This window comes from Triticum urartu, chromosome 7 (genome assembly GCF_003073215.2).
Source record: "Triticum urartu cultivar G1812 chromosome 7, Tu2.1, whole genome shotgun sequence".
In the NCBI taxonomy this organism is placed as follows: Eukaryota; Viridiplantae; Streptophyta; class Magnoliopsida; order Poales; family Poaceae; genus Triticum; species Triticum urartu.
The window spans coordinates 714,775,577-714,847,665 of record NC_053028.1 but is presented as its reverse complement, the minus strand read 5'-3'; the positions used below and the strand labels follow the sequence as shown (position 1 = coordinate 714,847,665).

At 46.0% G+C, this 72,089-nt stretch overlaps 1 pseudogene; it reads left to right on the top strand.

Annotated features, from left to right (window-relative positions):
- Positions 1-34,605: 34,605 nt before the first annotated feature.
- Positions 34,606-50,792, top strand: LOC125519615 (annotated as a pseudogene).
- The last annotated feature ends 21,297 nt before the right edge of the window (positions 50,793-72,089 follow it).

Here is a 72,089-nt window from a genome sequence, read left to right as displayed (position 1 = left end):
CAATTTTTAATTTATTTCGATGGGAGAAGTACTACATTTTCTATAACACATGGCAACTTTTGTAAAATTGGTGGTCTGATCACATAGCAAATTTGAGAGGGAATTATGTTGTTTAGATTTTTCCGTGGAAAATTTTCCATTCTTTTGTAGGGAATAAACACATTTACTTTTTTTTGTTATTTGTTGTCATTTTCTCAAAAGTTGGCATGTCTCACGATTTTCCATCTCTCAAAATTTGCCATGGCAAAATTCTTTAATTAAGATGTTCAAAAACATGGTAAGCTTGCCATGGCAAGTTAAGATGTTAAAAACATGGCAAACTTGCCATGAGTAATTTCTAAAAAATTTCCATGTCTCAACATTTTTCCATCTCTCAAAAATTTCCATGGCAAGTTTCTTTAATTACGAAGTTCAGAAACATGGCAAACTTGCCATGGCAAGTTAAGATGTTAAAAACATGGCAAACTTGCCATGAAAAATTTCTCAAAACTTGCCATGTCTCAACCTTTTTCCATCTATCAAAATTTGCCATGGCAATTTTCTGTAATTAAGATGTTCAAAAAATGGCAAACTTGCCATGGCAACTTAAGATGTTAAAAAACATTTTCACCGCATTGTTGACATGATGGCAAGTTTCGTATTGTAAACTTCTTCTTTTGTTTCCCATCTTGTATCTATATGTATGTAAACTTCACGGCAACTTTTTCATAGTGTAAACTTCGTAGTGATGGCATTTTTTGTAGTATAAAGAAGCAGATTGCCATCCCCCTCCTGTTTCATATACTCATGGCATTGTACCTTTAACAGGGTTGTCAATTTTCTGAAATCCCACACAGCATCTACATCAATCCCTTTTGATACATTAGCTTCCTCTCATGAAAAGTTTCAAAAAACAGATAAGGAAGTGTCGTCAGTAGCAACAATTAGATGGTAAGAACAACATGGGAAGGCAAGAATTCACAATTCATCAAACTACCACACAAATTTTTCTTGTTCTTGCCATCCAAATAAATCTGAGCATGGCAAGATCAGCACAAATCTCATGGCAGATCTGAGGATAGCAGGATCAGCACAAAACTCATGGCAAGAGCTGAAAAAACAAAATTCATGGGAAGAACAGGTTCTTTTTTCATGCTGCTAAGTTGCCATGCGTGGTACTTTCAGTGTAGGGTTCATAGCTTCTGTAAGGTCCCTCAGATCCTGCCTTGGCAACAATGGCTAGATCAGAGAGGGGGGAAATAAGAGGAGGAGGGGGGGGGGGGGGGGGGGGGGGGTGAGGAGGTGGTGTGGGGCACACAAAAATTCACCTGATTTCACTTCAAGTAGCTCAGCTTCTGTAGGGTTCCTCCGATCTTGCCATGGCAAATTCCATGAATAAGGGTATGGAGGGGGAGGGGAACTATGGTGGGGATCGGGGGTGGAGGTGGGAGACGCAGGGTGTTTTTGGATCGGGGGTCAAGGGGAGAAGCCGTGTGGACCAAGAGGGGGGGTTTCGCCACGTGGTAGTTCGGGGGTTAAGAATCCTGTCCAAACATTTTTGTTCGGCTCGAGGGAGTCCCACTCCGAACATGGTCGTTCGGACCAGTGCCCTGTGGTACCGAACGTGCGCGCATTATCCGGGTCCTAATTTATGCCTACCTGTATGTTGATCTAATCAACTTGATTAGCTAGCTATGCATGCATGAGCCATGCATGGCTCACATGCGTTATGAAGAATGAAGAATATTATGTGTGTATCCATGTGGTACTTCCTAGTATATACGTACATAGCTAGTTAAATGGCCAAGTTGTACAGCAAGCAAATGAGCACATATTGGGCATGGCCGATCGATCAGGTCGTGGTGCACCGCATGCTTAGTCGCGTACATGCGCGGCACAACAACTCCATGACCAGCCAGATAAGTACCAAAGAACAGATAACTATGATCCTCACAAGTACTACGTACTGTCGCAAGAAAATCGGCAACAACCTGCTAGCCAGCGCTGCCCTCGGCCTATAGACTTGCAACTGACGTAATAAAAATGGTCGGACCAAAATCGAGTCCAGTTGCCAGTCCACCCTTGACTCACAACTAGGACAAAAAAAACTCCGAGCCTTGTTGCGAGTCGAGGATGGACTTGAAACCGACCGAAACAAAAATTGGGTCTACCACAGTTGCTTATGAAGGATGGACTTGCAACTAGGAATAAAGCGGACCTGGTTTTATGTTTAGGATGAAGTTGCCGTATAAAAAATATTCAAGAATTTAGAAGGTGTTCCCAAAACATTTAAAAAGTATTTTCAAATTTATAAAATATTCACAATCTTATTCATGAACTTGAAAAAGGAAAATAAAAGACAAAACGAAAAAGATATAAACAACGAAAGAAACCAAAAGAAAAATCAGAGAGAAAAATCGTGAAAAGAAAGAAAAAGAGAAATACAAAAAAATTGGTAATAGCTTTTATAAAGAAAATGCATTCAAAAAATGGATAGAAAACACAAAACGCTCAAAACAAAATGAAAAATAAATTGAGATAGCAGGGCACCAGCGGACATATATAAAGTGTTGGAAATATGAGCAATTTACCGAATGATTTTATTAACAGAAATACTAGATAAAGCATGACTAGTATACCAGTGATGAAACAAGCCATGCGATTTGACAAAGAGAAGGTAAACAACATCTTCATATATGAACCGTAACTAAACATATCTAGAGTAGACAGTATAACAAGTTGCATATATGAAATAGAGTAACATATCTAGGGCAAATACTGGAACAAGGAACTGTAGCAGGACCTCTAATAGAAAGAGGAAGAACACGTATGGGACAACAGCAGCAGAAGCGCTGGACTTGGGGTCGGTGTCCTCGCCAGCCATGTCGTTGAGGAGGTTGTGGACGTCGGGGAAGTAGTGTCGGAGTCCGGGGCATCCGTGATGAAGAAGTCAGTAGTCGCGCGAAGCGCTCCCCAAAACCTTATCACCCTTCTCACGTACATGACTCAAAAGGTGCGGTTTCGGAGGCCTACTGTCCCGACCTGCAGTGCACACTGCAAGCCGGGATGGGGAAGATCGTAGCAGTAGCTCAGTGGTCGGGAACTTTGAGGCGAGAGGGTTGTGTTGTTCTGGTGTGTCTCTCTGAGAGGAGCAACCTCCCTTTTATAGGCGCAAGAGAAGGAGGCGAGACGGTAGCGATGGGAGGCGAAATGAAGAGACGGAGATGAAGCAAATAGCCAGCAGCCGAAGAGCTGCACCGATCGCATTCGAACTCCACTTTCGCAAAAATCTTTTCAGCTTTCGTGTGACCTTTCGTATACCCGTAGTGCGTGGCAAAAATTTAGGCATCAGCTCGGCTCATTCCCGCAACCCGCAACCCGCAGCGCGTCGTGCCGAGGCGAGGCGAGGCGGGCGGCGGAGGAGGAGCGTGCGTGGATGTCCCTCTTGTTCTTATGCTCATATAAGTGGGGAAAGAACCTCCCTTATAAAGAGGTCCAACACCCTCTAAACTAGCAATGTGGGACTAAACTTTAGTTCCACCTCTTGCCTTGCACGAATGGGCTGCGTGGGCCTCTAGGATTTATTAGGAATTTCTGAAACTGCTATTGGGCTAGGCCCAAAATAGACAAAATTCCAGCAATCCCTCATCAGATCCCAGAGGCACACAAAATTTGCCTTTGGTTCCAAAACACTGTTTTATATACCGGTACTGCAGTGGAGACTGTTAAGTTGAACTTCCATCTAGAACTCTATGCTACACTAGTAAGCAACTTGAACAGTGGAGTGGGCCTTGAATTGCAAGTTTTCTGCGAATCTAGCTTCACACAAAGCCTTGACGGATACGTGTCTACCATGGGTCTTCCCCGCGGGTGGAGCTTATGCGTAATACTCCAAGACCTTTCATGACTTTACTAGAGAGAACCCTACTCTCATAGATTGCGACGTTTAACAATCAGACTCATATAGGTGCGTTCTTCAAAAGATGTTCTACAGGACAACATCTCTGCTTCAAAGAGCCACTTAGAACACATTAAGATATACATCAACCCGCCATGCAGATTAGGAGAGTATTGCATCTTCATTGAGTGGTATCGTTAATAGTAAGGATACTCTCCTCTCAGTTGATCAACAACTTGTCTTCCACATCTAATTCATGGGATCTCCGATCACAAAGAATAGGTTACCACTGCGAACAACTCATATTGTGGGTCTCATACCCATCTCCCTCGATGCATTATCTATCACATTACGTGATAGACTCTTAGTAATAGGATCTGCCAGGTTTCTGGACATTTGGATATAATCCAATGCAATAACTCCGAAGTTTCTCATTTTTCTGACAGACTTTAACCTTCTCTGAACGAGTCTTGATGACTTCATGTTATCCTTTGAGCTATTCACTTTCGTGATCACAGTTTGATTGTCGCAGTTCATAAGGATACCCAGTACATGTTTCTAAACAACCTGCAAGTCATTCAAGAGCCGATGAAGCCAATCTGCTTCGACCGTAGCTGTATCTAGTGTTGTGAGTTCTGCTTCCATTGTTGACCTTGTTAAGATGGTCTGCTTGCAAGACTTTCAAGAAACAACGTCACCTCCATGAGTGAATACATATCCGCTCATGGCCTTTATCTCATCAGCATCAGAGATCTAGTTTGAGTCACTATACCCTTCAAGCACCTTAATTTGGGTGCCCAGTGTAGTGAATTCCATAATTCGCAGTGCCTTTCAAATATCGCAAAACTCTCTCTAGAGCTTTCCAATGCACATCTCCTGGTTTGGAGACAAACCGGCTTAGTTTGCTAACAACAAAAGAAATGTCAGGTCTTGTAGCACTGGTTATATACATAAGAGAGCCAATAATCTGAGAATATTTCAATTGGTCTAGCAATTCTTTGATTCTTTCGAAGCAACACACTAGCATCATATGGTGCTGGAGAGGGTTTGCAGTCACTATAGCCAAAGTGACTCAAGATCTTTTCCACATAGTGAGATTGAAGCAATGTAATCCCACCATCATCGTCTCTCAACAACTTGATGTTCAGAATGACATCAGCCACTCCTAAATCCTTCATATCAAAGCAACGAGATAGGAAATCCTTGACCTCCATAATAACCTTCAGATTTGTTTCAAAAATCAGAATATCATCAACATACAAGCAAAGGATAACTCCCTCGCCCCCACCATGGCGATAGTACACACATTTATCAGCTTCGTTAACAACAAAGTCTGTGGCTGTTAAAGTTCTTTCAAACTTCTCATGCCACTGCTTGGGTGCTTGCTTAAGTCCATACAAAGACTTCAACAACTTGCACACTTTCCCTTCCTGACCATCTACTACAAACCCATCTGGTTCTTCCATATAAATTTCCTCTTCTAACTCTCCATTTAGGAAAGCAGTCTTAACATCCATTTAATGAATGAGAAGACCATGTGAGGCAGCAAGTGAAAGTAGTACTCGAATAGTGGTCACTCGAGCCACAGGTGAGTAAGTATCAAAGAAGTCGCCCCCTTCCTTTTCGTTATAACCCTTAGCCACGAGCCGAGCCTTGTACTTCTCAATAGTACCATTAGGCCTAAGCTTCTTCTTGAATACCCATTTGCATCCTATATGTTTACACCCATAAGGACGATCAATTATCTCCCAGGTTTCATTTGCCAAGATGGAGTCCATCTCACTACGGACCGCTTCCTTCCAGTAGTCAGCATCTTCAGATGCACAGGTCTCTGAAATAGAACTGGGAGTGTCATCTATGAGATACACAAGAAAATCATCACCAAAGGACTTTGCAGTCCTCTGTCTCTTGCTTCTAGTAGGAACTTCATTGTTCTCGCACACAAGACTTCCAAAGTGTTCCATCGAAATGGCAAGTTCAGTAATTGTAACTGGTTCCAGAATCGGTGAACTAGGCATCTCCTTCATGGGAAAGATATCTTCAAAGAAAGTTGCATAATTTGACTCCATGAACGTACCGACATGCATGTCGGGTACCTCAGATTTTACAACCAAGGATCTATAACCAATTCTATGAAAAGCATATCCCAGGAAAACACAATCCACAGCTTTTTGTCCCAGCTTCTGCTTCTTTGGAATTGGCACATTGACTTTCGCCAAACAATCCCAGGTTCGTAGATAAGAGAGCTTTAACCTTTTCTTCTCCCATTCCTCGAATGTTGTTATCTCTTTATTCTTTGTGGGAACTCGGTTTAGGACATGACATGCAGTCAACATCGCCTCCCCCCATCATGCCTTGGAGAGACCCGATGTGTCTAACATGGCATTAACCAAATCAGTTAGAGTACGGTTCTTTCTTTCGGCCACCCCATTTGACTGAGGTGAATAGGGAGGCGTCCTCTCATGGATTATACCATGTTCCGCATAAAAGGAATCAAATTCATTTGAGAAATACTCTCCACCACGATCGGACCTAAGCCTCTTGATCTCTCGATCAAGTTAATTTTCCGCCTCAGCTTTATAGATCTTGAAATAGTTCAAAGCCTCATCCTTTGATTGTAGAAGATACACATGACAATATCTAGTGGAGTCATCAATTAACGTCATAAAATACTTCTTTACACCTTTTGTCAAAATACCATTCATTTCACATAGATCTGAATGTATGAGCTCTAGTGGTGCAAGATTTCTCGTTTCCGCAGTCGTGTGAGACTTACGAGGTTGCTTAGCTTGCACACAAACTTGACACTTAGATCCCTTGACAGTGGTGAAACTAGGGATTAAGTTCAACTTCTCTAGTCGCGACATGCAACCAATGTTAACATGACAAAGACGTGAATGCCAGACATTTGATTCACTATTGTTGCAAACATGATTAATAACTTTATTGCAAACATCTGATAAGGATAAACGAAACAGGCCTCCTGACTCATAGCCCTTTACCAACAAAGGTTCCATACTTGGATATTACAAATTTATTCGACTCAAAGACAAGCTTATAGCCATCTCTACACAGAAGAGATCCGCTAACAAGATATCTTTTGTGTGCGTGCACCTCTTTTGTGCGTGTATTATACCATACGATCGTTGATGCATGTTTGTTTGTTGTTGTTTCGATTTGTGTTCATCTATGAAGCATGTCCATCGAACAGTAAGTCATGTATCGAATAGCTAAAACTCTATATGAGTTTTACCAATGTCTCATCTTTGTCTCAGTCTATTTGATCCGTCGCTATAAATTTTGTGCAATTCTTTAACCAGGGTTGTTTTGTCCAGAGCATCCGATGTCCATTTTGCGGCCAAGCTCACTGTGCGTTTTTTTGTTGGACCTTTTTTTGTGGCTTGTTTTTTTTTCCTGTGTTGTGTTTGAAGAGAGAAGTTGTTTGTATAAGTCGAAGAGACGAGCTGACCGCTTGCTCATCAGTTTTGTACTTCGCTCTCTCTTTATCCCATTCCTTTTTGTCTTTGAAGGAGAGGCGACCTGAGGATGGATTTGCTTATAAACACTACAATGACATGCAATGACCTAATTTTTGTGCTTGTTTGTAAGTATAGCCCTGATATATAAGAAGCCTGTATCTTTTTTTTTTCTTGTCCTAGGTGTATTCCCATATGCAACCGGGTCCGCCTCTTTATTTATTTGTCCTAATTGCAAGTCGACCACCGACATGCAAACTGGTGCCCATCTCTTTAATTTTCCTGTCACGGTTGCAAGTCAACCACCGGCATGCAACTACGCCTGACATGATTTTAGATTATGCTGCTAGTGCATCCTAGTCATGCAACTGGGCATGCCAGTTTTATTTTTCTAGTCCCAGTTGCAAGTCAACCACGGACATCCAACGGGCCCAACCCATTTTTGTCCTAGTTGCAAGTACTAATATTTTTTGAATAATAAGTTTGACCATAGTTTGACTATAGTTTCACCACAGTTTGACCAGATTTGACCAGATTTGACCAAAATTCAAAAAGACTGAAATAATTATTTAATAACACTAATATTCTTGAATAATTATTTAGTAACACTAATATTTTTGAATAATAAGTTTGACCATAGTTTGACTATAGTTTGAGCACAGTTTGACCACAATTTGACCAGATTTGACCAAAATTCAAAAAAACTGAAATAATTATTTAGTAGCACTAATATTCTTGAATAATTATGTAGTAACACTAATACTTCTTGAATAAGTAGTTTGACCATAGTTTGACCAGATTTAAAGAAAATAAAAAAAAAGAAAATTGAGCATACCTTTTTTTCCTTTTAGAATTTGAGGATTCTAAAAAATGGCAAACAAGCCATAGGCCGTCAAAACCGGATGCGTATTTTTGTGCTGATTTTTTTGACATATTATGCGGGTTTTTCGACATTGTATGCAAAAGATATGGCCGTTTTACATTTTCATAACACTTTTATGCAAAACATGTCCAAATTTAAGTTTTTTAATTTTCCTAACTAGTAGATGTAGTAACATAACTACATATCGAAGGATTTTAATTTTTGAAGTTTTTATCATTTTATTTTGCTTTTTACAAAACTGAAAAGGCGATCCACCAGGGGGTGTAGACTTTGAAAATGGGCCCTTTAGTCCCGGTTTGAGACACGAACCGGGACTAAAGGGCATCACACCCTTTAGTCCCGGTTTGTGTCTCAAACCGAGACTAAAGGTCTAACCTTTAATCCTGGTTTGAGACACAAACCAGGACTAAAGGGCATACCACCCCTTAGTCCCTGGTTCGTGTCTCAAACCGGGACTAAAGGGCTCATTTGAACCGGGACTAATGCCTTTAGTCCCGGTTTGAGACACGAACAGGGACTAATGCCCCCATGGGTACCGGTTCCTGACTGAACCGGGACTAATGGGCTTATCTGGCCTGAACGTATGCCCTGTTTTCTACTAGTTCGCGCGGGTGCCCGCGCTACTGCTACGATGCTACAGCTAAATATTAGCAGTAGCGCGTTTTCTACCCCATGCTGCAAATATACTAAGTACTAGTAGCGCTGCTTTCTCTACACACGCTACTACTATCGTATGTACTAGTAGCACTGCTTTCTCCACCCTACGCTACAGCTAACTAATTAGTAATTAAAAAAATAAAATTCAAATGCAGTATTCATGGATGGAAATTCAGATGCATTTGCTTCACCAACAATGAATGATTAGTAGTAGCATCAACATAGCCTCTAATTTAGCATAGGAGTTGCAAGTAAGGGAAAATTACCATCAACACTAGCTAATAATCATCATAGCTAGTCATTACCACCAACATTGTCTAATCATCATAGCTACATGGTGTAGCACATCATCATCATCTTGAAATTCATTCTAGCTAGCTAATCACTCCTACTACTCTCTCTCTCTCAGGTAAAATAGCATAGAACATGTGGAGCGCTCCTGATTCATCATATTGAAGCATGCAGATGAACATGTCTCCTAATTGTGGTTATGCTTCTGATTGCTGCCCCCTAGTACTTCTCTGCGATCCTTCACAATTTTGGTCCAGTCTTTGAATATTAAGACTTTCTCGCTTCTAGAAATCGTGCATGCACTCATGTGCAATGTAGGAAGTCTTGGCCGTATGCTAACCATGGACATGCGACCTTTAGCGTCGATCCACTGAGGCACAACTATCATCGGGAGTCCCTGTTTAAGGACATCGTAGTAACATACTTAGCAATGAAGTTTAGCTTAAAAATAATGTATGCAAAAGATGCACTGAGGACAAAAAATAAAAATCTTACCATCTTTCCTAAATAGATCTGACTGTAGTTCAGTACGAACACTATTGGTCGCACGTTTTGAGTACTAAGATTTCTAAGTCCAGGAAAATAATGTGTCTTGACAGTATGAAGATCCTCAAGCCATGAAACATAATGACTTGTCTCCTCACAGTTTAGTTCAGCCTCGAGACAGTAGTAGGTCATGTCTACCATGCGCCGAACATGTTTGCTTGAATTCAAATAAGCTGTCAATATAAATTAGTTGTCAACTATTTTTGAATAAACAATATCCAAGACATAAATATGGTTGAGAAACTTACATAATGGTAGAACTGGAGACGTCTGCACATCGACCCAGATGTCGATATTATCTTCAATATCATCTTCTGGACGAATATCAAAGGTGATAAGCATATCAGGCTCAAATGCATAAGCCTTGCATAGTGCTCTCCATTGTTTGCATTCAAAATGGGTGTAGGAGTCTGTATTGTAGGTGGGGGAGGAGGGCTGGCGCGGGGGAGGGCGGCCGTCGTGGGAGGAGGGTCGGCGCGGGGAGGCCGGCCGACGGGGGAGGAGGGCCGGCGTAGGCGGGGGCGGCGGCCGGAATGAGCGGGGATTAAGGGGGAGTGTGAGCGTGATTGTGAGTGAGTGAGAGAGAGGGGCGCGTGGGCCGGCACGGAGAGAAGCAGAGGTGGGCTTAGCAGCAGCGTGGGGGAGGGGGCCAGCACTACTGTTAAAGGGCCCGAGAGCGTGGCCCATTAGCAGCAGCGCTGGTTTTGTCCAACGCTACTGCTAAATGTCTACCTATAAGCATTTTCCTAATAGTGCATGTTGCACTTGTCAGCTTTTTTACTTTGTAGTTTTTGTAAAATGCACGTAAATTATAATGATAGTAATAATAATAATATTAAAACATACATGTGTTATTAATATTATAGATACAAAAAATAACTTATTTAGCAACAGGTTCAAGAAATTTAATAAGTTTTGGCGTCTTGTTTTTGAAATAAATCATACAAATAAAAATGTTTGCTGATTATAAATATGACTATATAATTTAGAATAGTACAAATATTTTCCAAATTACAATTAATAATTATTATCTTAAGTATACAAACATTTGAATAATTATATGCACATTTCTATATTTCACAAATTTGTCGTTTCAGAGTTTTTGTGTACTTTAAAAATATTCATTATTATTTAATAATTAATTCTTTTATAAATATATACATGTGACTATATTTAAGTTATATAGAAATTAACAATATATGCCATGGTTGAAAGTTATCAGAAGTGAATAAAAATAAAAATATTTGTATCCATAATTTTGTACAATTTAAATATAAGGCACTAGGTATATTTTTTTTGTAAATTTTCTATATTATTAACAGTTTTGTATTTAACAAATATTTTCAATATAATCTGCATGTAAATAAGTGAATATTTTTTAAAATTACATTAATATTTTAAAAATAAGTTGTTTTACTTTTATGTATAATATTTATAGCACATAAATACTCAAAATTCATTTAATGTGATATTAGTTTACCTACTTTTTATGAATTCCTAAAAATATATAATATGCGTGAAAGCCCCATTTACAAGCCACAAACGTGTTTCTATGCAGGGCATTAACCAAGTTATCGTTATTAGTCATTCAAGCCCTATCACGGTCCTTAATGTTATTTTTCGGATTCTGGCTAAAGGGTACGCCACTAGGGCGGCCCTGATCGCGCCTCGGATGCACCATCCGAACCAGTCGGCCTTTATGAAAGGCACGTTCATCCTTGATGGGATCCTTGTTCTTCACGCATTACCAAAAAAAGGCATGTTAGTGACGCACCTATTTTTGCCATTAATGGCGCACTGTAGGTACGCCACTATTACAACGCTACTAGTAACAAATACTAATGGCGCACCTATAGTGCGCCATTACTATGCCTGGAAGTGCGTCATTACTATCTGACTTAGTAATGACGCACCATATAGAAGTGCGCCATTACTAACAATTTTTTTCCAAAAAAAATTCAGAATTTTTTTGTCGTTTTTTTCTTAATCTCCAGCCCGAGCACGCTTAACTTCGCAGTTCTATACAACTCCATCACCAACTCACTTAACAGGCACTTGTTGATATATCTATCATATCAATCCTATTAAACCTTGTTAATGTTTAGGACTTTGTTCATGTTCATGAGTGTGATGAAATTTTGAGAAAATATTTCAAACTTCCCCGTCATATTACGTATCATATTTTGAACATTTTTTTCAAAAACAAAATTCAAAACCAATTTTTTTTCTGTTACTAGTGGTGCACCTAGCTAAAGGTGCGCCATTACTAACTTTGATTTTTTTCTTCTGTTTTTCACCCTCTAGATCTTAAAAGCCCCGTATCTTTTATTCTGTTAGGTTTTTGGGGATTCTAAAAATCTTCAATGGGGCTTTCCCCGTTGAATTCGGATATAACTTTTCGAGTAGATGATTTTTCATATAAAAAACGTTTTAATCCGAGTTCGTATGCAAAAGTTATGCCCGTTTTACTAAATTCTAGAGAGATTTTGTAAATAAATTCGAAATTCATTTTTGTAAATTTTCCGAACAACTAGACCACATATCACATGGGAAACTTATTTTCTTTTATTTTTTTGACATTTCCATCATTTTCTTTTATTTTTTATAAAACTGAAAATGCGGTCGAGGGGGGGGGGGGTGGGGGGTTTGTGCATTCAGTGGAATTTTTGGTCAAAGTTAGTAATGGCGCACCGTGGGTGTGGTGCGCCATTACTAGTGTTGAAAAACAATTAAAAAAAATTGTTAGTAGTGGCGCACCGAGGGTGTGGTGCGCCATTACTAGTTTTGAAAAAAATGTTAGTAGTGGTGCACCGAGGGTGTGGTGCGCCATTACTAGTTAAAACTAGTAATGGCGCACTATCCCCTGATGCGCTATTACTAGTTTTGAAAAAAAAATAAAAAAAATTTGTTAGTAGTGGCGCACCGTGGATGTGGTGCACCATTAGTATTTGGAGTTTAATGGCGTACCTATATATGGTGCGCCACTGCTATATAGCAGTGACGCACCACATACGTGGTGCGCCATTAATGTCCATATTAGCTATAGCCGTTTTTCTAGTAGTGACGAGATCGTCCATGAAGTCGGGAGCAAGCACCTCCGTGCGGTGTTCTTCAAGATCGACTTTCATAAAGCGTATGACACTGTCCACTGGTCCTTCCTTCGGGAAGTGCTGCTCAAGCGTGGGTTTGATCACCACTGGGTAGCTCGGGTGATGCAGCTGGCGACAAGTGGTCGCACGGCGGTGAATGTGAATGGGGAGATTGGACCCTACTTCGTGACTGGACATGGAGTTCGGCAAGGCGATCTGATTTCCCCATTTCTCTTCAACCTTGTGGTCGACGCCTTGGCCTCGATCCTAGATTTGGCCAAATAGGCTGGTCACATTAAGGGGATTTGCCCCCATCTTGTGGCCAATGGAGGTCTGACTCACCTCCAGTACGCCGACGACACCATTATGATGGTCGAAGGATCGGATGAGGATATTCAGAATCTCAAATTCCTCCTCTTATGCTTTCAGGAGATGTCGGGCCTCACGATTAACTTCGCCAAAAGTGAGGTAATGGTCCTGGGATATACCCAGGCCGAAGCCCAGCGAATCGCCAACCGCCTGAATTGTCGTCTGGGGTCTTTCCCGACCACTTATTTAGGCATGCCCATTAGTGACACGCGTCTCTTGGAGAAGGACTTCCGTCCAATCGTTGCCAAACTCCAGCCAAGGTAGGGGAGATGGTTGTCCAAGGCCGCGCGAGTGATTTTGATGAACTCCTCCCTCATTAGCCTCTTGATGTACCTCATGGGATTCTATAGTCTTCACGAATCCCTCCATAAGGAGGTCACCAAGCTCCTCCCCAGATTTTTTTGGGCGGGAGAGAATTAATAAACAAAAGTACCATATGGTGAAGTGGTCTGAGATCTGTAAGCCCAAGGACAAAGGGGGCCTTGGGGTTATATCGTCGAAGTGGATGAACATAGCCCTCCTCTCCAAATTGCTCTGGCATATCTAGACCGGTGAGGGAGGCTTGTGGTTGGAGATTATTCGTGCTAAATACCTGCGCGGGCAACCGTTGGCCTTCGCTTCTCATGCTGGAGGCTCCCAATTCTGGCAAACGGTGGTCCGGTTGATGCCGATCTTGCGTATTGGGACCTCCATCCAAGTGGGGTCCGGCTCTGGCACCCAGTTTTGGCTGGATAGGTGGGCTGGGAATCGGCCCTTCGCAGAGCGCTTTCACGCCTTATTCTCGATTTGTGCCCACCCGCAGTTATCCGTGGCCGCTGCTCTGACCAACTTGGGCGCCATTGCATTCTGAGGTACCTTTGGGGCGACGGAACTCGAGCAACGGGAAGAATTGCTCTCGTGCATCGCTCTGCAACCCCCTTCTCTTGAGCCTGATGTGCTCTCATGGCACCTTGAACCTAGTGGCCGGTTCTCAACTAGGTCCCTTTACCAGGCGATTGTCCCCTCGTCGGGACCAGTTGAGCCGACGGTGCTTTGGGAAATAAAACTCCCATTGAAGATCCGTATTTTTCTTTGGCAATGGGTTCGGGGTCGCTTACCTTCGGGTACGGAGATCCAGAAGCGTAACAGACCTGGGAACGGTATGTGCCCCATTTGTTTGGTCCCAGAAGACTGCAACCGCATCTTTTTTTATGTCCGGCGGCTCAATTCTTGTGGAGTTGTTTCAGGGAGGTGGTTGGTGGCAACTGGTGCCACGACAACCTCCCGGACCTCTTTGAGGAGGTCGTTAGTTTACCCGGTCCCAAGCGTCCACCAATCTGGGTGGCGCTAGGTACCCTAGCCTGGACATTATGGTGTTGCCGCAATAAACTTGTCACCGAACGTGTGATCCCATGTCGTGTGACTGATGCAATCTACAAAATGTGTGGCTTCTTACAGCTTTGGAGACCGTTTAGCAAGCAGCGGGACCGAGACGTCATCAACAACTTCATTTCCAGTCTCCGGTCCTCGGCCTCGGCTTTTGCTCCACTACCACCTCCGCCGCCTCCTCCCCCGAGCCGGATTAGCCTTTTTTTAGTTTATTTGGGGCTTGTCTCGCTGTGCCCCAGCATGACTTTATGACTTGTTGACACTATGTATTGACTTGTTGGATGCTTGGTCCGTTGCTTTATAATATAAAGCGGGGGAAACCCTTTTTCGTATTAGTCATTCAAAATTGTGCATCGTACCTTTGCTAGCACCATATCGCAAGTTCGAGTCCCAGACGAATGTATATATAGCAAGCCTCCCTTGAAAGGGAGTCTATGCCGTGTCTTCATGCAGATTGCATTAGCACCGTATTTGCACGTCTGTGCCAAGTTCTAGAACTATTTTAACGTATTTTTCAAGTTCAAGCACTAAAGTGAATATTGATGGCAAGTTTAAGCAACACTAGTGATATTACCTCGATGTGTTTCAGACAGAAACAACACATCCATCTGACCCGTCCTTGGATCCCCAAGAGCGCTCAAACCGCTGCGGGTTTTCGCATCCCGCGACAGTTCCAACTCATGATTTTCATGTCGACCAGCCAGAGAAGACAAACAACCGCCTTGACAGATCAAAAACGGCTGGTCAAAAAAACGACACCTTGAAGCAGCGCTTACGAAGGGCCGGACAATATCCAGACGACCTGGCATAGCAAGCCGGCTGGAGAAGATGACGATCAACCAGTGGCGGGGCCAGGAAAAATGTATTACTGGGGCCAAGTGCTGTCAAAACTGATTAGGAAGGGCCAAACCACTGAAAAACTGATTTTTGGCTGTAAATAATCATTATTTTTTCACTGTTTATTAGCAAACATACACTAAATCACTGATGTTGGGGGGGCCAGGGCCCCTGCTGGTCCCCCTGTCTCCGCCACTGTGATCAACCCGCCGCGGGATGGAGTGGTCATATAGAGCAGAAGCGGCGGCGCCGCCGCCAAAGTGGCGGCCGGCGGCGGGCGCTGACCTAGATCGCCTCGCTAGTCGTGAGAGCTCTTTCCTTAGAGATGCTACACCTACGTAATGTTTGTTACGCATATACTAGAACATCAAGGCGCGCGTTGCTGCGCCCGCCATCTTGACGAAGGAATATCAAGACAATATATAAGTATTGACGAAAATAAATGGAAGGTATAGTTATCATTGGGGATTTGAAACAATTATATGTGCACAAATTGTGTCAGCACAAGGATACAAATCGCACTGATGGCTGCATATTATCCTGCAAGGACTTGGTTTGTACTAAATTACGAGTGCCATGAAGCATATGTACGTCATCGCTCATCTTTCAGAATGATATTGATGCTTCTAGGATTTGAATAAACCATATCCTTTGAGTTTCTTATACACAGGATGTCATATTACTTCACATCCATCAGTTAGAGAACAACCTATTAATCAACAAAGTTCATGGATCCAACACCGACATGGTCTACACAAATAGTACCTTAGATAATATATTAACATGGTCTGAGAGAGCACTTTCATTGGTGGTGTTGTGTCACCAAAACATCTTGACTTGTTCAGTCGTGTAAAAAATTCCGAACATTAAATTTTATATAGAATTAGCCAGGTTTGTAAATTGCGATCTGAGAGGAGGCACACCATATCTCAAACCCGATAGGGCATTGGGATCTCAGCATCAAACAGAATGACCAGATGCTGAATGAAATGCACGTACAAACATAACTTCATCTAGTAAATCTTACCTCCAATGAAAAATTTGAAGCACGAGCACAAAACAGATACAGTATGAGATTTACCAGCTTCCCGATGGGAACCGTGGCACAGTGTAGCGAATTTCTTCCCCCAGTTCAGCATCACACCTATTACATGAAGATAGAAGGTCGGCAAGATGGAAACTAAGCAATGGGGATGGCAGACCTGACGTATAGGGAAGCACGCGGACATTGGCGTGGCGTTACATCGGTTAAGAGCAGGGAGGCACACGTGTAGAGTAATCTCGCCAACGTGACGCACGACGGCGGCGACGAAGCGTTGAGTAACAGGGAGCAACCCGCGATAGGGCCGGCGATTAAAATTCGAGACGGACTGCCACACGATAGCGAAGGAATCAGGCTGGAAAGATTTTGCATTTGACTGGACCTCATGGGCCTTCAATCTCCACGGCCCGATTAACCCTGTGACTGGCAGCTCGCTTGACGGAGCAGCGGCCCGTGTAACGTGTGAAGGGATTAATTAGCGTAAAGATGTTGGGGGATGACCGAGCGAAAATCCTAGACGTCTGTCAAAGTGATCTGACGGTGGAGAACTTCAAATCACCGTGGAGGCTTCTAGCTAGCTGCGTTTTACTGTTTTGTAATATCGTACCTTACGTATGGTCTGATTTGGCAGATTTTTATTGGGCTTTAGTTGAGCACACGGGCCCACCCTTGAAATCAAGGGGGCGGTTTAATTAGTGGAGAAGGAAATTAGGTAGGTTGCATAGAAGCGGTACGTAGGTGTAGCATTTTGGCTCTTTGCTTGTGGCTGGCCTTCTCTTCGAATAACTTTTTACAATGTGATAGCGAAAGGAAAAAAGAAATATAGAAACCGGACAGATCTGAGACTTTCATACCCACGGCCACGGCCGTGCAACACACGCAAAGTCTACCTCGAGGCTTCCCCGATCTCCCCAGCCACCGGAGGCAGAGACGACGGCGATGTCGCTCCCGGAGGATATGGTCCGTGAGATCCTCGTGCGTCTGAAGGACGTGGACGACCTTTTCCGTTGTGCCAAAACCTGCAGGCAGTGGAGCTGTCTCGTGGCCGACGTCCGCCGACGCCGCTGGCCGGACCGCAGGTCGTTGTTCCTCTCCGGGTTCTTCATACGGAAAAGTTCTGCGAAGTCCTTCTTCCCAACGCGGCGGTCGGTGTTCGGGCCTGATCCCTGCCGCCTTGGCTCCTTCTTTCCCGACGCCGCTACCAGAGGCCTTCTCAAACGCGCGACGCCCCTCGCCGCGCGCCACGGCCTCCTCCTCGTCCGCCTCCCCTCCTCTGGTGCCTGGCTTCACCTCGCTGTGTATAATCTGCTTGCCGGCACATGCGATGTTCTCCCCCCGCTAGTGTGCCGTTGGACGTATCGCAACAGTGGCTATGCCATCTTTACCAGCGCAGACTCCTCCTCGATCGGCGAGCAGCAAACTTCGTCGCCTGGCTACTCAGCTTTGTTCAAAGTTCTAGTCATCTGCAGCCTTAGATGTGGCCAGCCATACTACCTCCACACTTTCTCCTACCACGAGGCGAGGTGGAAGTGGAATAAGCCTACAGAAATGGTTCCGGACCCTACAAAGACTGGCTTCTGCCCGCCCCTCATGCATCCTAACGCCGTTATATGCCACGGCAACGCGCACTGGCTCGTTGGGTGGAATTTTGATCGTCCGTGGGCCTCTAGCTTGCGTACTATTGATGTGCATGTTGAGACATGTCATGTCTCTCTAACAAAGATTGTGAGTCCGGTCCAATACAGTTCTTATCAATACGACGAGCCACATCTTAGTGTTGCTGCTGATGGGGCATTATCACTGATTTTCATGGAAAGGCCAGGTAATAATTCGCAAAGATTCGAGATAGCAATATATACGCGGTAAGATGGCCCAAGGAGCGAGGATGGTGGTCCTCTAGGATGGCTCCGTAGTCGAGTCATTGAGCTAAAACCTCCAAACCAGATTCAAGCAGAAAGGATGCACTTGACCTTTTTGGGAGAAAAGGGTGGCACGTTGGTCATCAGGGACAACTACATGAACTTGTACGCCGCGGATCTTGAGTCAGGGGACATGGAGAAGCTGATGTATCGCGGCCGGGTTAGCCAACGGATGTTCATACCCTTTGACATATATTGGCCGTGAAGTTTTTATTTTTTGGGGGTATATTGGCCGTGAAGTTGACTCGCAGAAACAATCGTCTGAGGATTAAATTTCTCTTAATTCCATAGGTTGTTTGTATAAAACTTCTATGTTTGGGCGGGGTGAATCCTGACAATTGAGCTTAGTGGTTACTATGAAGTATTTTCTTGTACTGAGTGTAAATAATGTAATTTTTTAAGTGAATATATAGTACTGTAATTTCTTAGTAGTTACTGTGCCATCATGAATGTAGTACTCGGCAAAGATGATTTTCCTAAGTCAAACATTTTAGAGTTTGACCAACTCTACTGAAATATCTGGAAAGATATATGCTGTCTAATATATATATAATGAAAATTCATCCGGTAATGAATCTAATAAAGTAAACTTTGTTTCGTAGATGTTGACATATGTTTATATAGAATTGGCCAAACTTAATGAAATTTGACCTAGGATAATTCTGTAACTTCAGTTATTCTAAAGGGAAGTGATTCCTTTCGTCCGGCCGACCTCGTGGTTTTATCTGCCGCCTCCCACGAACAACACGTGGCAGTGGGCCACAGACATTGCTACTTCTTCTCGGCCTTATCTTAACAGGAGGCTTCATTCGAGCAGATCCAACACTGCCCCAACTCTCATCCTCCAACACCAATCCACCATGGCGTCTGTGACTCCTCCGGCTCCATGGCGCTGGGTGACCTTGATGCTCTGTTACAAAAATAAAATCTGCAACTTGTCGCCATCGTGGTCTGTCCTTGCAGCCGGGGTCTCGCACAGTCGTCGCCGTTATCGCCCGCCTCCACCATGACAGCTGGCCGTGCGTGGTGCACCATCTCGCCGGTGAGGCGACCTTGTAGGAGGTGCGACACTCGCCGGCGGCGGTGCCATGGAGGGAAAGGGCGGCGCTGCTCCTCCTTCACCACCGTCCAACAGGCTCGTGGCGAACGAGGTGATGTTTTGTCTTGCAACATCCAATACGTTGCAAGAAAGATTTCTGCAACAGCAGTCATGTTGCAAAACTTTCTTCCGTAACACCATATAGAGGTGAAGATAAAGATAAAAAAATTATGAAACATCACCTCATTTGCAATTTTTTTTGCAACAATGCCTCTGCTTCCAAAAGAAAATGAAGTTAGAAAAATTCTGTAACGGCCTATATATGTTGCAAAAAAAAAACTGCAACACAACTTATGTTGCAAAAATATCTCCAACACAATTTCTGTTACATATGTTTCCGCAACAAGAGCTTTGTTGCAAAGAAGAGAAACCCGTTTAGGCGCTTGATTTTCTCAGATCTGACCGCTCGCGAGGCGGCGGATCTTTTAAAAATATCTGCCGGCCGACACATAGCAGCCCCCTATTCTAAAACGGAGGAAGTACGTTCTCATGATAGGCCCACTCGGTATTCTGTTGTCTTTGTTAAGTGCCAGGACAACAGTATGCAGTAGGCAAACAGCTCGGAATTCAGTAAGAAGGCCGATTCTAATGGTGATGCTAGTTTTATTAAATTGAATTGATAATTACATCGGATGGAATTTCACCGAATAGCAATTCAGGGGTGTTCATTGAGCCAAGAACTCATCTCTATTTCGAAAATAAAAAGCTAAATAGGTCATCAGCCACATCATTATTTGTTTCAACTTTCACCAGCCAAAAGTACTGAACTTTCCCGCAAAAACAAAAACAGTATATGTAACAAAACAGTCTGCGTAGAAATTAATTAGTGACCTCCAAAGAGTTTTGGCTCCGCCTGCACCATTTGGGAACCGTAGAATCAGCTGGGTGCAACCCATTTCACATTGCCATGGCTTCCATCTGACGCGTACGTGTGGGCAAAAAGCGAAGCAAGCCGCCATCAACTGATCATGAGAATCTTGAGAGTCGGAGCCGGAGTTCCACCGAAGGAAATTGGATTGGACATAAAAGGTTAAGTGATTAATGACTGAATATTACCAAAATAAAAATTTACTGAAGAAGTGAAGATTAAGAGAAGCTACATTAATGAAATCGAGCTCGAGATATTATTTTGTAAGCAGGCTTTGCGTAGCCGCGAGCCAGTTCCAACTTGCAATAGGTTTGGACCGAGAAACCAGCCATGGGCCAGCTCGAGATATCAGTTAGTTAGTTTGATTGAGATCACATAGGTAGAACTTAGACTCATAAAACAAAAAAAACGTACATAAAATCTGGTAGAGTGGAGGCGAATCCATGGGCTCACCATTGAAGATAGGAGGGAAGAGTCTCCCTAGCCGCCTAGGGTTAGTAAAGAAAAACTATAGGAAATCAACAAAAGACTTCCTTGGTGGAAGTGATGTCACAAACCTGGGAACCAAATGCAAAAAAGGTAAAAAAAATTGGGATTTTGGGGTTTTATTTAGTCATCAGGTTCGTCTATTACAATGTCCGATAATAACTCCGGTGATACATGCAACGATGATTTCCGCAATTTATTGCTGGAACCCGGGTTATGTAAGACATGCGCCGCTTGATTCGCCGATTGTTGTGCCGACTGCACCTTGAACCTTCTCTGAATCTAGCAAATATTTGATCCCCTCAATAAGAATTATGTAGACCGACATGTTAAGCCCTTCCCCTTCAAACGCCTTGCTGCATTTTAGTTATCCATCTCAGGAACAAACATAGGTAAGACCCAAGGCCAGTTGGACGAGCTCGGGTGCAAGATGGTGGTCGAAGACCGCGTGCTGGAGCTGTTCGAACGCGACCACGCGCTGCTCGCGCGTGTGACGCGCTCCAAGACCAGGTTGTACACCATCAAGCTAAAGATGGGAGTGCCCGTGTGCCTCCTGGCCGTCATGCAGGATGAGGTCTGGCTGTGGCATGGACGCTACGGCCATCTCAACTTCCGCTTGCTGCGTGCTCTCGCAGAGAATGGCATGGCAGAAGGCGTGCTGTCGATCGAGCACGTCGAGGAGTACTGCGACGGATGCGCTCTTGGGAAGCAGCAGTGCAGCACTGCGTCCCGTTCCCGCAGGCATTCAAGTACCGTAATGAGTGCTGGCTCGAACTGGTCCATAGTGACCTGTGCAGGCCGATCAAGCCAGCCACGGCGGGCGGCAATAGGTACTTCCTGCTAATGGTTGACGATCATAGCCTTTTCATGTGGATCGAGGTGCTCAAGTCCAAGGATGAGGCGTTCAAGCGTTTCAAGCGGGTCAAGGTGCTCGCGGAGGCGACGCCGGGCAGGAAACTCCTGGCGTTCCGATCCGATCACGGTGGCGAGTTCAATTCCGCCACGTTCCAACAATACTGCGACGAGCACGGCATCAAGCACTGCACCACCGCCCCCTACACACCACAGCAAAACGGCGTCGTCGATCGCCGCAATCAGACGGTGGTGGAAATGGCGCGCTGTATCTTGAAGAAAATGGGCGTGCCGGTAATATTCTGGGGCGCACACTGCGGTCTATCTGCTGAACCGTGCACCAACACGCCGCCTGGATGGGCGAACTCCGTACGTGGCGTGGCACAACCAGAAGCCCTAGGTGCATCATCTCCGTGTGTTCAGCTGCGTGGCGCATGTGAAGGGCCTCGGCCCTGGCATCGACAAGATGGACGATCGCTCGACACCCATGGTCTTCGTCAGCTAGCAGGACGACGCCAAGGCCTACTGGGTGTACGACCCAGCGATGAAGCAGCTGTGCGTCACGCGCCACATGGTGTTTGAGGAGCACCGGAGATGGTTCTGGTGCGGCGGCGCTGACGCGACGCCCATGCCGTGCGCCATGTTTGAGGTGGTGTACTGTGAACTACGGACTTGCGGGGACCATGATTTGGCCGCGACGCAGCAGCCCGCCACGCCCGGAGGACCGGGTCAGGACAGCCCGCCGCAGACAACACCAGCCACACCAGCACCGCGTACCAACAACTGGGCGACGTCGCCGTCTCATGACATAGGACGGCATTACGTGGAGGTCGGTGCTGCATTGTGGTACAGGCGCACGGCCAGCATCGAGCAGGAGCTGGACGATGCCTGGGAGGCAGAACAGGTGGAGGTGAACCACCTCTGCTTGCTAGCCGTAGAGGAGCCAGGCGGCGTTGAGGATGCAAAAGGAGATCCCCGCTGGAGGCACGCGATGAAAGATGAATTGGACGCGATCAGGAGCAATGGCACCTGGGAGCTCGCCACGATCCTGCCTGGTCACATAACCATTGACCTAAAATGGGTGTTCAAGGTAACAAAGGATCCAACTGGTAACATTATGAAACATAAATCTAGTCTCGTCACAAAGGGCTATGTGCAACGGCAGGGGGTGGACTTTGATGAGGTCTTCGAACCGATGGCGTGCATGGAGATGGTGCACGTTCTGCTGGCGCTCGTCGCGCTCTTCTGGTGGCAAGTCCACCATATGGACGTCAAGTCCGCATTTCTAAACGACGACCTGGCCGAAGAGGTGTACGTGCACCAGCCCCCCGGCTTCGTTGACCCCGACAACAAGCACAATGTACTCAGGCTGCGCAAGGCGCTCTATGGGCTGCGCCAGGCGCCACGCGCATGGAACGCCAAGCTCGACGGCGAGCTCACCAAGCTGGGCTTCGAGCGGAGCCCCCTGGAGCACGCCGTGTACCGAAGGGCAACTGAAGCGGGTGCCCTGCTAGTCGGCGTGTACGTTGATGATCTGGTGATCACCAGCACTGATGTGAAGAAAATTGAGAGCTTCAAGGAGCAGATGCATCATCTGTTCGGCATGAGCGACCTTGGCCTCCTGAGTTATTACTTGGGGATTGAGGTTGAGCAGCGTGAGGGCGTGATCACGCTATTCAGAGCACCTATGCAGAGAAGGTACTGGAGCAGGCAGGAATGACAGACTGCAACCCGAGCAACATGCCCATGGAGCACCGGTTGCAGCTACTCAAGGGTAACACCGAAGGCGGCACCGGCTGTAACGGCCGAGCCTTGGGCATGGTCAAGGGACGTGGGACGGCACGTCCGCATAGCTTGGTCATGACGCAAGATTAGGGTCATTCTGTTAGTCAGTTTTGAGCTGTTAAATAAATGAAGAAACAGAAAAGTTGCATAAGTTGCACGCAGCGCAAAAGACCTCTCTCTCTCGTGAGAGAGAGAGAGAGAGAGAGAGAGAGAGAGAGAGAGAGAGAGAGAGAGAGAGAGAGAGAGAGAGAGAGAGAGAGAGAGTTCATCGTGCGAGTTCCTCCTTTGATAAGCTACAACACAATCTGATCAAAGATTAGACTGGTTCCATTCCAAATTCTATTAGAGGAGCATCGACAGCAAATCGATCGAACACCACGGCGCGGGACTACAACAACACATGCAGCTGCTTCGACCCGAGCGAGCAGCGCCCATGTGACGGGATGGCACGCGTTTTGAACCGTCAAGGGACGCAGTACTGCAGCCTCTACCTCAGGCGGAGACGATGACACGAGCGAGCAGCAACGAAGGACACGCATGTCCGATAATGGGTGGGCGTAGCAAACGAGTGCCCGGATCTCCCGACAGCCGACAGCAACTCCGACGTGGGCAAGCGACTTCAGTCCGCTTCCACGAGACCTTGACTACACAGTACGTACGTGGTGCTTCCGGCAGCATTGATAGGTGCATGGCATCTACGGACGGGGCGTGCCTGCTCCATGAAAATGCTCTCATCCGTGCTCTCTCGTAGGTGGCACGTGGCACGGTCTGAAGGAGGATATCAGTTGGGAGCGTCGTTGCAATATCTGGCGCTGATGCTGGCGGATGTAGTATGTTGTATGTCTCAGGCCGGCGGGGCTCGTTCCTTATTTTAGGGGAAACAGCTGCTTGTTATTACTTAGTTCATAGCAATATCCCCCAGTACAACATCTTGAATAGAGAACACTAGCACATACTCCCTCCGCCCTAAAATAAGTGTCTTAATTTGTCTCAAAATATGTGTCTTAAGTAAAATTTTGTACTAAAGTTAGTAAAAAGTTAAGATACTTATTTTGGGATGGAGGAAGTACGTTGTAAGTCCCCGGTCGGCGGGGCTCGTTCCTTCTTTTTTAGGGGAAACAGCTGCCTTGTTATTACTTGGTTCATGGCAATATTGGCTAGTACAACATCTTGAGTACAACATCTTACGAGTTCTTTTCGGGTGCCCACAAACAACACAAACCTTCCCTGTTGGTATTTCGTAATTAATCTCTACCTAATAATAATAAAGCAAATTGAGTGTCGGTGGTCCGTCATGCACTTTTGCAGAAAACCCCCTGCGGTTTCTATGAATTAACCCGCAGTACACACTTAAGTCATAACCGAACCGTTATTTTACGTTTTTATGAAAACCCCACTGACGTATTAGATAATTCACCCGCCGATCATATACAAGTCAAACACATGTTTTTTCTAAATTATCCATATCTTTTAAACCGTAACTCCGATTTTAACATGTTATATATGAAAATTGATTAGAAAAATGTGTAGAATCTGAATATGATGTTATTTTGTTTGTTAAATATTTTTTAAATATTATTTTGGAAGATATTTAAGTCAAACAAATATTTTTCTTAATTATCCATATCTATTAAACCGTAACTCTGATTTTAACATGTTATATATGAAATTTGAATAGAAAAATATGTAGAATTTGAATATGATGTTATTTTTACCTATTAAATATTTTAAAATATTATTTTAAAAGCAAACTTGTAACCTATAAGGCACGTCCGTTTTTCTTTCGTACCGCGACGATCTGGATTGCAAATAAACAACCACTAAAATCATAAAGAGACGAAAGGAAACATCGATAACCACACATGAGCACCTCTAAACAAACTGGCAGGGGAAAAACAACATTCAAACACACTTTGGTTTGTGTGAACACCAAGGCCACTGAAGATGAGAAGGAGGATAAGCGGCAACACAAAAATGATGCCTCGCTAAAATAAAGGGCATGAACATATTATGGTTATTGGGTTTAGAGTGTGTGTTATTTTTTTCTCCCGTTGCAACGCACGGGCTCTTTTGCTAGTAATAGCCAAACAGAATTGGAGTGGGATGAGAATCGTGGGCCAGATCGGACTGGATCGATCGAGACGAGAACGTACCCAGATCAGACGAGCCAGATCGAGAGCAATTCGCGAGAACGAGCCCAGCGCAGATATGTTGTTTTCTATGTGTTTGAGTTTGGAAGCCTTTTTATGCCATATATATAAGTAGCTAGCTAGCTATAAACGCTTGGACCTACGTGGATATCCGTCTGCGATTGCAGACCAAAATAGATCGACAACGGAATTTGCTACCACCTGGGCATGATAAAACCTTGGGCTTCCCTTCCTTCCTTTGGCCGGGAGAGAAAGACACGAGTTGCTGCAGACGTCAGAGGCTGCGAGGGATTGGACGTAGACTTATTTAAAGTCAGATTCCCTGGTTGCGTTTCTCGATCCACCTCGATCGCCGTAGTCCCTTACTTCCTTTAACAGGCGCATATTATACATCTATATCACAGTCGGAGCCGTCGGCACTGGCAACGTACGCAAGCGGTCAAGCCTCGTACACGACCGTGCCATGGCCTCACCAACACCGTCGACGCTACCGGCGGATCTGCTGCTCGAGATCATTGCGCGCTCCGACACCTCCACCCTCGTCCGCTGCGCTGCAACCTGCAAGCTCCTCCGCCACAACATCCTTGAACCCTCCTTCATCCATCGCGTCACCCGGCAAGGAGGCGTCGTGCCCTCCTGCCTCCTCGTTTACCTCAAAGACCATAAGTGTTATTTTCCTCTGAATGGCATTAGTGGCCGCAGATTCACCGAATTACTAGACAAGCAGAAAAACGTTTACCTGGAGACATTTTAGGCGTGGGAGGTGAGTCAGGTGTGAAATGCATCTCAGGAAGCGACTTGAGCCCTGTTTCAAATGGGGGGAAACAAATAAATGAAAACAATAAAATTGGTACATTCAAAAGAACTGCTCAACTGATCAGTAATCATGACTAACCATAGCAAAAAAGCACAGTAATAATATCCCTAAGAGTAGCATCCAGAGCTCGCTGGTAATCCGCATCTACCACCAACCATCACCAATGTAGCTTCACAAGGACTCACAAGAACAAGGATAGGAGCGCACAGGAACAACTTATTTTGTAACTTGTTCGGTGATCAAGAACACGCGCATAGGGAGTACAAGAATCAATCGAAGCATATACTCGCCATCAAGAAGGGACAAGTTCCCCCCCCCCCCCCCCCCCCCCCCCCCCCCCCCCCCCCCCCCCCCCCCCCCGGCCCTACTCCCCAACCAACCCACCGAACTAACTCCATACGTTCATCATCATACATTGCGTACCGTGCATTTTTCCTCTTCCTTCCATACTGTGCACGAGGCCTTTGGCTACTCAATTTATTTTCTTTTGCTGCTTCTCTATTCTTCATAGACCCGGCAATCTCCCTCCGACAAAAGCATACTTTTTGAGTACTCTGAAGAAATATAGCCCATTGGGCCGGCTTTAGGATTATGCTTACTCCTACTGTGGAGAAAACCAGAGGAGTCCGACTACCATTTCTTGGTATGAAGTACGTACTTGTTCTTCACCGTGCAAGCTCTACAGGTTTCGGAATCCGAGGCCTTCAAGTTCAACCGTAGATGTAGAAGCAAACCGGTACTTAAGCATCGAACAAATGAGAGACGAGTGAGACGCCTTTAGCTCCTAGAATGCCTTCTTCAACTATGCTATACGCAATTCGTCTGCCAAATAGAACTGCTAGACTACGTCGAGTTGTGACCACTCATGCCTCTAAAGAGCGAGGCAAAGGGTAACACTAGGACGGAGCTCCACCTTTTGTTCTTCCAGCTCGGACTCCTGAACTAGAAACTATATAAGAGGCACGAGATGATCAGGTGTGTGCACTAAAGCTCGACATGATGAAAGCTTATGAGAACTTCACTGCTATAGCTGATACGGGATCTAATGACTTATTTCTTAAAATAGGGTTTTGTGACTACCGAAAGTTTCTCTTTTCATGACACGGGGGGGGGGGGGGGGGGGGGGGGGGGGGGGGTCTCTGTGGCCCTAGTTTCTTTGGCCCATTTGAAATGAGCTACGAATAGGTCTTACTTCAGACAATCCTTCGTTCTCCCTTCAGAGGAGATGAGTGGGATGACGAATGAGTTCTTTAAACATCTCTATACTACTGAAGGTACTGAAAGAATGGAGGATGTTCGTTCTGTCGACAGTTCCTCGGAAAGTATCTCAGGCAATGAATGAGCAATTGACTGCGCCCTTTACTGGTTCTGAAGTGTGACCTTTTTAAGATGTACCCTGAAAGGCCCCTGGCCCGGACGGCTATCCAGCCCACTTTTTTTCAGCGAAGGTGGGATTTCTATGGTGATGAGGTTAGTGACTTCAGTTACCTTCTCGGTTCTTTTCAATGGGGAGCGTCTTGAGGAATTCAAACCTTCTCAAGGACTACGCCAGGGAGATCCAATCTCTCCGTACTTATTCTTGTAAGCAGCAGTTTAGGTATTCGAAATAGCGAAATACATAAATTATCTATCTCAAGTACGTCTCGTACTTATCTTGAGCCATCAGTCAGATTGAGTGCAGCGCCCTACCGGCAGCTCCTGACCTCTGTTCCTATGGGGGAAATAAGGTGTGGCTTTGGACCCCAAACTCTTCCATGACGCCCTTCTTCTTATAGCGTGGGTAAGTGATCAATACAGACAAAAATCACACCCATTGGATCCATCCTGATATGATTGGGTGATTTGCACGTTCCCTTAAGAACAAGCACACACACACTAAATCCTTAAAAGAAAGATAGATGCTCATCTTCACACTGATAGCAGCACGCTCACTACGTACGTTGTCCAACCCACCTCGTAAGACATCTTTCCTCGGATAGCCAAGCGAAAGAGGAGGTCTCAAGCGTGCAAAAACACATGTATGAGCAGGAAAAGTTGTGCAATCAAGCTCAGAGACTGCAGATAATGGATCTCTCAGGCACCGGTTTCCCTCAGTTCAGGAAGGGAAGCGAGCTTTCAAGGGTCCAAGGATAAAAAAGGTAATTAATATGTCTCCGACCGAAGTGATAGATAAAGGCTTTACCCATTGGCAAGGAACGCTTGGAGGAGTGAAACAACGATTCCGCCTAGCGTAGGACACATATATTTGATCCAATCTAGCAAGCGTAGCCAGCCCCACCCACGGGTGAAATTTTATAGCTCCCTATGTCGTTGAAAGCCCCTTTGCTTACGGAAGAGAAGAGTTGGATGCCGTGGTGGGAAAGCTCCCGTTTCAACTTTGCTTCTTGTAAGCTTCGGTATAAATAGCTCACTTGCGGGATCTAATCTCATTCTATGGGAACAACTTTCATTTCTATCTTTTGGCTTAAAGTGGTGAACAAATCCTTTCTCTTCACTTTTTGTGCTCCGCATGGCTCTGGTCAAGATGTGACTCATCCTGTATATACATAATTAGGAGACCTCTCACGAACTTGTTAAAGAAAGGAGTACCATTTGTGTGGACAAGCCAAAGCAATCCTTTGATGTTCTCAAGCAAGCTTTAATTGAGGCACATGTGTTGGTTCTCCCTGATTTCAGTAAAAGATTTGTGCTAGAGACAGATGCCTGTGGGCATTGGAGCTGTGATAAGGGGTAGAAGTATTCTTGTGGGGTGGGTTTCGAATGGAAGGTTGCACAATAGATCGGAGATCCTTTGAGGAAGACTTAAATGACTATAATTATAAAATGGTCCATATCAAACAGATACGATACTGGTTTACACAGAGAATATCGCCTAGCTCTAAAACGGAAGCACCTGAGTGCAACTTAGAGTAAGAAAGAACGACCTTCTGCTACCCTTTTACCGGGGCATTGTTTTAACAACTTTAGCTGATTGATCTACGAATGGAGGGATTCAAGCTTATTTTTGTTAACCGAGATGCAAACGACTAACAAACTGGATTCGAAGCCACCTGTCGTAATAGTACCTGCGGGTTCTTTCTGTGGAGCCTTCAAATGCAATAGCTAGCTGCCCAACGGCCAATGCCACAGGCAAATCTCCATTTTCCAACTTATACAACTCTTTGGGGTCCTAAGATACTCGCCATTGCAACTTAATAAATAGGACCGGTGGGATCGCCTTCAACAGATATATCGGTTTCACTGCTTTCGTACCCTTTGTTTTGGTCATGTGGATGACCCGCAGACCGTAGATAAGATGGATACCCACGTACTGCCTTCAATGAAGAGAGTTTTACCAATGACCCTTAGACAGACAAGAGGTATGCAACCTGCTGAATATTGTCACTGAATCGCTCACTGACAAATACTTGGGTCTCCCCTCCCTGGTAGGAGTGGATAGGAGCGACTGCTTCCAACACTTAATTGAGAGAGTTCGCACTCGGATTAATGGCTGCAAAGAGGAAGGGCTAATTGGCTCCGCCATGGAGACCGAAATACAAGCTTCTTTCATTACATCATTTTGCAATGGAGAAAAAAGAAGAACATAATAAAGTTTCTGAATGACTCAAACGGCAACAGGATCGAAGGTAATGACCAGTTAGCATCTTTGATACAGGGTTACTTTGAGGGACTGTTCACCTTAGAAGTCCTAGCTCCCGACCCTAGGCTACTGGGGAAAGTAAACAGGCGAGTAACTGAAGAAATGAACGCAAGCCTCTTGGCTCCGTTCACGGCAGATGAAGTAAGGCAGCACTCTGAATTCAATCGAGCGTTAGGTACTGTAATCTTCAGATATGACAATACCTCCCCCAAAGCATTGTCAAGTGTTGGAATTAGGGCACCAACCACGAATAGGAGCTGTATAGAACTCCGGAAAGAGACCTTTGATGAAGTCGGCCTCCTCCCAAGTGGCATTTGCTTGATCCAAACTAGCCCACTTCCTTGGTTGCTGAAAAACCATGCAACACAAGTAATTTTACACACACTGATTCACACGTTCTGTCTAGCCATCTGATTGTGGGCGATAGGCAGAGCTAAACCTCAATTTCACTTGCAGTCTTTGAAGAAGGCCTGCCACATGTTACTTGTGAATATCCAGTTTCTATCAGAGACTATTGACTTTGGCAATCCATTCCACTTAAAAACATTATCCATGAAAGCACGAGAGACTGATTGTACTATATAAGGGTGAGCAAGGGGAATGAAATGAGAATATTTAGTGAACCTGTCCACCACAAACAATATGACTTCTTTGCCCAATGATTTGGGAAGACCCTCAAAGAAATCCAGGGAGATGTCAGTCCAAGCAGAAGTCGGTAATGGTAGTGGATCTAGGAGACCAGGGTAGTGGCAATGCTCTCCCTTGACTCTTTGGCAAACTCCACACTCATGTAGAAAAGTTTCAATCTCCTAGCCTGGCGCCAATCAAATAGCTTTTTTACACTTTGATAAGTAGCCACAATGCCTGAATGGCCTCATATGGGAGAGTTGTGAAGTGAATCAATGATTTGGTGTTTAAGAACAGCATTTGATCCCACATATATTCTTCCTTTATATCTCAAAATGCCAGAATGAAGAGTCTAAGGGGGTGTTGCATTGGCTGATACAGTGAGCTTCTCAAGCAGAGATTTGCAGTGATCATCATTAGTGTAGCTGGTTTCTACAGGTGAAGCCCAAGCAGGAGTAACTGGAGTGACTGCCATCATAAGAGAATCTCTTCTGCTCAAAGCATCTGCAACCTTGTTTTCTTTTTTTTGTATTCAATCTTGTAATTGAATTCAAGCAATTTTCACATAAGCTTGTGCTGGATGCCCTCAGAGACTTTTTGTTCTGTGATGTATTTAAGGCTCTATTGATCAGTTTTGATCAATAAAAGAATTGGGAACCAAGAAAGTAGTGGCGCCATCTCTTCAAGGATTCACAAATAGCTAAAGCTTCTCCTTATCATAAGTTGACATAGCTGCATTTCTGGGTCCAAGGGTTTTACTGAAATAAGCAATTGGTCTGCCTTGTTGCATGAGGACAGAACCAATACCTTGACCTGATGCATCTGTTTAAAAAGTAAATGGTAGGGTCAAATCAGGCAAAGCCATAACAGTAGCAGTGACTAGACAATTCTTCAATGTTGTGAAGGCCTCAATTTGAGCATCTGGCCACTGGAATGATTCTTTTTTTAGACAGTCATGAAGTGGCCTAGAATTTATCCCATAATTCATGACAAATCTTCTTTTTCTACAGCCATACCAAGAAAAATCCTCAACTGAGTGATAGTCTTAGGTGTTGGCCATTCTTTGATGGCAACTATTTTGTGGGGGTCTGTAGATATACCCTATCCTTAGATAACATGCCCTAAATACTCCACTTGAGGGACAGGAAAACTGCATTTGCTAATCTTAGCATATAGTTTTTATTACCTTAGAATGTCCAGGACTAACTTTAGATGCTTGAGATGAGCTTGTTTGGTCTTGCTATATATCGTAATATCATCAAAGAATACCAAAAGGTATTTCCGGAGCAAAAACATGATTCATTAAAGATTGGAAGGTAGCAGGTGCATTAGTGAGTCCAAATGGCATCACTAAGTATTCATAATGACAAAAATATGTCCTAAAATTTTGGAATGTCTTCTCTTCTCATTCTTATCTGATGATAACCTGATCTCAAATCAAGTTTGGAAAATAGTTGTGCACCATGTAGCTCATCTAATAGATCCTCAATGACAGGAATATTGAATTGATTTTCTGCACTTAACCCGAAAGCAAGTTTGAAAACAAGACCTGCTCTGTGAAGTGATGGAAGTAGTGAAGGTTTAGGCTTCGGATCTATGAAGTTCAGGTTTTGAAGTAGAGGTCAGAGGCTAGTGCGGGTAGCCCTGTCGGAAAATAGAAAGAAGAGGCTGATGCACCTGCCCGGCGGTGGGTGGGTTCAGCTCGATCAAATGGGATAGGAGTTTTTTCTCTATCTTGCTCCATGGTGTTGAAGCAGTGCATCCAGAAAGCTGTGATTCATGGGAGGGAGCAACTTCAATAGCTTTGGCTGTGAAAACTCTTGGTCTTGGAGCATCAGTGTCATCAGTTCACCCAAGATCAGCAGGACAAATAACTACTAGGTTTGTGCCAAAAAAGCATCTTGCGTGACGAGGAAAGAGTGGAAAAAGAAAGAGATTCATCAGCTATGGAATCTGACAGGTATCGGTATTGAACAGAGGGGGCTGTTCACAAAACATCCGATGGATGGTAATGGTGCTTCCCCAGCTGCTGTTCCTACTCCTTTGGCTGGTGCCAAATCAGGTGACTTTGAAGTTGAAGCTTGCCTGCAGAACGATGTAACCATACTGGTAGTACTATGATTGCCTTAGAGCGCAGATGTCTCTGTCCCTAGGAACGTGATGCTTAGGTGCGAGGTGAAACACAAGTAGGAGATCGAGAAAAGAAATCATACGGATTGCAACCTACAGATGAAGAATCGGCTTCATTGTTCCCACCATCTATATCAGATGTTTAATAAGAATAGGAATCGAATAAGCTGCTGATTGACTGAGGAAGCATTTGAAAAGAAAGGAAGGGTGATGCTTGTTAAACAAAGCTACGTGTGGGGCCGCCACGTATAGCTGTAGTTTCTGCTGTAGCATCGGTTATTTTCGTTATTGCTGTAGTAGCATCGGTTATTGCTCAGGTTACGAATGACCCAATCTATCTATGGCAACCACCCCTACTTTTAGTAGAAGGAGATGCGCACCTAGAAAAGACGGATGAAAGAGAACCTGCCCTTCTGACTTCTTCTCTTGTCTGTCCTTTACGCAAAGCGATCTATGGTCTCAACAAGCCCCGATAGCGTAGGTTTTTGAAGTTCAGCACAATGATTATGTTATCCAGGCAGGGTTTGCTCGGAGTGATCATGATTCGGCCATGTTCGTATCAGTTTATCCTCGAGGACGTGCTATTCTGTTGTTGTATGTTGATGATATCAAACTGACTGCTGATTACTGTGTTACCATATCGCTGATCAAGTGTCGCCTTCATCAATTATGTGCTATGAAGGCGCTGACGCGCCCTAAGCCTTTTCTTGGCATGGAGGTCGCACATTCTCCTCTTGGATATTTGGTATCTCAGATCAAATAACGTCATGACTTGATCACTCGAGCTCAACTCAATGATGAGAAGACTGTTGACACTCCCTTGGAGCTTTTCGTTAAACTCCGTCCGACTGATGGCTCACCATTATCTGTTCCGACGCAGTACAGACAGTAGGTCGGCAGTTTGGTTTATCTGACAATCTCTTGCCCAGATGGCCTTTCCTAAGAAAGTCAGCCTTTCATGGCTGCCCCCCAGTCAGTTCACTTTGCAGCAGTTCATCAGATTCTTAGATATATTCGAGGTACCTTTTCTCGAGCCATCCTTTTTCCCATCATCGTCTTCTTTAGAGTTGTGTGCAACTACTGATGCCGATTGGGCCTTCAGATAGGTGCTCAACTACAGGCTTATCTATTTTATGGGGAGACGAGACACTATCTTGGATGAGATAAAGCAATAGACAGTTGCTCCTTCCACTGCCAAAGCGGAGTACCGTGCCATGGCACACTACTAGATAGATTGTATGGCTCCGTTGGTGACTTTCTGATCGCGGGTTTCATTTGAAAAACCCCAACACCATTCATCTTGCGTCAAATCCGGTCTTTAATGCAAGAGTTTCATTTTTGGCCGCTACTACGTTCGTCGAAAACTTCTTGATGGCACCGTCATCTCATTACCTTATTTTTTTTCCCTTCGACTTCGGCTATGACCAATGCCCCACCTAGCTGAATAGGCGTAACAAAGCTACCTGAAAAAGGCAAGGTGCACCTTAGATTGAAATCGACAAATTGCGTTTTGCCAGATGGATTCTTTAGAAAGATTCCTGGATAAAGTTCAGTAGAATATTTAGTTAGAATCTAAATAAAGGCGCATACGTGGGCGGGCAGGGGGCCCCACTACTTCTTCATTTAGGGGGGGGGGGGGGGGGCTAGCCTCATGACTTCCCACTGGGCGAGGGGTGCACCTAACCCACCTACTCACTCATCAATTACGGTGTTCAGCTGACTTGCACAGAAAGACCCCTATTGTTTATTAATTTGGCGCCCCATCTTTTGATTGACTGTTGTAAACTAATCTTTTCAATGTTCAATTCTACTCTATGTTATTTCTGTGAATGCTATTTCGATCTAAGTGGTCCTATTCTCTGTCCCGTGTTAGGAAGCATTACTCCTCTTTTCATTCCAAATTCTTCAATAAGACCGATACGATTGATTTGTCTGTGCGTTTCTCTTATTACTTTTTTGTATCCCCCTATTCCTCGGATACAATTCGATCCTTCTATGGCCAAATCTCAATTTGTGGAAAGCCTTCGATGGCTTCCTTATGAAAACATCCATTTGTATATGGGTATAGACGGTCTTTCATTATTCTTCGTGATATTGACCACATTTCTGATCCCTATTTGCATTTCAGTGGGTTGGTCTGGTATGAGAAGTTTTTGGGAAATAGTATATTACAGCATTTCTAATTCGTGAATTTCTAATGATCGCCGTGTCCTACATGCTGGATCCTCTACTATTCTATATTCTTTCCGAAAGCGTGCCAATCCCTATGTTGTGCGGAGCTAAGCATCTTCTATTCGCTGGGATCAAGCTTTTCCTCTGCAGGGGCCTTGTGCAGTAAACCCCCTACGGGCGGTCCCCCGTCGTCGTAAAGTAGTAAAGATCCCCGCGAAGCTTTCGTGAAGAGGGGTAGTCTTGTGCGTAAGCATAGCATTTCTGGTCGAACCACCGAACCACACATCATTTTTTGGTGGGAGGGTACTCCAAGTAGTGGGTACCTCGTAGGACCTCGACCCGCCTACTCAGGTCTTGTATGGATATGCAGGAAGGGGTGCTCCTAGGTGTGTGTAGGGGGTGTGTTTGTTCGCGAGAATGAATTCCTCGTCAAGTCAGGGGGGTGTGGACACACGGTAACGGCTACAAGGGATAAAAATAAAGGAAACTGTACCCGACCAGGGATGGACGTAAACTCGTAAGCTACCGAGGGTAGGGATAATCGTCCAGGTCTTATTAAAAAAAGCCGCCCCGCCACTACAGGCAGGTTAGTTCCTCTGTCGTTGCCGGAGAGTTCTTGGCGAAGAGACCTTAGGATAAGTTGCTAAAACAAACGGAGGGGAGGATCGACCCGTTCAGTAGAATTCCGAAGAAAGATTGTTGGCAGCAGGTGGAGACATTTCTTTGCCCCCTTCCAAATAAATGCGGGCAGGGTAGAGCTCGGCAGAGGGTTCGAGAATAGGGTAGGGTTTTTGACGGTCAGGTCCCCTACCACTAGTCCGGCTAGCCTTCTTTCGGGCAGGAAGCAGGCCTAAACGACGGGCGGGCATCTCCCGCTACGCAAGCAGCATTGTTCGCCACCACCCGAGAAGCAAAAGATTCGAGAGTCAAGGCGGAAAAGACAAGCATAGTGGTCTAATGACAAGGGCCGACGACGGAAGCTCGGGACGGAGCCGTATGATGCGGAAGTCTCACGTACGGTTCCCTGAGAAGGGAGTGGCTACCCACTGGAGCTTCGACCAACTACCACCGGTCAATTCCGCTTTGGGGCCACCCCTGACTCTACCATCATTATAGGGGTATGGGGTTCGAGACAAAGAAAGATCAAGGCAGCATATCAGTTTTTCCTATATAATTTACTTGGATCCATTTTTATGCTATTAGCTATTTTGTTGATTCTTCTCCAAACAGGAACCACCGATTTACAAATTTTATTAACCACTGAATTTAGTGAGCGGCGCCAAATCCTTCTATGGATTGCTTTTTTCGCCTCTTTTGCCGTCAAAGTGCCTATGGTACCAGTTCATATTTGGTTACCCGAAGCCCATGTAGAGGCACCTACGGCTGGATCCGTCATCTTGGCTGGAATTCTTTTAAAATTGGGAACCTACGGGTTTTTAAGATTTTCCATACCCATGTTTCCCGAGGCGACACTTTGTTTCACTCCTTTCATTTATACTCTAAGCGCGATTGCTATAATATATTCTTCCTTGACCACTTTAAGGCAGATCGATCTTAAGAAGATCATTGCCTACTCCTCAGTAGCACATATGAATTTGTTGACTATTGGTGTGTTTAGTCGGGCGGCGGCCATTAGGTCACCTATTTTGAGTTATGGACACACAAGTAAGGCCAAAACATGTGTGCCGGGCGTGTGACCCATCAACCTACTAGCAATAGGGGAGAAAACTTAGCATGTCGCAACAAAAGCGTCGATTCGAGGCGTCAGCAAAACACCGCCGTTTGTTCCTAAAACAAAACCCCTTAGCGCCCCGGGACGGGAGTGGGGGACAGCCCTACGCAGACAGCAGCAGCACCGGCTCTACGAAGTCCGAATCGAATCTTTCGGTTGGCTTTCCCGTGAATAAGAATTGTTGGGCGCGGCGAAGCGAGCGCTTCTAGCTGTTTTGCTTGCTTCTTTCTTATTGTGGCGGCTATTATGGCGTGGCTGAAATGAACGAAAAGCGAGATGATTCAAATTGATTGATAGATGGCCTGATCTGTTCTGATAGATCGAAAGGTTTTCTATCAATAATAAGGGTTGACCTCTTTCTATCTATTGATGATACAAGATATCTATCTATTCTGGATCCATCAGAAAGAAATCGATATGTATCTTATTTTTTCTACATCGTATGTAGAGCGCCCAAGCGTTTAGCCAGCTCAGTTCTATTATCCATCGGTCCAATGCACTGGCTCATCTCATGGAGGGAAAAAGCAAATGTAGTTAGTTGTCTTGTTGTTGTTCGCCGCCTCGACACATTCCCCGGCATCATCCCACATAGAAAGAAAGAGCGTGGAGCCCCGGCCTGACCTGTAAGTCCGCTAACGTAAAGCGAGGAGTTGAGCCTGAACTGGCGAACCGAAGTCACTTTCGTAACCATACTTCCTACAGCTAACACGTGTCTAGTCCAGCGGGAACGTGAATCCCCCGCTGGCCATCGGGGACCTAGTGGTAAGGCCATGATCCGCAGGGGAAGGGATCACTCATTCTTCTATTGGGGACAGGTGCATGAACGACAACTCCAAACGTCAGACATCCGCCGCCTATACCTACCGTTTAGGTGGCACCAGCGAGATCCAGCTAAGGTAAGGAACTTCGTGTCGCGGCTGCTCCACCCCGCTGCGGTCTTTTGAACTGAACTTCATTGCCTTCCCGCACGCGCAACGAATGGGCGCTGTGTCGTCGATAAGTTTTGGGGCGAGGGGGCAGAGAGAGACCAGAAGAATGATTCATTTGGATCGACGAGCCATTTCGCGAATCAATAGAATGTCTCTCTATCCATATCTATTCTATCTTTATATGACGGGCCATTAAAAAAGAAGTATTTTTTTATGGCATGCGGGATGATCGCGCCTAGTAGCCACAAATCAGCTGCGCTCAATATGCGGGATTTCCGTTGGATCAGATCTTTCGCTTTGACGAATTTGGACCTAGCGAAAAGGCCTCTAAGCCTTTGCGCAAACAAGCAAAGTAGAAGCAAGACAAGGAAGCGGAGCTGTCGTAGAAGCAGTAGCTTCCCCCGAGAATATACAATACAACAGTAGCGACCATGAATAAAAAAGCCCCTTGTTTAACGAGTTCGCTGCTTTTCCCAGGCCGGAGAAGGGCAACTACTTATTGATTGATCGCCTTTCTTTGATATGTGTTCAATTTAGTACAATACAAACTACAACTAGATCAAAGCGGAAGGGCCACTCACTATAGAAGCTATAACTAGAAAAGCCCTAGCCAATAGTTTAGTAGTCGGCCAAACCCCCATGCTCACGACATGTTCTTGATATTGATTGAATTGGAGGGAGTCAGAGACTACCATGGAATCCTTCCATAGTCACCCCGGTGACCTTCGTCACCAAAGCGTCACGACAGTTTCCAAGACCCCTCATATATTCTCCAGTGGGGATCAGTCGGAGCACGTAGGAATGCCGACCACTACATATGCCGCTGGCGGAGAAAGCTCGAAGAGCTTCCCTTCATTCGCTTCGCGGGAATCGCACATAGCACATAGCTGGAAGTCAGAGGGCCCGTACTACCTGCCTAACCCTTCGCCCCGAGGGACCGTAGAACAGAAAGCGCCTTCGAAACAACTCGGCAGAAGGGAAGGGGCCTATGTATTTGCATGACCCCTACGGATTTGACCCTACCTACACCCGGAGCCAATCCCCTACCGATCCTGCCACCACGCCGCAGAACAGGAGCTCGTGTGGAACCTTGGATTTCTGGCATAATAGCGGTGGAAGGTATCAAAATATTACAGCCGCATAACCATAACATAGTATATACGCTAAGGTCGGCCAAAATATGGACACCCAAGGGGCCCGACGCGCACAATCCTATCCTATCCGAGCCCGTCATTGCATGCACTTCGGACAGCCGTCCGTAGCATCATAAGGACCACCTCCCTTTCGAGGTACCCAAATGGAACGGTCTTTATTTGTGTTGTCGGTTGGTCTTTCTCAACGTGGTCTATAGCACGAAAAACCATTCTTTACAAGATAGGGCCGTTCACATGAAAGAAAATACAAAATCCATTCTTCATGGTTGGGCACATTTCTCCAAATCCTCCAGGATCACAAGTGGAACGCTAAGCAAGGGTGGGGAGGCTGCGAGCTCCGCGTCGAACGGAAAGAAGCAAGCAGGGGGTGTTGCCGTAGCGCGCGGGAGAGCAAGCATAGGCAACCAAACTAAATAAGGCTACAAAAGTAGCTAGCTAGCGTTTTTAAGCTGGCTGCCTTTTCTAGCACGTGTACTCTTCTGTGGAGTCGCACGGAACGAGCCTTGTCTTCCCTACAACGACTAGCTCCCTTTTCTTGTTCCGGTCACCCTTCTCTTGCCGTGGAAGGACTTTTGCCTGTGGTGTGGTCCAAACCGTGGGCGGAGTCGCCCTCATCCCCCCATTGCTCAGTGCTCCCTGCAGCTTCGCTGGGCTTTACCCGCTTGGGCGTGGGATTCTATAAGAGAATGAAAAGCTCTCTTTTTACAATAAAACGCGAACCGCACGGAGCCCACCCTTTTTCGTTTTCTGCCGCCACTGGGTGGCCGCAGGGGAAACACAGCCCGGCCGCCTCTCGGGAAAGGGGGTGAGGGAGTCCTGGACTAGGGGGTGTCTGGATAGCCGAACTATCATCATTTGCCGGACTCCAAGACTATGAAGATACAAGATTGAAGACTTCGTCCCATGTCCGGATGGGACTTTCCTTGGCATGGAAGGCAAGCTTGGCAATACGGATATGTAGATCTCCTACCATTTTAACCGACTCTGTGTAACCCTAGCCCTCTCCGGTGTCTATATAAACCGGAGGGTTTTAGTCCATAGGATGAACAACAATCATACCATAGGCTAGCTTCTAGGGTTTAGCCTCCTTGATCTCGTGGTAGATCCACTCTTGTACAACCCATATCATCAATATCAATCAAGCAGGAGTAGGGTTTTACCTCCATCGAGAGGGCCCGAACCTGGGTAAAAACATCGTGTCCCTTGTCTCCTATTACCATCCGCCTAGACGCACAGTTCGGGACCCCCTACCCGAGATCCGCCGGTTTTGACACCAACATTGGTGCTTTCATTGAGAGTTCCTCTGCGTCATCACCTATAGGCCCGATGGCTCCTTCAATCATCAACAACAACGCGGTCCAGGGTGAGACTTTTCTCCCCGGACAGATCTTCGTATTCGGCGGCTTTGCACTGCGGGCCAATTTGCTTGGCCATCTGGAGCAGATCGAAAGCTACGCCCCTGGCCATCAGGTCCGATTTGGAAGTTTGAACTTCACGGCCGACATCCGCGGGGACTTGATCTTCGACGGATTCGAGCCACGGCCGTGCGCGCCGCACTATCACGATGGGCATGATCTAGCTCTGCTGCCGGACAATGCCTTGGAGGCCGCACGAGAGTCCGCTCCGGCCCTTAACTCGGAGCCGACTGCGCCGATCGAGGATGGGTGGCTAGACACCACCTCGGGGGCTGCTACCTCTACGGCGATGGAGCCGAATACCGACCCTGTCCCTTGTGAAGCTCATGACTCCGAGGTGCCAGACTCCTCGCCGGACTCTGAACCTCCCGCGCCCCTACCAATCAAATCCGATCGGGTGCCGATCATGGAGTTCACCGTTGCGGACATCTTTCAGCACTCGCCTTCTGGCGACATCCTGAATTCGCTAAAGTATGTCTCGTTATCAGGAGAGCCCTGGCCAGACTACGGTCAGGACGGTTGGGATGCGGACGACGAAGAAATTCGAAGCCCACCCACCACCCACGTTGTAGCCACTGTCGACGACCTAACAGACATGCTAGACTTCGACTCCGAAGACATCGACGGTATGGACGACGATGCCGGAGACGACCAAGAACCAGCGCCCACAGAGCACTGGAAAGCCACATCAACTCACGACGTATACATGGTGGATACACAAAAAGGAAGCGATAACGAGGAACAACGGGACGCGAGGAGGATAATTCCCCTGAAAATAAGCCAAAACGGCGACGCAAGCGCCGTCCGAAGTCCCGCCTCGATAACAACAGCACCCACACAGACCCAGCCGTAGAGCAGGGCGAACCAGTGGATGACGAACATGCCACCAAGCAACCGTCCGAACAGGATGAATTGGACGAGCAACCCATCCCTGGCGAAAACAACAGTCTAGACGATCTCATGCCGGACACATCACCGGAGCATAAAAACCTCCACAAAATGCTCGTCACCACTGCAAGAAGTTTGAAGAAGCAGAAGCGGAAGCTCAAAACAGCGGAGGACATACTCAGAATGAGATGGAGCAAAGTACTCAAGACCGCAGATAAATACGGCGATAGTCACCAAGCAAAGAGCTACCCGAAGCGCAGGCTGCTTCCCGAATTTGACGAGGAGGCCGTAGAGCCCCCACAGTCAAAAAACAAAGAGGATGCCTGGTCGGATAGACGACCAAATGGCAAGCAAGGAGCGGCAAGCGGCGCCGCACACAAGCCGGTACACGATCCATATAAGGATCCTCGCAAAAAGGATGGCCCAGTCAGGTCCATCTATGGGCCAAGAAAGAAGGCTCCAGGGAGCAACACAACACGTCGAGTGTTCGAAAATAACGGTACACCTAAATACAGGGGCGCCGCACACCCCCTATGTTTCACCGATGAGGTACTGGATCATGAATTTCCAGCGGGATTCAAGCCCGTAAACATAGAGGCATACGATGGAACAACAGACCCCGGAGTCTGGATTGAGGATTACATCCTACACACACATATGGCTAGAGGAGATGATCTCCATGCCATAAAATACCTACCCCTCAAGCTCAAAGGGCCAGCCCGACATTGGCTCAAAAGCCTCCCAGAGAATACCATCGGAAGTTGGGAAGAGCTCGAGGATGCGTTCCGAGCAAATTTTCAGGGGACTTATATCCGCCCTCCGGATGCAGACGATTTAAGTCACATAACTCAACAGCCCGGAGAGTCAGCACGCAAATTCTGGAACAGGTTCCTCACCAAAAAGAACCAAATAGTCAACTGTCCGGACGCCGAAGCCTTAGCAGCTTTTAAACATAACATCTGAGACGAATGGCTCGCCAGACACCTCGGCCAGGAAAAGCCAAGGACAATGGCCGCGCTAACAAGCCTCATGACCCGCTTTTGCGCGGGAGAAGATAGCTGGCTGGCAAGATGCAGCACCAGTGACCCGAGTACATCCGAGATCAGGGATGGAAATGGGAAACCACGACGCAGAAAAGATCAGCGCCGGACTAAGGAAAATGGCCCAAAGAGCACGGCGGTCAACGCCGGGTTCAAAAGCTCTCGGCCGAACAACAAAACACTGCCTCTTAAGGACAACAGTGACGAGCTATCCAACCTAAACAAAATCTTGGACAGGATATGTCAAGTCCACAGTACCCCCAAGAAGCCTGCAAACCATACCCACAGAGATTGTTGGGTCTTCAAGCAGTCCGGCCGACTTAACGCCGAACACAAGGGGCTCGACACACCAAGCGAGGACGATGACGAACCCCACAAGCAGAGCGCCGGAAAATAGAAGACTTTCCCACAAGAATTCAAAACAGTGAACTCACTTCAAGTGATAATAAGGAAAAATAATGCGGCACTAACTAAAATACGCGCCGCACGGTCCACCCCAGCGGAGTCCCGAAATTGGATGTCAAAACCAATTACTTTCGACCATCAGGATTACTCCAGAAGTATTCAAAACGCAGGATGGACTGCTTTGATATTGGATCCTATAATCGACGAACTACAATTTACACAAGTCCTAATGGACCGCGGCAGCGATATAAACCTGCTATACCAGGACACATCCGCAGAATGGGGATAGACCCTACCAAAATTCTCCATAGCAATACTTCCTTTAAAGGAGTAACGCCAGGCCCTTATACCAATTGTACAGGCTCTTTACTACTAGAAGTAGTGTTCGGTTGATCCGACAACTTCCGTCGCGAAAAGCTAATCTTCCATATCGCCCCATTTAAAAGTAGCCATCAAGCACTATTGGGACGTGAAGCTTTCGCTCGCTTTAATGCAATACCGCATTACGCGTCTCTTACACTTAAAATGCCCGGACCACGCGGTATCATCTCATTAAAAGGTAACTTCGAGTGTTCCTCGACCGCGGAAGAACGTGAGACTGCCTTGACAGCCACATACTAATCCGGCTTTGCTGATCAAAGCTCCTAAAACAGGTCATTCACACCCCGGACACGGTTAGACGAGTCCGGTATGAATAAACAAGGGGCTTACTAGCCGCATACCCCTTCACAAGGGGCTGCACGCATGAACAATGAGAGCCAATAAAGGTCAATTTTATCTTTTAAATCATACTCTGTTTTAAATACATCTTTCGCATGATATTTTTCCAAACTAAGTTCCTCTCTTTTTACAGATGAACTACGTGCTACACCCGTCCAGGATACAGCACAACGGAGACACAGGCGCAGACGTGCAGCAGGGACCCGTTACAAGGATTCTTTTCAGATTAAGACCCTGCGTAAACCTTTTTTACTGTCTCTTGTTGATACACATCCCCCGGTTTCTTATCATAACCGAGGAGGAGGCTGGCGTTTTGGCATCGGCCGCGTCAGAAGTTTTCGCGCATACCTGGACACTAGGGGCTTAGGGCATTGTTCTGCCTGTTATCATAAAGACCGAATACCTTAGGGAGTGTTCGGCGTCTCGAGTTAGGCCTTATATGCATCAGCTCCGAATCATGTCTTTGTTCAAATGTTGGGTTTGCCCGGCTCCTGTGTTTTGCTGGCTTACGTTCCGCTCTATCGGCTAACGCGGCACCAGGAGAACTATTGCGGTTGCGCCCCGGTTCGGCTGGGCGAGCGCCTCAGTAGAGAAAGCCGAAAACTGACTATCATGATATAGCGAGAGACTGGTCAACCACTCGATCGACCACCGGAATGTTTAGAATTCCTCCGCTTTGACGAAGGACCGTTTCCCGGTTAGGCACACACGCGCCCCGAGTTCGGAGAGCGCGGTGCCCCCAGGGGCTATATAGTAGCCCCACCATCGAACTCCTATGGCTAAGTGAAAGTGATAAAGCATTATAGTCCAGTTGCCTAGTTTGATACGCTATCACCTCCTTCACAGGACCAAGACGTTGGATTAAGTGTGAAAATGCGCTTTTTTGCAAACACCCCCGCACCATGTGCGTGGGGGCTGAAGCCGAAGACTGCCATCTTTCAGGTTATATATATATATATATACATTAACGGCCGCACAAGAGATATTTCAATACTTGAACGCACAAGTATAAAAAGCCCTTATATTATAAATATGGTTTTACAAATCATACATGTCATCTGAACATAACGCTTTTTGAGCACTGCGACTCTATTAAACGAGCGCCCGGCAGGACTTCCTCAAAATAGTGCTCGGCTGGTAATCGGCTTCTGTCCGAAACTCAGGATGCAACGTTGGTGGCATCCATCTCTGCCCAGCATGTTTTGACACGGGCGAGATCCATCCGTGCACCCTCTATGCATGCCGACCGATTCATCGATTTGATATGCGGTACCGCATCAAGGAACTGCTGCACCAAGCCAAAGTAACTCTTCGGCTTGGGCCTGTCCGGCCACAGATGAGCCACGACATCCTTCATAGCAAGTCCGGACAGCCTGTTCAGCTCAGCCCACTCAGCCAACCGATCGGTTAACGGAAGTGGACGCTCTGGACTATGGAATTGAGACCAAAAAAGCTCTTCCATTTCGTGATCCTTTTGGCTTCGGAAGTGCACGACCGCTTCCGCCGCACTCGCCGCCAAATTCAGATAAGCATCCTCCGCACCCCATAACTGGCTCAACTGAGCATACTTCGGGTCCGTGAACTTCCTACGCAGCAGAAAGGGCTTTCCAGCTGCGATATCCCCGGCCTGACGCAGCTCCTCCTTTATGGCCCTCATCGCAGTTCGAGCATCTTTGGCTTTGGAAGTGGCCTTCCTCAGGTCCTCTCGCTCCGCTCGGCGTTCTCTTTCGAGAAACTCATAACGGTCGGTAGCATCCTTCAGTTTCATGGCCGTTTCGGCCATCTCCTCTCTGCTTCAGCAGTGAGCAGCCTTTTTGGCTTTTAGCTCTTCGGCCGCCCTCGACGCAGCCGCATCGCTTTTTCTGGCTTGCTCCTTGGCTCGGGCAAGCTCCGCCCGAAGCTCCTCCATAGCAGCGGTGCCATTTGCATCAAGCATACATACCGTAAGGCGTGGGCATCAGCTCCCTTACCAGGTGACTGCGGAGAAGCCACCTACCTTGTGACTCGTCAAGTCGTATATTGACCAGCGTGATGTCCGCATCCGCAACATCGAGTTGCCGCTTCAGTTCGGCAACTCTATCAGTCCGGCTGGCCACCAAACGCTCCGCCCACTAAATAGGAACGGCGACATCTTAACACTGAGATTATGATCCTCGGCATGCCGTCATTTCTAACAACGCACCGAGTCTCAGGGGCTACTATCTATATAGGGCGCACTCTATGTGCAAAACTGTCAAAAGGTATGTCATTTTTACGTACCTCAAACCCCGCCAGTGAACTTCTAACGGCTTCATGCAACCCACTCTCAGCGGATGAAATCCTTTCAATCATCGTAATCATTAATGTACGGTGATCTTCTGAGATAGACGCCCTCTCGACCAGATCCTTCAGCTCCTCCGGCCGTACACCAGTTGGTGCCGAACTCTCCGGCCCCACTGGACTCGGGGAGACCCTCCGTGACGACACCTCAGGGTCGTCCGCCCCGCCTGACGGCGCGGCAGATGGAGGCGTCTCGCTCTCCATCATCTCCGGACGAAGATCCCCCGAAGACGAGCTCTTCTGAGAAGGGCTGAGATCCGAACTACAAGGTAAGAACTTCGGTTATCCTCAGAAAGAAAAACAGGGATGTCCCTCATTATGAAACTCCCCTTTTTCTACTAACGGCTCGCTGGAGGGCTGATTCCCTAGGGGAAATAGTGCGGCCGGGGCTTCTCCTGGCGCAGGACCCTCCAGTGAAGATTTCTTCCCCCGCTTTGAGGCCTTGGCCTCCGGATCTTCGGAAGCGGTCCTCTTCTCCCCCTGGAGGGAGGGATTCTCGATCCCCCCTTTCTTGAGAGCCTCCTTAGCAGAGGCGGTAGTTTTCCTGTCTTCCCCTTCGCCCTCTTCTGAAGGCGCAACCTCCAGCATCTTGACTAACACGGGATCTGGCGTGGTCTCCGGGAGGGGGGCCGGACACCGTATCAGTTTTGCTTGCGCTATCCACTCCTGTTCAAGGGATAGCTGGTTAAAAGGCAAGTCCATGATAAATAAACGATCGGTATGTCCGGACACAGGACTACTTACTTGAGTATCCGGGCGATTGCAGCTTAGGCCGGTGTCCTCGGTCAAGACCGGACACATCTCTTATGATCCGAAGGACAGTTTATACATCTCCACAGGTGTCGTACCCATGAAGTGTTGAAGAGCTCGCGGTCCCTCCGGATTTAATTCCCACAGACGGAGGGGGCGACGTTTGCAGGGCAGAAGGCGCCGAATCAGCATAACCTTCGTCACTACGACCAGATTGATCTCCCTCTCTTGGAGGTCTCGAATCCGGCCCTGCAATATTGGTACGTCCTTGGACGGCCCCCAGTCAAGCCCTTTGTTGACCCATGACGCCAGCCATTGTGGAGGGCCCGAGCGAAAGGCGGGTGGCGGCACCTGCCTGCTGCCCCTGGGAGCGGTGATATAGAACCACTCATGTTGCCACAAGCCGAGCTCCTCTTGAAAAAAGCCCTCGGGCCATGGAGCATCGGCCCTCTTACTTATAACTGCCCCTCCGCACTCTATCTGTTGCCCCCCGATCATCTTCGGCTCCATGTTGAAATCCTTGAGCCATAAACCAAAGTGAGGGGTAGTGCGGAGGAAGGTTTCGCAGACAACAATGAACGATGAGATGTGGAGGATGGACTCCGGAGCCAAGTCATGGAATTCCAGCCCGTAATAAAACATGAGCCCCCTCACGAAGGGGTCCATCGGGAAGCCTAAGCCCCGACGGAAGTGAGACACGAACGCGACGCTCTCACCAGGCTCGGGAGTGGGAATAACTTTCCCTTGGGCGGGCAACCTATGCGAAATCTCGTAGGTTAGGTACCTGGCGTCTCTCAGCTTTAGCACGTCTTCTTCCGTGATGGAAGAAGGCATCCACCGGCCCTGTAGGTCGGAGCCGGACATTGTCGAAGGTCGAAAGCGCCCGAATCTGGAGCCTTGGGTGTTGGAACTCGGGGCAAGGGGCAGATTCGATTAAGGATCGAAGGAAAGGGACGGGCCTTGGTCTCATTATAAAGGGGGAGAATACCAAGAGCCGTCCCCGTGACTGTTTGGAACCCGCCTTCGATGGAGGGGGCGGGGCAACGGGCGCGGTTGGGTTACCCACGTCCGTATTAATGAGAATCCAGGAATAATGGGACACGATCTCTGCTTCGACAAGACGTGCCAAGGAAACCGCTTCGCTAAACACGCTGAGGTGGAATAATAAAAACGATTCGAGTAAAGGCTTGGTTGTGGTGTGACGTTACGCCATTAAATACGTCAGTAGATTGAACGTGTGTAAATATTACTCTCTCTATGGTGGTATGTGGAATTTATTTTGCAGAGCCGGACACTATCCTGGTGTTCACAATCTTCTATGAATTATTCGAAGGAGGAACCCGCCTTGATATGCCGAAGACAATATGCGCGCCGGACTCGTCGTCATTGAAGCCTGGTTCAGGGGCTACTGAGGGAGTCCTGGACTAGGGGGTGTCCGGATAGCCGAACTATCATCATTGGCCGGACTCCAAGACTATGAAGATACAAGATTGAAGACTTCGTCCCGTGTCCGGATGGGACTTTCCTTGGCGTGGAAGGCAAGCTTGGCAATACGGATATGTAGATCTCCTACCATTGTAACCGACTCTGTGTAACCCTAGCCCTCTCCGGTGTCTATATAAACCGGAGGGTTTTAGTCCATAGGACGAACAACAATCATACCATAGGCTAGCTTCTAGGGTTTAGCCTCCTTGATCTCGTGGTAGATCCACTCTTGTACTACCATATCATCAATATAAATCAAGCAGGAGTAGGGTTTTACCTCCATCGAGAGGGGCCGAACCTCGGTAAAAACATCGTGTCCCTTGTCTCCTGTTACCATCTGCCTAGACGCACAGTTCGGGACCCCCTACCCGAGATCCGCCGGTTTTGACACCGACATGGGGGGTGGGCCTACCTATCCCGACGGAGCAGCTGAGAGGTTCCATATGCCGAGCCGAAGGGCAGAACTTCAGTGCGTGATCATAGTATGTCACCTCGTCTCGTCCTCGCAGTATCGATGAGTACCTATGCACTATGGTCTGGTTCACTGATAAGGAAGATAGAGTTGGGGTGTGGGTCTATGATGTGATACTATAGTATGCGCCGGGGAGAAAGATGCGCAACTCAAAACAGAAGCAGGAAGCGTGTTGTCAAAAATGTTGGAGGTTACCAGATCTCTGAGACTACCATCGATCCGACAGAGCGGAACGACCAGAAAAAAAGTGGAGTTAGAAAGCCGTATGATAGGTGGTAACTATCCTGTACGGTTCGGGGGGTAAGCGGTGTACTCTGGGGGAATATTAGGCTCTATCGAACATACAGGGAATTGGAGGTAGCATTTTACTTATGTTAAGTCATGGACTGGTTTCTTCAGCCCTTTTTCTATGTGTTGGTGTTCTATATGAACGACATAAGACTCGACTTGTTAGATATTATGGAGGTTTAGTGAGCACCATGCCAAATTTCTCTACCATTTTCTTCTTTTTCACTTTAGCCAATATGAGTTTACCCGGCACTAGCAGCTTTATCGGGGAATTACTAATCTTAGTAGGAGCTTTCCCAAATAAATAGCTTAGTAGCCACATTAGCTGCGCTTGGGATGATTTTAGGCGCGGCGTATTCCCTTTGGCTATATAATCGTGTGGTTTCTGGAAATTTAAAACCCGATTTCCTCTATAAATCCTCTGATCTCAATGGCAGAGAAGTTTCCATATTTCTACCTTTTCTTGTTGGAGGGGCGACCGTCCGTTGAACTACCAAAAAAGGGTAAACCAATGTGATCATGACATTGTAGGTGCTTGCGATGGGACGGATGCGACTTCCCTCATAAGTAATGGGTGGCATAGCCCGTAGCAGAAGTCCCCTTTTTTTATCCATTTCTTTATTACCCCAGAGGGGCCCACCCTGGTGGGACCGAGAGAAAGAAAGGACGGGGGGGGCGACCATGCATGGCACTTCTCGACCGTGTCTCCGAGGGACAGTTGAACGAGCAACTCATGAATGCGTGGGGGTGGGGGGAGCCAATAACTCGAACGTGTTCGGTCAGTTTTTTGAGCAAGAATCACAGCGTTACCTTACCTTCACCATGATACGGACTCCAAGTTCTTATGGCAGAGCACGAGGAGTTTCCTTCAATATGATGATGAGAATGGAAACCAGAAGCACGACTGGGTCTTCGTAGTCCGAGATCATACTTATATATCAGTCACAGTAACGTAAGCATGAGACTTTTTGGTAGTACCGGTGAACCAGGTGGCCGCGACGAGGGAATCTGGGACGGAGGACTCGTAATATCTCTATAGATCTGGCAAAAGCGAAAGACCCCTAACGTTAGGGGCTGACCACTGAGCTCACTCAGGCCCCGCTGGGCGGGCCAGAGTGGGTGCGAGCTGGAATTGCCATAGCTTATGGTTAGAGCAATAGGAAAGGGCCCAGCAGAGAGAACAGTCAGGATAACGAGCGCGGAGCCCACTTGGCAGGAGGCAGGAGCAACGGGCAAGTGCTTGCTTGGTAGGCCAACAGCCCTGTGAACCGGGCGGGGCACTCGACGAAAGGGGGCACGTTGAGCAAGTACGCAAAATTGGCCCTGCGGAGCTTTCAAAAAGAAAAGCAAGGACCACTGCGGGAGGTCGCACCACGGACCGGAGGTAGTAGAATGTGATCCGCACCGGTCAATATTGGATCAAACAATAGGGGACCGTAGCACTGGCCTTTTTTTCAAGACAATAGGTACTGTTCCCTACCGAGACAAGGGACACTCTCAACGAATCCTCCACGCGCTGGGAATACCATAGTTCTTCCGTGCGTCTTTATCGTGGCGGAAACAGAACAAGAGGGAAAGACCCGTCCGACTCGCCCAGGGCTCGAGGGCGAGCCATACGAGAGTGTGAGTCGAATTCTGTTTACGTTCTCGGTTTGGGTTCGGGCTCCTCTCGATCTTTTGCGTATAAGGGAAGGGGGAAGGAGTCTAAATCTATGGACATTAATGAACCACCATTGATGGACGCTGCACATGACACGAGAAATTCGACTCGACGGTCCGGTGCTAATAGAAGTCGCTTACTCTCCGTCTAGCGAAGGTGCCAGATCCTTAAAGTAAAGTATCTATCAGCCTAGTGTACCAACCACGTGGTACGACGGGCACTCAAAGACCTGGCGAATGAGGGCCCACCCCACCCAAGAGTGCTTATGTCATATGGGAACTCTCGGCTGGAAACAATCCTTATGGTTTTTATATCCGGTTAGAATAATAAGAAAGAATCAAAGTCCAGGTTGGTTGGTTAGCCTAGTGATAGGATACTATCTAGCTTGGTTCGGAGAGCACTTGTTGGGTTTCAGATTCGTTTTTTGCTAAATGTTACGGCCTAAATGCTGAACTATTGACCCTAATTGTTCGGATGGGCGTTCACCCCAAAGTGTTCCTGGACTGCATGCATACATCCGTAAGTATCTTAGTGCAACATGGAAAATTTCATTGAGAGGAATCAGCAAAGAAAAGAAATCTTCTCCGGGTGACAGGGCCGCCCCGGCAGCGTGGCTTCTCTACCGAGCAGGAAGCCACAAAAGCATTGTGCTCTTGTGACTGATCTTTTAGTAGGCTAAGTTGCCGAATTCTAAAATCACTACAGGCACGGTGCAGGAAATTGTGGTCGTCAAAACAATGTGTCCCCATGATCATTTTACATCACGATATCTTTTTCTTCTGGTTATGCGTTTTCCTCTGCACTTTTCTTTGTATTTCATTTATGGAATCGTCCGGGCAGAAACGGGCAAGAATCTCTTCTGTCGTAGAGGCCTCGTCGAGTGCGTCCGCTACGCCAGGAGATGATGATCCAAGAAAAAACAAAGTGGGACGGAGAGACGCCGATGGAAAACAGGAGTTGAGGTCAGAGCCATCCACAAGTCACACCCCGCCGAACCCTTTTCCTGAAGCACCATCTATTGATTTCTTAAGGAAACGCATTAAAATGGTTCTTAAGACCTGTCGAAATAGGTACCCGGCGGATCACCTATTACGCTCTACTTACTCGGATCTTCACCTTGAAACAGCGAGCGCGGAGAAACGGATCAAAATCGCCTAGGTCCTCGAAGATATGTCCAATCGAAGCCAAGATTTTGGGAGTAACAAAAGGGAGCAGCCCCATACCGACTTGATTATTCAAATCTGCGATTGGGAGCAGGATCACCTACAAAAAAGAAATTCACTGGTGTAGGTTTCTCTGCAGAAACCGAGGCCCCTACTTTCCTTCTAAGGGTAAGTCGGGGGAAAGAAGAGCGGGAACGAGGGCTTCTTTCACTGTTTCCCTAAGTTCAAAAGTGAATGAGGAAACGCTGTCTATGGTCTGGTTATAGCATCCCCTTTCTCAATTCCTTTCTGGTCAATAAGGATGGTTATAGCCAGCTTAGAAGGGAATTCTAAATGTAAGAAGTTGCTGGATGGTTTGCTCCAATGAAGAGGTACACCTAGGTAGGAGGGAGGGAGCTTTCCCACTTTGCAGACGAGTAGTTCTGCCGCTCCGCGTTGGATAGGAAAGGGGTGGAGAAGGTTCATTTATCAGGAATCTACTTGTTGCATAATGCACATGCCACAAACGATAAAGTGGAAGCACACTCAGCTCAAGAGGATGGTGAATTGATCAATAATCCCATGTCTTTTTTTGCTGAGAAATCTTGGATCAAGACATACAAGGTAGCATTGGTCAAACATAGGACCACCTAGGCTAGGTCATTCATTGCTTGGTCCGCTATATTTATTTTGTCTTCTAGTTCTCCACATGGACTTCCTACTACTCCGCCGAATCTCTCATTTGAGAAAGTAGGTCACCTGGGTCGGGTAAAGCAGCGTAGATAAGGCTGGAGTTTACGAACAAGTTGATGTCTACTAGGGCATTGACCGTACAAGCAGGTAAGTATAGGGCTCGGCTAGGAATTCGTTTATGCTTATATTTATAAGCTTTCTTCTCACTAGGTAGGGCGGGCAGTTGGTCTTATTGCCCTGCATCATATAAGAAGGAGTTCTTCCACGAAATAGAGGTCGTCTATGGTCTTTGTGGCATTGATGGATAGTACTGGTCTGTTGTCAACAAATAGACTGGCTAGGTCACAGTCTGCTAAGTCTACTAGTGGGATATGAATATGCATTAGTAGTAGTTATTGCTGCCGGATTGGTATTAACAGTTGGTCAAGTCTAACGTAACATTTTTTAAGTAGAAGGATAGGGCATTAATTACCTGGGGTCGATAGGTACACCTTTATAATAAATTATTAGCACAAAGCTCTCATATCACTTTTCATAGGTAGGCGAAAACTCTATGGTGATAGTGTCGTGTATATTGGCTTGGATTCTTTCTATTGCTATGGGAAAGGCATATCCCCACCCAGTTCTTCTTCGTCTTAATTAATAACTCCTTCCTGAACATCAAAGTACGATAGAAACTTACTTATATCTCGTAGGAAAACTAGAGAATGAGCCATCTCCATCTCGTAGAGAAACTAGAGAGGTGCTGGGCGCAGCTGAAAGGAAATCCAAGAAGAGTCCATGAAAGGCTAGCACGATTAGGATCCTTTGTAGGGTTTATCTCGGAAGAGAAGGCTATTGAAGCGAACATCTCTTCTTTGGGAGAGAGGGGAAGATCTATGCAGGACACTTAACCCGTGCCGGAGGACTGCACACAGCTGGTACAACCTCGTGTGGTACATTTTACATGTTCTTACAAGTCCGATGGTACAGTTGACCTAGTATCGAATTATTATAGATTCCGTTGGCAGCCATTGCCCCCCTGCATGTCGTCTGACATGACCGAAACGAAAATTTACACCCCCTACCAGCCCCCTGTCGGCATCGAAAACGGAGGGAAGTGCGTGTGCTGATGTTTAATCATGCGATGCCAATGATGTAAGCGCGGGCCCGCAGGTGCAGACAGGTTCGTCGGGGGCAAGCTTCAGAGGTGGGGGTACGATTGTGGAAGATCGCGTGGAGGCAGGGGTTGGAGATGTGATGCAAGGGTGCGAGGAATTTGGTGGAAGGACAGTCGTTAATGTGGAGTCAGGACGGGCGTGAGGCAAGAAGTGGAGGGAAGTGGGATCTAGATTAGAAGAGATAAATACGATATTCCTGATACCCGCGGACAATCCCTAGCCTAGCTTGGCAATCCCTTGAAAATGCAATGCATTTTCCCTTGAGATGAAATTGATTTTTCGGTGGCAACTAAAAAAAACTGTCAAATCAACTCACGCATATTCCCTTGGTTCTGTTAAGTACGCATATCTCCTGTTTCTATACTTGCTAGCTAGCAACCTCTTATCACACAGAAAGCGTGACATGAATGCATAGCCCCGTGTATACAACTCCTTACTATCTCTAATATACCATGGCTTGTTCGGCGCATAGACCTATTATTATTATCGGTCAGGCTTTCCTTTTGGCAGGTGATTACTATATATATAATATAGCGGGCTTTCCCTTATCCATTTTCTTAGATATCTGACTGTGTAGCGTAGTTCGCTGATTCCCGGGGCCGGCACGGCACAACCGGATCCCCATCCTTAGCCAAAGTCCGTACTTTACCCCGTTCCTGATCCCCAATGCCAGGGTTGAATAGTAGCCATCCATGAGATCTATACTTTATCCATTGGTCAAGTAGCATAATTGTTTACCAGGTCTTTCTTCTTGGATAGATATGGCCCTACCTTCCTCTTGAGGAATCCGTTCATGATGCCCTGGCTACACTGACTGGACTATGCTGTGCGCTTTCGAGAAATTTCACACTACCGGTGAAAGGAAGCGGATGAGCTTATCACGAACGGCGCATCCTAGGACAGATAAATATGTATCATCCCTTTTGGATATAACTACACTACCGGGGAAAGAATCCATAAAATACTAGTGTGTCCAATTGAAAGATCATAAGTAGGAAGGATAATATCCAAAGACACCAGTCCATCCAATTCTCTAAACTTCAATCAAATCAAGAAGAAACTAAAGAAACCACAGAAGAAAAGCAATGGTTGTTGGGGGATAGGTCCCGCAATGAAAGTATTAATAAATCTAAAGTAGATTGGCAAGAAAGAGCAGTTGGTCATCTCGGAAAGATAGATAAAGCTAAATCTAGGAAAGCAAGCTAGGAAACCCTAGATAGGAGCAATCCGTTCCACCACTCCTGAGAATTTAGGGCATAATCACCCGCAGAGCAACTGGGGTACTCAACACTGTAGTAGTAAAATCGGTTGTCTTTCTCTAGCCAGTAACACGGCAAGAGGTGGAAGGCAATGAAGTTGAGGGTAATGACAACAAACTAAATCCCAACACATAATGCCAACGGCTCTGAATGGTCTAAAGATACGAATTATTCGACGGAGATGGGTTTACCTCACTCGTTTGTAGAAACACTTTCGAAAGAACAGACAAGATCCACCAGATAAAAAATTGGTACGTCACGCACGGCTTCTCCGGCGAGCGACGGGGGCACGGGCGCGGTGTTTCTCGCAGTTTCTCGATGGCTAGCGGAACGGATAAATCCCCTTTCGAAATGACTTGATTATCCCTTGACTAGGAAACAAGAGTACTCTTTACCATAGGAAAGAATCTAACTCTGAAAAAGAGAAATGGAATCATCGAGATAGGAGCTAGTTCCTGGATTGAGAGAGTTCTGCCTAATGCCTAAATTGGATGGTGGATCTTCAGCTTTAGCGAGTTCACTCGTAGAAATGTCCGTTTGATTGCTCCTCGGGTGCTTCCTTCTTTCAAATCTAGATTTCCTAGAATCATACCTTCGTCCATTCTTGGCAAGCCTTCTTCTCTGATGGTATAGATGAAGACACCGGATCCCCATCCTTAGCCAAACCTTCAATTCAAGCTAGGGCAACAAAGGTTTCATCAGAAAGGGATGGATGGCCTCCACTCACAGATCCACTTTCTTTCGGGGCCATCAATATAATAAAATAGTTCTGTTCTTTAGCCGACGTTTTTCCTTGCCGTCTATATCCGAGCGGTTCCCTTTGGCATATTTCACTTGCTTTGCTACTACGGTAACCGCATTCTTTAAAGAAAAAGGGATGGATAGTTGCCCTTAGAAGACAGATGGTGCCCATTTATCCATAGAATAGGTTCAAGAAGATGAGACGCATTGATGTTAATGAACGTGAGGTCGAAGTTCTAGTAAGCTTAAGCATACGTTTAGGTGCACAAGTGGTATACCAAAATACTCGTTTAACTACTCCACAATGGGACACCCTTCTCAAGGTGGGCCCCCTTTCGTACGACCTATTCTCTCTCTCTGAAAGTAGCAATAGAAGAAGGATAGCTTCATGAGTTCGTTCTGACTCCTAGTTCGAAAGCTTTTCCTTCTGCTTGGGAACGATCTTATCCCGAGTCCTCTGTGGAGTGAAGGAAGTGATGCCAATTATACCGGGTCTAGTACCCACTTAACAACGGATTCCATTTCTCTTGACCGATGGCGTTCTCCCACTTACTTGCTAAGGAAGAGGCTAGTTCGCGTGGACGCTGCCCTACATGGTGTTGCTCGTTTTTAATGACTCTTAAAAGAGTTTACTAATGAATTCCAAAGGATTTAGGTATTTGACTAGCAGTCATCTTCATCAGGTCTAGATATTGCTGTGAATAAGTGTTCTTTCGCTTGAACCTATGGATTGGCTTAAGCAAGCATGGTATCTTTGGACCAGACCTCGAACATCTGCTTCTATAGGAGTTCATGTCTGTCAACATAACTAGTTTGATCCCCCTTCCTAAAGTATACATACAACTCTTTTCTATTCTGATAATAAGTAAAGTGTCCCTCCTCCACCAGTCAATGAGCCTGCCTGAGAATCTACGCGCTAAAGCCATACTGCAGGATTGCCCCCATCATTCCAGCTTTAACTGACTATTCGGCTTCAGCAGTGGGTTTCCAAAGGCGCCCTTCCCAGATAAAAATGGTTTTTATTCTATCCACAGGGACTTTTGCTCCAACTAGATTGAGCACGAAATCCAAGGACCTTGAGTGACCACAAAGCCGAAGGGCGAGAGCAAACGGATCAATCACTAGAGACAACTTTGTTTCTTGATAACAAAGATAGCCTGCCTTGACTTGAATTGAGATAAAGGAAAGGTAGTACATTGATATCGCTCCGCATTGAATTGAGAAAAAGCATTACCGGATTGTGGAGGATCAATAGACTCTGCCCTCGATAGACAGAAAGACGCTTCAATTGCCCATTTCTCTCCGCTATTCTTCGCCTAGAAGGGCTTGACTTACTTAACTTCCCGCTTTCCCGAAACTACCTAAAAAGGGGTCAGGTATACCTGCCTGATGAGACAGGGTTTTTTCTAAGGCGGGAGCTGCTGTCGGTATGGGCAATTTCTTAAGTTCTTTGATTGATTCCGTCCCCGAGTGCTACCAAAGTTCCTATAATTCCTCAGCCAGATATTTCCCTTGCCAGACTTTCCCGATAGCGGAATCGATAGATGTTACCACGGAGCGGTACCTAGCAACCTTCATTCCTGCTTTTCCATCTTGCCTTTGCTACTTGAGAGAATGCCTTTGACCGAGCAGCTCTTCCACTCATTCTATTAGCAATCAAACCTCTTCCCTTCAACTCGTACCGAAGGCTATGTCCCAGTAAGCATTTCCTCTATTTCTTTGTTTCCCACCTCTGACCTTCCGCTATGACATGACCAGTCCACTAATAAGTCAGGTATCTCTGAAAAGTAAGACCATCCTCTTCCCTTCGTCAATAGAAGAACTCCAACCATGCTTTCTTGAAATAGCAGTTATTGTCTTCCTAGTCAGCTTTCGACGAGTGACTCTTGGTTGCGGGGCCAGGGGGACCTACTATCTACTTAACCGCTAGGCAAAGAGGGAGGAGCCATGAAGCGGCCGTTTAGTGAGGAAGAGACAAAAAAGCATTTCAAGAAAGGTACACCTCCACCCGTACACATTATTTATGTGTGCAATTCATTGAAATCATTCGGGTCACCTCTTTTTTAAGCACTTGACCGAGCCTATTTCTATAGAAAAGGGCAGGAATCTATTGACTTTGAGTCTGTCTCCTACTACGAAATTGGAACTGAACACAGGATGGCAATAGTGAGGAAAAAATCCCCTCGTACTATGTCATTATTTATTCAATTTTCCCTGGTAAGTGCTCCAGATGTAGTTGCTTTAGTTGACGTAGTGAGTGGAACCTAATTATCTGTTTCCTTGAATACCAGAGTTGCCTTTTGTAGATGAGAAAGCTAACAATTTTGCAAGGAGTGATAATTGCACTTGAAGTAGTAAGTTTAAAGACAGTTGAAACTTAATGGCACCGTTTAACCAAGCACTCTTGTAGCTTCGGAAACTCTGTGTTCAGATCGGTGAGGCAAGAGATGAATTCATCGTCAGTTACCTCCACGATATCCAAAATACCCTCAAGACCATGAAGATAGATAATGAGAGTCAGGTTCAAACAATTCAAGGATTGTAAATACCATAACAGCAAAGTAGAATGCACCAAATTTTTCCTATTACCGGTTCCAGGAAGAGCACACCAAATGAAAGAAACTATTACTCAAAAAGTGAATCACATCTCGATCCACAAACTGCCAAAAGCCTTTGTTATTCCATTCCCAGTGGAACGTCAACCTGTTTAACAACAATTTTCTAAGAAACTTGCTGAATTCTAAATGAAACAACCTTATTTTCAAGTGACAGGCAATATCCATTTCAACCAATTATTAAAGATAAAAGGGCTAACTGCACAGCTAATTGAATTCCTTTTCGAGGTTGAGTTCATCTTGAAACCGCATTTGCTTCCTAATTAAACTGAGAAAAAATAAGAATATTAAAAGAAAGACTCCACAGAACATGAATGAATTCAGGTACATCACATCAGGCTGATATGTGCCGGTATCATACCTGTTTCAAGATTCTGGCTAAGCCCTTCTTGTTGCCACATATCCAGTTTCTTCTAAGGTTTCTGGAATTGCTCAAGTTCCTGCTCAACGCTTCTTGTCTAGCTCCAGTCTAGCACTTGTACTAGTCGCCTACCAGATCACGGCTTTGCTCCAATTCTACTCTCCAATTATGCAATCCTCTCCAAAATTGGGGCTTTTCTTCACTTCAGCACTTCCCCTCGCAGTGGATTCCACTAGGTTCTTAACCTCTTCCCAATTCTTAAACTGAAACCTGCGATGTCTAATCCAACTCGGCACCTAACCAGCTTGTCAGCATCATAAGTTTGCCTCAACATTCCCCCTAGAAATACAAAAATAATGTAAATCTACTTTCATTTCTTTATTAGGGTAGGGATGAGACTTTCTTTTTCTTTTTCTATTTTCTAGAATAAGTATGCTCTGGAGTAAAAGGATTCGAACCTTTGCAACCCGGTACCAAAAACCGATGCCTTACCACTTGGCTATACTCCAAACGGGGGGAAGGCTCGATGAAAACGAGCTGGGATATAGATTTTTCAGAAGGAAGAGTTAGTTACCCTCAGTCTTCCTTCTTTCCTGGGAATCAAGGAAGTAGTAGCGGGATTGTCCTTTATTTCCCCCTTTAGACCAACTACAACAAGCTCGCTCCTTAGGTTAGCTCTCTGCTCTACCTATTTGTTTGCAATGCCTTGCTTATCAAAATAGGCCTTTCTGTAACCTGACCTTACGCTGAAAAACTGCACTTGTTGGCTCTGCGTCCACTGAAACTTATGAAAAAGAAATGTTATTCTATCGATATCTTCAAGAGTTCGCTAACCCCCTGACTGAGAGTGCTATGATGGGCTATTGAAGTTCGTCCCTGCGGCACGGTGGGGCAGTGCAAATCCTTTCATTAATGAAGTTCCGCCCTGACACTCCCATTATTGGCTTCCTTCCCTGGGGACCGCTCGGGCGAAGGCAGAGCATGGAATGATCGTAGGGGCATCCTTCCTAGGTGGAAAAGACGTGTGTGACTAAAACCAGGAGGAGAAATCCATTTTCAAATGGCGACAGAAAGAAAGGAATCACGAAATAGAAGAAAAAGTGCACTGTGCTGGCAAATGTGGAGAATAGCCATCCATCTTTCATCAATGAAATTGTTCCGTATGGGTAGCAAATACACATATCAGAAGAGCCAACCCGAAAGCACTTGCTTCAAAGAAGCAGCAGTTACCAAGAAATTCCTGTTTCAAGTCAGTATATCTCGATAGAACCAATTCCAATCCAGGTAGTGTGAACAGAGGATGTGGAAGTTCTGTTTCCTTGCCTTGTCAAGCATTTCATCTGACACTCTATCTATACTATAGCTAGATCAATTCCTATTCTTTCTTCCAGGAGACTTTACTCCAAAGAATTTTTCCTTATTATCTTGACTCGATCTCACGAAATTGGATTGATTGGCACACCGTGCATCTGGCATTCGCTTCTCCTATCTATCTCTTCCAACTAAGCTGATCACTTGAAAATATGAAATCCTGCAAGCAATCATTCCAGAGCCAACTACGAAGATACCTGGTCTTCCACTCTGTTCACTGGAGGAAAGACAAGAAAGTAAACAATTCTTCAAAGGAATTGGCTCTACCGGAACAGAGGAATTGGCTCGCTCCTTCGCTCGCTGGGTAAGCATAGAATGCACACCAGTCTGGTATCAAAGCGTATCTACTTGAAAAGGAGACTACTTGAACAGATGAAATGGAAGGAAGAAATGAAAGTTCGATCTACCAACGTAGAATCCGCCCCTCCCAGGAAGAAGAAATTTGCTACTTTGGCTCTTCAGTTGGTAAGTCTGTCTATGAAGTTCAGTGCCCAGAAAAGAGAAAAAAAGACCAAAACAAGCTTTTTCAAGCTCTACAAGTCCTATATATATAGTGTTCCACTAGATAGTCGTGTTAAACTAGTCCAGTCTTGCCGAGTGGCCTTATCTTCTGGTTACCTGGTCCGGTACTTCTACTTCGAGAGTGAGTTATAAACAGGATCAACTTTATGATCCATTTTGAGAAATTGCAATCACAGAATCAGAACGAGTGGGTCTAGAGTCCATCCTCACACAGTTGAAATGCTGCTTCTCCCTTCTCCTTTCCAAAAGAAAGTGGATCTCATAGCCTGTGACAATTCGAAAAGTAGGTCTCAGTCTCATTTTGAAATGCCATTTTCCACCGGAAAGAGAATCCCATATTCTTGAAGCCAAGCCGCCAATCCTAGGGTCAATGCGGAACAGGAAACCATTGCTGTTTGAGCAGTTAGAGAATCGAAATTCCACTCATTTAGAAATCAATCGGCGAATGCCAGAGGAAGGATAAGGGTGAAGGAAATATGCCCTAGAGGCAATAATAAAGTTATTATTTATTTCCTCATATCATGATAAATGTTTATTATTCATGCTAGAATTGTATTAACCGGAAACATGATACATGTGTGAATACATAGACAAACATATAGTCACTAGTATGCCTCTACTTGACTAGCTCATTAATCAAAGATGGTTATGTTTCCTAACCATAGACATGTGTTGTCATTTGATTAGTGGGATCACATCATTAGAAGAATGATGTGATTGACATGACCCATTCCGTTAGCCTAGCACTTGATCTTTTAGTATACTGCTATTGCTTTCTTCATGACTTATACATGTTCCTGTAACTATGAGAATTATGCAACTCCCGTTTACCGGAGGAACAATTTGGGTACTACCAAACGTCACAATGTAACTGGGTGATTATAAAGGAGTACTACAGGTGTCTCCGAAGGTACATGTTGAGTTGGCGTATTTCGAGATTAGGTTTTGTCACTCCGATTGTCGGAGAGGTATCTCTGGGCCCTCTCGGTAATGCACATCACTATGAGCCTTGCAAGCAATGTGACCAATGAGTTGGTTACGGGATGATGCATTACGTAACGAGTAAAGAGACTTGCCGGTAACAAGATTGAACTAGGTATTGGATACCGACGATCAAATCTCGGGCAAGTAACATACCGATGACAAAGGGAACAACGTATGTTGTTATGCGGTTTGACCGATAAAGATCTTCGTAGAATATGTAGGAACCAATATGGGCATCCAGGTTCCACTATTGGTTATTGACCGAGAATAGTTCTAGGTCATGTCTACATAGTTCTCGAACCCGTAGGGTCCGCACGCTTAACATTACGATGACAGTTTTATTATGAGTTTATAAGTTTTGATGTACCGAAGTTTGTTCGGAGTCCCGGATGTGATCACGGACATGACGAGGAGTCTCGAAATGGTCGAGACATAAAGATCGATATATTGGAAGCCTATATTTGGACATCAGAATCGTTCCAGGTGAAATCGGCATTTTACCGGAGTACCGGGAGGTTACCGGAACCCCCCGGGGGGTTATTGGGCCTACATGGGCCTTGAGGGAGAAGAGGGAAGGAGGCAGGAGGGGGCCGCGCGCCCCTCCCCTTCCTAGTCCGAATAGGACAAGGGAAGGGGGGCGGCACCCCCCCTTTCCTTCCCCTCTTCCTCCTCTTTCCCCCCTTATCCTACTCCTACTTGGAAAGAAGGGAGTCCTACTCCCGGTGGGAGTAGGACTCCCCCCTTGGCGCGCCCTCCTTGGCCGGCCGCCTCCTCCCCCTGGCTCCTTTATATACGGGGGCGGGGGGCACCCCATAGACACACAAGTTGACCTACGGATCGTTCCTTAGCCGTGTGCGGTGCCCCCCTCCACCATATTCCACCTCGGTCATATCGTCGCGGAGTTTAGGCGAAGCCCTGCGCCGGTAGAACATCATCACCGTCACCACGCTGTCGTGCTGACGGAACTAATCTCTGGAGCTTTGCTGGATCGGAGCCCGGAGATCGTCATCGAGCTGAACGTGTGCTGAACTCGGAGGTGCCGTACGTTCGGTGCTTGGATCGGTCGGATCGTGAAGATGTATGACTACATCAACCGCGTTGTGCTAACGCTTCCGCTTACGGTCTACGAGGGTACATGGACGAACACTCTCCCCTCTCGTTCCTATGCCATCACCATGATCTTGCGTGTGCGTAGGAATTTTTTTGAAATTACTACGTTCCCCAACAGTGGCATCCGAGCCTAGGTTTTATGCGTTGATGTTATATGCACGAGTAGAACACAAGTGAGTTGTGGGCGATACAAGTCATACTGCTTACCAGCATGTCATAGTTTGGTTCGGCGGTATTGTGAGATGAAGCGGCCCGGACCGACATTACGTGTACGCTTACGCGAGACTGGTTTCACCGTTACGAGCACTCGTGCTTAAAGGTGGCTGGCGGGTGTCTGTCTCTCTCACTTTAGCTGAATCGAGTGTGGCTACGCCAGGTCCTTGCAAAGGTTAAAACAGCACTAACTTGACGAACTATCATTGTGGTTTTTTATGCGTAGGTAACAACGGTTCTTGCTAAGCCCGTAGCAGCCACGTAATATTTGCAACAACAAAGTAGAGGACGTCTAACTTGTTTTTGCAGGGCATGTTGTGATGTGATATGGTCAAGACATGATGCTATATTTTATTGTATGAGATTATCATGTTTTGTAACCAAAGTTATCGGCAACTGGCAGGAGCCATATGGTTGTCGCTTTATTGTATGAAATGCAAACGCCCTGTATGTTGGAAATATGCCCTAGAGGCAATAATAAATTGATTATTATTATATTTCCTTGTTCATGATAATCGTTTATTATCCATGCTAGAATTGTATTGATAGGAAACTCAGATACATGTGTGGATACATAGACAACACCATGTCCCTAGTAAGCCTCTAGTTGACTAGCTCGTTGATCAATAGATGGTTACGGTTTCCTGACCATGGACATTGAATGTCCTTGATAACGGGATCACATCATTAGGAGAATGATGTGATGGACAAGACCCAATCCTAAGCCTAGCACAAGATCATGTAGTTCGTATGCAACTAGAGATTGTGCAACTCCCGGATACCGTAGGAGTGCTTTGGGTGTGCCAAACGTCACAACGTAACTGGGTGGCTATAAAGGTACACTACGGGTATCTCCGGAAAGTGTCTGTTGGGTTGGCACGAATCGAGACTGGGATTTGTCACTCCGTGTAAACGGAGAGGTATCTCTGGGCCCACTCGGTAGGACATCATCATAATGTGCACAATGTGATCAAGGAGTTTATCACGGGATGATGTGTTACGGAACGAGTAAAGAGACTTGCCGGTAACGAGATTGAACAAGGTATCGGGATACCGACGATCGAATCTCGGGCAAGTATCGTACCGCTAGACAAAGGGAATTGAATACGGGATTGATTAAGTCCTTGACATCGTGGTTCATCCGATGAGATCATCGTGGAACATGTGGGAGCCAACATGGGTATCCAGATCCCGCTGTTGGTTATTGACCGGAGAACGTCTCGGTCATGTCTGCATGTCTCCCGAACCCGTAGGGTCTACACACTTAAGGTTCGATGACGCTAGGGTTGTAAAGGAAGTTTGTATGTGGTTACCGAATGTTGTTCGGAGTCCCGGATGAGATCCCGGACGTCACGAGGAGTTCCGGAATGGTCCGGAGGTAAAGATTTATATATGGGAAGTCCTGTTTTGGTCACCGGAAGAGTTTCGGGGTTTATCGGTAACGTACCGGGACCACCGGGAGGGTCCCGGGGGTCCACCAAGTGGGGCCACCTGCCCCGGGGGGGCCACATGGGCTGTGGGGAGTGTTCCTTGGCCTACATGGGCCAAGGGAACCAGCCCCACTAAGGCCCATGCGCCTAAGAGATGGAGAGGGGGCAAACCCTAATGGGATATGGGCCTTAGGGCCCATATTGGTAAGCCTCCCTCTCCCATCCCCTCTTGGCCGCCACCCTTGTTCCCCATCTAGGGCTGCCGCCCCCCTAGGGGTGGGAACCCTAGAGGGGGCGCAGCCCCTCCCCTTCCCTATATATATTGAGGCATTGGGCTGCCCACAACACGCGATTCGATCTCTCGTTGGTGCAGCCCTGCATCTCTCTCTCCCTCCTCTTCTGTGGTGCTTGGCAAAGCCCTGCAGGATTGCCACGCTCCTCCATCACCACCACGCCGTTGTGCTGCTGCTGGATGGAGTCTTCCTCAACCTCTCCCTCTCTCCTTGCTGGATCAAGGCGTGGGAGACGTCACCGGGCTGCACGTATGTTGAACGCGGAGGTGCCGTGCGTTCGGCACTTGGTCATCAGTGATTTGAATCACGACGAGTACGGCTCCATCAACCCCGTTCACTTGAACGCTTCCGCTTAGCGATCTACAAGGGTATGTAGATGCACTCTCCTTCCCCTCGTTGCTAGTCTCTCCATAGATAGATCTTGGTGACACGTAGGAAATTTTTTGAATTTCTGCTACGTTCCCCAACAGTGGCATCATGAGCTAGGTCTATTCCGTAGATTCTATGCACGAGTAGAACACAAAGTAGTTGTGGGCGTTGATTTTGTTCAATATGCTTGCCGTTACTAGTCTTATCTTGATTCGGCGGCATCGTGGGATGAAGCGGCCCGGACCAACCTTACACGTACGCTTACGTGAGACCGGTTCCACCGACAAACATGCACTAGTTGCATAAGGTGGCTGGCGGGTGTCTGTCTCTCCCACTTTAGTCGGATCGGATTCGATGAAAAGGGTCCTTATGAAGGGTAAATAGCAATTGGCATATCAAGTTGTGGTTTTGCGTAGGTAAGGAACGTTCTTGCTAGAAACCCATAGCAGCCACGTAAAACATGCAACAACAATTAGAGGACATCTAACTTGTTTTTGCAGGGTATGCTATGTGATGTGATATGGCCAAAGGATGTGATGAATGATATATGAGATGTATGAGATTGATCATGTTCTTGTAATAGGAATCACGACTTGCATGTCGATGAGTATGACAACCGGCAGGAGCCATAGGAGTTGTCTTAATTTATTTATGACCTGCGTGTCAACATAAACGTCATGTAATTACTTTACTTTATTGCTAACCGTTAGCTGTAGTAGTAGAAGTAATATATGACGTGACAACTTCATGGAGACACGATGATGGAGATCATGGTGTCATGCCGGAGACGATGATGATCATGGAGCCCCAAGATGGAGATCAAAGGAGCTATATGATATTGGCCATATCATGTCACTATTATTTGATTGCATGTGATGTTTATCATGTTTATACATCTTATTTGCTTAGAACGACGGTAGTAAATAAGATGATCTCTCATTAAAATTTCAAGAAGTGTTCTCCCCTAATTGTGCACCGTTGCTACAGTTCGTCGTTTCTAAGCACGCCGTGATGATCGGGTGTGATGGATCCTTACGTTCACATACAACGGGTGTTGACGAGCCTAGACTGTACAGACATGGCCTCGGAACACATGCAAACACTTAGGTTGACTTGACGAGCCTAGCATGTACAGACATGGCCTCGGAACACAGAAGACCGAAAGGTCAAGCATGAGTCGTATGGTAGATACGATCAACATGAAGATGTTCACCGACGTTGGCTAGTCCGTCTCACGTGATGATCGGACACGGCCTAGTTGACTCGGATCATGTAATCACTTAGATGACTAGAGGGATGTCTATCTGAGTGGGAGTTCATAAGATGAACTTAATTATCCTGAACATAGTCAAAAGGATTTTGCAAATTATGTCGTAGCTCGCGCTTCAGTTCTACTGTTTAGATATGTTCCTAGAGAAAATTTAGTTGAAAGTTGATAGTAGCAATTATGCGGACTAGGTCCGTAAACCGAGGATTGTCCTCATTGCTTCATAGAAGGCTTATGTCCTTAATGCACCGCTCAGTGTGCTAAACCTCGAACGTCGTCTGTGGATGTTGCGAACATCTGACATACACGTTTTGATAACTACGTGATAGTTCAGTTAAACGGTTTAGAGTTGAGGCACCGAAGACGTTTTTTGAAACGTCGCGAAACATATGAGATGTTTCGAGGGCTGAAATTGGGATTTCAGGCTCGTGCCCACGTCAAGAGGTATAAGACCTCCGACGATTTTCTTAGCCTGCAAACTAAGGGAGAAAAGCTCAATTGTTGAGCTTGTGCTCAGATTGTCTGAGTACAACAATCATTTGAATCAAGTGGGAGTTGATCTTCCAAATGAGATAGTGATGTTTCTCCGAAGTCATTACCACCAAGCTGCTAGAGCTTCGTGATGAACTATAATATATCAGGGACATATATGATGATCCTTGAGATATTCGCGATGTCTGACACCACGAAAGTAGAAATCAAGAAGGAGCATCAATTGTTGATGGTTGGTGAAACCACTAGTTTCAAGAAGGGCAAGGGAACAAAGGGATACTTCATGAAACGGCAATTCAGCTGCTGCTCTAGTGAAGAAACCCAAGGTTGAACCCAAACCCGAGACTGAGTGCTTCTGTAATAAGGGGAACAGCCACTGGAGTAGAATTACCCTAGATACTTGGTAGATGAGAAGGCTGGCAAGGTCGATAGAAGTATATTGGATATACATTGTGTTGATGTGTACTTTACTAGTACTCCTAGTAGCACCAGGGTATTAGATACCGGTTCGGTTGCTAAGGGTTAGTAACTCGAAACAAAAGGCTACGGAATAAATGGAGACTAGCTAAAGGTGAGCTGACGATATGTGTTGGAAGTGTTTCCAATGTTGATATGATCAAGCATCGCACGCTCCCTCTACCATCGAGATTGGTGTTTGCGTTGAGCATAGACATGATTGGATTATGTCTATCGAAATACGGTTATTCATTTAAAGAGAATAATGGTTACTCTGTTTATTTGAATAATACCTTCAATGGTCTTACACTTGAAATGAATGGTTTATTGAATCTCGATCGTAGTGAGACACATGTTCATGCCAAAAGATAGTAATGATAGTACCACCTACTTGTGGCACAGCCACGTAAGTCATATCGGTATAAAACGCATGAAGAAGCTCCATGTTGATGGATCTTTGGACTCACTCATTTTTGAAAAGATTGAGGCATGCGAACCATGTCTATTGGTGTATATGCATGAAGAAACTCCATGCAAATGGAGCGTTTGGACTCACTTGATTTTAATCACTTGAGACATGCAAATCATACCACATGGGCAAGATGACTGAAAGCCTCGTTTTCAGTAAAATGGAACTAGAAAGCAACTTGTTGGAAGTAATACATTTTGATGTGTGCAGTCCAATGAGTGCTGAGGCATGTAGTGGATATCGTTATGTTCTTACTTCACAGATGATTTGAGTAGATGTTGAGTATATTTACTTGATGAATCACGAGTCTGAATTATTGAAAGGTTCAAGTAATTTCAGTGTGAAGTTGAAAGATCGTCGTGACAAGAGGATAAAAGATCTATGATACGATCATAGAGATGAATATCTGAATTACGAGTTTGGCACAAAATTAAGACATTGTGGAAATCATTTCACAACTAATACAGCCTGGAACACCATAGTGTGATGGTGTGTCCGAACATCATAACTGCACCCTATTAGATATGATGCATACCATGATGTCTCTTATCGAATTACCACAATAGTCTATGGGTTAGGCATTAGAGACAACCACATTCACTTTAAATAGGGCACCACGTAATTCCGATGAGATGACACCGTATGAACTATGGTTTAGAGAAACCTAAGCTGTCATTTCTTAAAAGTTTGGGGCTGCGACGCTTATGTGAAAAGGTTTCAGGCTAATAAGCTTGAACCCAGAGTGGATAAATGCATCTTCATAGGACACCCAAAACAGTTGGGTATACCTCCTGTCTCAGATCCGAAAGCAATAAGGGATTGTTTCTAGAATCGGGTCCTTTCTCGAGGAAAAGTTTCTCTCGAAAGAATTGAGTGGGAGGATGGTGGAGACTTGATGAGGTTATTGAACCGTCTCTTCAACTACTGTGTGGCAGGGCACAGGAAGTTGTTCCTGTGGCACCTACACCAATTGAAGTGGAAGCTTATGATAGTGATCATGAAACTTCAGATCAAGTCACTACCAAACCTCGTGGGATGACAAGGATGCATACTACTTCAGAGTGGTACGTAAACCTGTCTTGGAAGTCATGTTGCTAGACAACAATGAACCTACGAGCTATGGAGAAGCGATGGTGGGCCTGGATTCCGATAAATGGCTTGAGGCCATATAATCCGAGAGAGGATCCATGTATGAAAACAAAGTGTAGACTTTGGAAGAACTACTTGATGGTTGTAAGGCTGTTGAGTGTAGATGGATTTTAAAAGGAAGACGGACAATGATGGTAAATGTCACCATTAAGAAAGCTCGACTTGTCGTTAAGATGTTTTCTGACAAGTTGACTACGGTGAGGTTTTCTCACTCGTAGCGATGCTAAGAGTCTGTTGGAATTATATTAGCGATTACTGCATTATTTATGAAATCTTGCAGATAGGATGTCAAAACATAGTTTCCTCGACTATTTTCTGAGGAAAGGTTGTATGTGATACAACCGGAAGGTTTTGTCAATCCTGAAAGATGCTAATGAGTATGCAAAGCTCCAGCAATCCTTCTAAGGACTGGAGTAAGCATCTCGGAGTTGGAATGTATGCTTTGATGATGATCAAAGATTTTGGGTGTATACAAAGTTTATGAGAAACTTGTATTTCCAAAGAAGTGAGTGGGAGCACTATAGAATTTCTGATGAGTATATGTTTTAACATATTGTTGATCGGAAATGACGTAGAATTTCTGGAAAGCATATAGGGTTATTTGGAAAGTGTTTTCAATGGAAAGCCTGGATTAAGCTACTTGAACATTGAGCATCAAGATCTATAAGGATAGATCAAAACGCTTAATGGTACTTTCAAATGAGCACATACCTTGACATGATCTTGAAGTTGTTCAAGATGGATCAGTTAAAGAAGGAGTTCTTGCCTGAGTTGTAAGCTATGAAGTTAAGACTTAAAGCTCGACCACGGCAGAAGAAAGAGGAAGGACGAAGGTCGTCCCCTATGCTTTAGACGTGGGCTCTACAGTATGCTATGCTGTGTACCGCACCTGAAATGTGCCTTGCCATGAGTTAGTCAAGGGGTACAAGAGTGATCCAAGAATGGATCACAAGACAGCGGTCAAAGTTATCCTTAGTAACTAGTGGACTAAGGAATTTTCTCCATTATGGAGGTGGTAAAAGAGTTCGTCGTAAAGGGTTACGCCGATGCAAACATTGACACTAATCCAGATTATTCTGAGTAGTAAACTGGATTCGTATAGTAGAACAGATATTTGGAATAGCTCCAAATAGAGTGTGGTAGCTACATCTAGGAGATGACATAGAAGATTTGTAAAGCACACATGGATCTGAAAGGTTCAGACCCGTTGACTAAAACCTCTCTCACAAGCTACATGATCAAACCCAGAACTCATTGAGTGTTAATCACATAGTGATGTGAACAAGATTATTGACTCTAGTAAACTCTTTGGATGTTGGTTACATGGCGATGTGACCTGTGAGTGTTAATCACATGGCGATGTGAACTAGATTATTGACTCTAGTGCAAGTGGGAGACTGTTGGAAATATGCCCTAGAGGCAATAATAAATTGATTATTATTATATTTCCTTGTTCATGATAATCGTTTATTATCCATGCTAGAATTGTATTGATAGGAAACTCAGATACATGTGTGGATACATAGACAACACCATGTCCCTAGTAAGCCTCTAGTTGACTAGCTCGTTGATCAATAGATGGTTACGGTTTCCTGACCATGGACATTGAATGTCCTTGATAACGGGATCACATCATTAGGAGAATGATGTGATGGACAAGACCCAATCCTAAGCCTAGCACAAGATCATGTAGTTCGTATGCAACTAGAGATTGTGCAACTCCCGGATACCGTAGGAGTGCTTTGGGTGTGCCAAACGTCACAACGTAACTGGGTGGCTATAAAGGTACACTACGGGTATCTCCGTAAGTGTCTGTTGGGTTGGCACGAATCGAGACTGGGATTTGTCACTCCGTGTAAACGGAGAGGTATCTCTGGGCCCACTCGGTAGGACATCATCATAATGTGCACAATGTGATCAAGGAGTTAATCACAGGATGATGTGTTACGGAACGAGTAAAGAGACTTGCCGGTAACGAGATTGAACAAGGTATCGAGATACCGACGATCGAATCTCGGGCAAGTATCGTACCGATAGACAAAGGGAATTGAATACGGGATTGATTAAGTCCTTGACATCGTGGTTCATCCGATGAGATCATCGTGGAACATGTGGGAGCCAACATGGGTATCCAGATCCCGCTGTTGGTTATTGACAGGAGAACGTCTCGGTCATGTCTGCATGTCTCCCGAACCCGTAGGGTCTACACACTTAAGGTTCGATGACGCTAGGGTTGTAAAGGAAGTTTGTATGTGTTTACCGAATGTTGTTCGGAGTCCCGGATGAGATCCCGGACGTCACGAGGAGTTCCGGAATGGTCCGGAGGTAAAGATTTATATATGGGAAGTCCTGTTTTGGTCACCGGAGGAGTTTCGGGGTTTATCGGTAACGTACCGGGACCACCGGGAGGGTCCCAGGGGTCCACCAAGTGGGGCCACCTGCCCTGGGGGGGCCACATGGGCTGTGGGGAGTGTTCCTTGGCCTACATGGGCCAAGGGAACCAGCCCCACTAAGGCCCACGCGCCTAAGAGATGGAGAGGGGGCAAACCCTAATGGGATATGGGCCTTAGGGCCCATATTGGTAAGCCTCCCTCTCCCATCCCCTCTTGGCCGCCACCCTTGTTCCCCATCTAGGGCTGCCGCCCCCCCCTAGGGATGGGAACCCTAGAGGGGGCGCAGCCCCTCCCCTTCCCTATATATATTGAGGCATTGGGCTGCCCACAACACGCGATTCGATCTCTCGTTGGTGCAGCCCTGCATCTCTCTCTCCCTCCTCTTCTGTGGTGCTTGGCGAAGCCCTGCAGGATTGCCACGCTCCTCCATCACCACCACGCCGTTGTGCTGCTGCTGGATGGAATCTTCCTCAACCTCTCCCTCTCTCCTTGCTGGATCAAGGCGTGGGAGACGTCACCGGGCTGCACGTGTGTTGAACGCGGAGGTGCCGTGCGTTCGGCACTTGGTCATCAGTGATTTGAATCACGACGAGTACGACTCCATCAACCCCGTTCACTTGAACACTTCTGCTTAGCGATCTACAAGGGTATGTAGATGCACTCTCCTTCCCCTCATTGCTAGTCTCTCCATAGATAGATCTTGGTGACACGTAGGAAAAATTTTAAATTTCTGCTACGTTCCCCAACACTGTAATTGCTTTACTTTATCACTAAGCGGTAGCGATAGTCGTAGAAGCAATAGAAGGCGTAACGACAATGATGCTACGATGGATATCAAGGTGTCGCGCCGGTGACGATGGTGATCATGACGTTGCTTCGAAGATGGAGATCAGAAGCACAAGATGATGATGGTCATATCATATCACTTATATTGATTGCATGTGATGTTTATCCTTTATGCATCTTATCTTGCTTTGCTAAACGGTAGCATTTTAAGATGATCTCTCACTAATAATCAAGAAGTGTTCTCCCTGAGTATGCACCGTTGCGAAAGTTCTTCGTGCTGAGACACCACGTGATGATCGGGTGTGATAGGCTCTACGTTCAAATACAACGGGTGCAAAACAGTTGCACACGCGGAATACTTAGGTCATACTTGACGAGCCTAGCATATACAGATATGGCCTCGGAACACGGAGACCGAAAGGTCGAACGTGAATCATATAGTAGATATGATCAACATAGTGATGTTCACCATTGAAACTACTCCATCTCACGTGATGATCGGACATGGTTTAGTTGATTTGGATCACGTGATCACTTAGATGACTAGAGAGATGTCTGTCTAAGTGGGAGTTCTTAA